The following is a 72,089-nucleotide window of genomic DNA, read 5'->3' on the forward strand; positions in this document are numbered from 1 at the left end:
CCTAGTACATTGGTGCCCAGCAGCAGTCCCCCCCAGTACATTGGTGCCAAGAGCCAGCCCCCCTAGTACATTGGTGCCCAGCAGCAGTGCCCCCATAAGTCAGTGTGCCCCGTGGCCCCCCCTAATACATTGGTGCCCAGCAGCATTTTACTCTTCGGCGGCTTCAGCAGCATCTTCCCCTCACGCGCGCCGCCTCTGCACTTCTGCCTACACGCGACTGCACACAGGCCCTTTTATAACGTTGCGCCCCGTGCGTACTGACGTGCGCAACCAATGACAGGGCCCGGATTTTTTTTTTAAAGTAAAAATTGCGGCCCTGCCTACGGCACACCAGGCAACGGTTGAAAAACGCTGCTCTAAACAGTGCAGGCCTTGAATGGTTTTCTAGAAGCTGCTCACATTCAGAGCACTGCTTCATCCAAAAGGCATTTGCTTTATAAAGCCATGTAAGCATTCTGTCAATGATCAAGATCATTGGTAGTGTAGAGAACTGTTTATTATTGGAGTCTGTCATAATCTATTCCACTCATTTGGATAAACAAACCCCGGCAGGTAATGGGGCCTATTGCGTTTATTCCTGCTTACAGTAGTTTTGTGCTTTCTGACTGAACCACAGTGCTCAGCAATCCTATCTGCTCACTGATTGCATTATTGCAGGATTCTAAAGGTCCCCATACACGGGCCGACTATAGCTGCCGATTCGGCAGCTAATCGGCCCGTGTATGGGGAGAGCAGAGCTGCCTGGCCGACCGATATCTGGCCTGAAATTGGCCAGATCTCGATCGGCCAGGTTAGAAAATCCGGTCGGATCGGGGACCGCATCGGCTCGTTGATGTGGTCCCCGATCCGACTGCCCCATTGCCGCCCACATAATCCGATCGCTTGGCCCCAGGGCCAAACGATCGGATTTTTTTTTTTTTACCTAAATGCTCCCCGATATCGCCCACCCGTAGGTGGGGATATCGGGGGAAGATCCGCTCGCTTGGCGACATCGCCAAGCGAGCGGATCTGCTCGTGTATGGCCACCTTTAGTCCTTACCAGCATTATACTGTACAACAGAGCAACCTGGATAAGAAAGCTCATCAAGACAAGGGTAACAACCCAGCAGAAGTTTAAATTATATGATTTTATTAAAACCAGATATATATTTTAAGCATTATTTTATGGAGTAATGATAACTCTGTAATTGTTTTCATATGTAGATCATTTGTTTGAAGAAGCCACTTGTCTTTCCTATATGTGACAATTTGGTGACATCTGCTGGAAACCGTGAGAACAGTTTTAGTTCTTACTTTCGGGTAATAACGTTGAATGGATAAAATTTTGTAGAAAGAATTGAGATGTGAAGTTCTCTTTAAAAGCTAAATCACCCTAATGTGTGAGAACTGTAGAACAAAAAACTAAATAACTGAAAACCCCCCTAAAAAAAAAAAAAATTAAAAATTACCTATTGCAAATTGTCTCAGTGTATTAATATCTACATCCTACTTAAAGTTAAGGTAAATGTGAACACTAGTGCTTTCAGGAATAGCTAGTGCTTTCAGGAAAACCAGGTTTATATTGGTACGCAAAGCATTCTGCCTAAATCCAGTTTATGTGGTTTTCTATATTCTTTCCAGTGAAACTACTGGTGCACACGCTCTTTAGCCACACACATTTTCAGCCAAATCTGTGGAAATGATCATACAGTTTGGTCAGTAACTGATAGAAGTGTATGAAAAATGATAGTTTGGCCAATGAATAGAGCACCACCTGCTGTTTAAAAGTAGCACTGGCACATATGTGTGCTTCTTGCTATCTGAACGTGGGGGCCCAAACAGCCCCCCACCAGCTCAATAAATAGAGACTGTCTATGGCAGGGATCCCCAACCTATTTTACTTGTGAGCCACAATTAGGGTTGCCACCTTTTCTGAGAAAAAATCCTTCCTATATTTTTATCTTTTTTTCCTATTAATAACATTGGGATCATGCATTATTTTTACCGTCCAGGCTGGTAAAATACCAGCGAGGTGGCAACCCTAGCCACACTCAAATGTAAAAAGTGTTGGTGAGCCACACAAGCATGAAAAAGTTCCTTGGGGATGCCAAATAAGGACAGAAATTGGCTATTTGGTAGCCCCATGTGGTCTGCTGGCCTGCAGGAGGCTCTGCTTGCAGTAAAACTGACATTTTCTCTGGGCTTCCAAAACCTGCCTTTAAATCACAAATTAAAAAATGCAGCTGGTTGGGAAGCACTCATCACTATGGCATCTTACAGGACCCCCTGTGGTATTTGCCAGAACCCAGAACCCACTGGATCTGATATTATTTCTTTTATACAGACCAGAGTTTCCCAAACTGCATAGTTTCTTCCCCTTGGTTGGAGTGAAAAACATAGAAGGGTTGGCCCACTGTGCAGACCAGTTACAAAGAAATTGGGTTGGGTGCCCATTTTCTGTTTTAGGATAGGAGAGTTCATTTAATAGGGTAAAATTTGGGCTGAACAGTTACTTTTGTTTTAAATATTCTTGTTACCTTTAGGTTTATGTGCTCCAACCCGGTCCAAGGAAAGTCTCCCATAGGGCTCAATGGCACTCTGCAGCTCCAACCCGGCCCAAGGAAAGTCTCCCATAGGGCTCAATGGCACTCTGCAGCTCCAACCCGGCCCAAGGAAAGTCTCCCATAGGGCTCAATGGCACTCTGCAGCTCCAACCCGGCCCAAGGAAAGTCTCCCATAGGGCTCAATGGCACTCTGCAGCTCCAACCCAGCCCAAGGAAAGTCTCCCATAGGGCTCAATGGCACTCTGCAGCTCCAACCTGGCCCAAGGAAAGTCTCCCATAGGGCTCAATGGCACTCTGCAGCTCCAACCCGGCCCAAGGAAAGTCTCCCATAGGGCTCAATGGCACTCTGCAGCTCCAACCCAGCCCAAGGAAAGTCTCCCATAGGGCTCAATGGCACTCTGCAGCTCCAACCCGGCCCAAGGAAAGTCTCCCATAGGGCTCAATGGCACTCTGCAGCTCCAACCTGGCCCAAGGAATGTCTCCCATAGGGCTCAATGGCACTCTGCAGCTCCAACCCGGCCCAAGGAAAGTCTCCCATAGGGCTCAATGGCACTCTGCAGCTCCAACCCGGCCCAAGGAAAGTCTCCCATAGGGCTCAATGGCACTCTGCAGCTCCAACCCGGCCCAAGGAAAGTCTCCCATAGGGCTCAATGGCACTCTGCAGCTCCAACCCGGCCCAAGGAAAGTCTCCAATAGGGCTCAATGGCACTCTGCAGCTCCAACCCGGCCCAAGGAAAGTCTCCCATAGGGCTCAATGGCACTCTGCAGCTCCAACCCGGCCCAAGGAAAGTCTCCCATAGGGCTCAATGGCACTCTGCAGCTCCAACCCGGCCCAAGGAAAGTCTCCCATAGGGCTCAATGGCACTCTGCAGCTCCAACCCGGCCCAAGGAAAGTCTCCCATAGGGCTCAATGGCACTCTGCAGCTCCAACCTGGCCCAAGGAAAGTCTCCCATAGGGCTCAATGGCACTCTGCAGCTCCAACCTGGCCCAAGGAAAGCCTCCCATAGGACTGAATGGCACTCTGCAGCTCCAACCTGGCCAAAAGATAGTCACTATACCAAAGCTTGAATGAATTCCAAAATGGTCGTAGTCTTTACAAAAAATACGACTTTTTGTGGAAGTTAACGAAAACCACAATAAAGTAGTGGAATTTTAACTCAATTATCGTGGACATTACGAAAAGTTCTAGAAGTTAGAAAAAAATACGATTTTTTTTTCAAAAAAACCTGGTTTAATTACTTGGTTTTGTGGTTTAATAAATGGGCCCCTAACTTTGGGCACCTTCCCATTAGCGACTCACATTACTGCTGGCGGGAAAGCATAGCAGAGATCATGGGCAACTAGGCTTCCTATTGGATATAAGCCTTAGAACAACTTATATATGTTATATCATTATATATATTATAGTATTATATATATTAATATATTATATTAGTATATATTATATATATTGTTATAGAAATATAAATCTGGTCTATGCACTTTTCATTTGGGATTACCACCTGGCTAGTAAAAATTATAGTCTATACAAAACTTTATCATACCTACGTTTTAAAACATAGATATAAAAAAGTATGATGAAATTATAATTAATGCAGCAGAAGTCCAGCCCTTTGCGTTTATGATGAAGGGAAGGCTATACTGCCCCTCATTTGGTACTTTTCTTTGAAACACAACTGGCACTATTTCTTTTCACGTCGAAGAAACTAAACTCGCATAAAGTCATAACTGCAACATGTAATTATGGCTGAGTAGCAGATAATAAACACAGTAGGAGCCGGCACCTAAGGGCCAGAAGCCACAGCAACGTCACATGACCTACGGCACCGGAAGCGAGCTGGGCGCTGTGAGAGATCATGTGATCTGCGCTATACCGGAAGCGGAGTGCGGCAGCTGACAGGTTGTAGGCTTCCCATGCCAGAGTCTTGCAATGGCCTCGATATTAGAGCAGTATGAGAATGACTTGTCCCAGGCTAGCCTCTCCAACCAGGGCCGGAGCCCGGATATCCCGCTGTCTGGTAAGGAACAGTATATACAGGCATGGGTTATGGGAGAAAGCGGGGGCACGGCTGGAGGCGGGGGTGAAGGGGGACCTGCCCATACATTTCCCTGAGCCCGCTGGCAGAGCTAGTGAGAGGGGCGCTGGGCCGGTATTAGGGCAGTGAGAGGGGCGCTGGGCCGGTATTAGGGCAGTGAGAGGGGCGCTGGGCCGGTATTAGGGCAGTGAGAGGGGCGCTGGGCCGGTATTAGGGCAGTGAGAGGGGCGCTGGGCCGGTAATAGGGCAGTGAGAGGGGCGCTGGGCCGGTATTAGGGCAGTGAGAGGGGCTCTGGGCCGGTATTAGGGCAGTGAGAGGGGCGCTGGGCCGGTATTAGGGCAGTGAGAGGGGCGCTGGGCCGGTATTAGGGCAGTGAGAGGGGCGCTGGGCCGGTATTAGGGCAGTGAGAGGGGCGCTGGGCCGGTATTAGGGCAGTGAGAGGGGCGCTGGGCCGGTATTCGGGCAGTGAGAGGGGCGCTGGGCCGGTATTCGGGCAGTGAGAGGGGCGCTGGGCCGGTATTCGGGCAGTGAGAGGGGCGCTGGGCCGGTATTCGGGCAGTGAGAGGGGCGCTGGGCCGGTATTCGGGCAGTGAGAGGGGCGCTGGGCCGGTATTAGGGCAGTGAGAGGGGCGCTGGGCCGGTATTCGGGCAGTGAGAGGGGCGCTGGGCCGGTATTCGGGCAGTGAGAGGGGCGCTGGGCCGGTATTCGGGCAGTGAGAGGGGCGCTGGGCCGGTATTCGGGCAGTGAGAGGGGCGCTGGGCCGGTATTTGGGCAGTGAGGGTGTTTTGGCAGGGCATGAAGCTAAATCAAAGGGACTCCAAGTATAAACCGTAAATAAAGATGTGCGTAACAAGATATTATGTTCCTGTATATCTATGGTATGTTCGGATGGCGATGCCCTGCAGCTTTCAGCCCCCCCCCCTTAGAAGTAGCTCTGTGTGTCTTCATCCTTAGGGTATTGACACACGGGGAGATTAGTCTCCAGTCATAAATCTTCGCTATTGCAGACGACTGACATTTCTTAATAAAATGTCTATACAGTATTACACATTGTTTTTAGGTAAAGCTATGGGCTCTTTTATCTAGATCTTTGATATTCAGAAAACTCCCATAGAATCCATTTTAAGCAAATCATTTATATTAAAATTAAATTATTTGCCTTACCTCATCTGGTAAGGCATTATAATATTTTTTGGGGGGGGCTGTGGATGCATATCCGGTTTTAGACTGTATTTTTGATCTTTTCGTACAAAGCTTTCCTGATAGACTATCATTAAATACTTTTCCCACTTTTTCTCATTTCCAGGTTATGTAAATGCTCGTCTAGAGAAAGAAATGCCCATATTTAACAAGCAAAGGATTGATTTCACCCCTCCGGAGAATATCAACAGCCTGTTTGTGTGTAGTAACCAGCTGTGTATGAGCTTGGGAAAAGACTCCATTCTGAGGTAAAGCTATGATTAGTTGTTCTTCCCCATACATGCAAGGCCACTGGTACACTGGACATTTAAAGAGAATAGGGAACTTACAGCATTTAGACCACAATTCTCTTTGAGGAGTCGGGCATGATCAAAAATAAACCTCTCCTTCTACCCTAAATCAGAAGCTCGGAATTTGTTCCCATGTCTTTAAATCTAAAATTTCAGGAGTCAAGACTAACAAGAATATTTAGTTCACCCTTTTGTGTGTTGAGGGCCTAAAAGTAACTGCAGAAACAAAAGAATTACAGAATAGATAATAGTGGGCATTTGTGAATATTGAGAACTGTACAGGGCCATCATGAGTAATTGTGAGAAGCCAAACTAGTAAGTTAGCAGGACATTCTTTTGAGGGGGGATGCGGGGACCCAGTCTTCGGAGCCCCCTGGACGGTGGACTTCACCAAGTAATATAATGGGACGCCAGTGAAAAAAATTCCCTGCTCACCTGTTTCATTCTGCCATATTATACCAAAACTCCAACCCATTCTCTGCTTAAACTCCACCCCAATCCATTTGACACAGAAATCTTATCTTTGCATCTCTTGGGCTCCCCTCTCTCACATCCCCCACTGGCAGCCCTAGAATTGTGCAGAGCAGATACATGTGCTGTGCAATTCAGACAAATTACAGTGATGTGCTGAGCTAAGTACTGGTAACTTTTTTTTGTTGTGTTACAGTGCATTAAATGTATATAGAATGATTTCAGAGTAGAAAATAATAACTGGTTACTTTTTATTGTTCCTGTAGAATAGATTTGATGAAAGCAGACCAGCCCAATCAAGTGGACCTAGGGCGTAAAGATGATTTCAGAGTCCATAAGATTTTCTTGGATCCCACAGGTAGGTAAATATGCAGTGGGCTTTATCTCAAGCATTTTACTTTTGTGTCTTCTTTTCACTGATTTCACTGTTGGAAAGGGGGATTAGATAGATGTGCAGAAAAAAATGGCATATAAAGCATTATTATTATTATTAACATTTATTTATAAAGCGCTAACATATTCCGCAGCGCTGTACAATAAGTGGGTTTCATACATTGGACATATAGAGTAACATATAAAGCAATCAATAACCGATACAAGAGGTGAAGAGAGCCCTGCCCAAAAGAGCTTACAATCTACAAAGCATTAGAAATAAATAGCCAACTACTTATGTGGCAGATTGCTGAAGGTCTGCTTTTTCAACAGAGTGCCAATATAATTGATTTGTATGTGTAGGGCCAGCTTAAAGAAACAGTAACACCAAAAAATGAAAGTGTATAAAAGTAATTATAATACAATGTACTGTTGCCCTGCACTGGTACAACTAGTATGTTTGCTACAGATTCACCAGTTTATATAAATTAGCTGCTGTGTAGCCAAGGGGGCAGCCATTAAAGCTGGAAAAATAGGAAAAGGCACAGGTTACTTAGCAGATAACAGATAAAACCCCTATTATACTCCACAGAGCTTATCTATTATCGGCTATGTAACCTGTGTCTTTTCTCCTTTTTTCCAGCTTGAATGGTTGCCCATGTGGCTAAACAGCAGCTAATTTATATAAACTATAGTAGTATTTCTGAGGCAAACACACCAGTTGTACCAGTGCAGTAGTACATTATATAGTAATTACTTTAAAACACTTTCATATTTTGGTGTTACTGTTCCTTTAAATCTGCTTGACTATGTATGTTCTTATGTCTGTATTGAGTCAAATACATGATCTTAGTTGTATGTTGTAGATAAAATGTAAATTGGTATATTCAATGTGATAAAAATAAATTATTTATATGTGAAAAATTTATATCTTTTTAGGTTCTCACCTCCTGATCTCTGTGAGTTCCAGTGAATGTCTCTATCTTAATCGAAATGCCCAGAAAGTGAGAACTCTTTCTCGTTGGAGGGGTCACTTGGTTGAAAGCATTGGATGGAACAAGCTTTTGGGCAATGAAACAAGCACTGGGCCAATCCTTGTTGGAACTGCTCAGGGTCTGATATTTGAGGCAGAAATTTCTGCCAGTGAAGGTGGCCTTTTTAGCACCAACCCTGACCAGTACTTCCGAAACATTCACACGCTGGAGGAAGAGACAGGTCCTGTCCCCGTTTGCTGTCTGGAAATAAATCGCGGTTATGAAAATAGGTTTTCTGTTATTGCAACAACTCCCAAAAGGCTATTCCAGTTTGCTGCTAAAATACCTGAGGGAACTGAACAACAGGGTTTCACTCCCCTTTTTAACCAGCCTGTAGATGACCTTCCTAGTATCCAGGAGTTTCCGGGAAGTCTTGGTTATAGCGAGATTGCATTTTATACTCAGAAGCTTCGTTCCATTCCAAGTTCTTTTGCTTGGATGATGGGAAATGGAGTCCTTTATGGTAACTTGGATTTCTCTCGCCCAGACTCCATACTGACAGATGTGCAGGTCTGGGAGTATCCATCCAGTGTTGAGAAGCCCATGTCTATTGTGCTCACTCAGTTCCATTTTCTGCTTCTGCTTCCTGACAGAATAAAGGCAATTTGCATTCTTAACGGGCAAGTGGTTTTTGAAGATGTTTTTACAGAAAAGTTTGGGCCATTAAAAAAGATGTTAAAAGATCCCAGTATAGGTCAGATCTGGATTCATACAGAGAGAGCAGTGTTCCGATACCATGTGGAGCGAGAGCCGAGAGATGTTTGGAAGATGTATATGAGCATGGGCAAATTTGACTTGGCCAAGGAATTCTGTAGGGATCGGCCTGAATGCATGGATACTGTGCTGGCTAGTGAGGCTGAGCACTGCTTCCAGAGCAAGAAATACATAGAAAGTGCCAAGTGTTATGCCCTCACCCAAAAATACTTTGAAGAAGTAGCTCTGAAATTCATTGAAGCCAAACAAGAAGAAGCCCTCATGGAGTATCTGCAGAAGAAACTGTCCAACCTGAAATCCTCTGAGAAAATTCAAGTCACTTTGCTAACAACATGGTTGACAGAGCTCTATTTAAATCACCTGGGCATTCTAGAAAGCGACACCTCAAAGAGAAGCTTTTATTTAAAGGCCCGGGATGAGTTCAGGGCATTCCTAAGCAGCCCACGAAACAAAGAATGCCTCTTCAACAACCGGACTTCAATACATGATCTCTTGGCCAGTCATGGAGATACTGAGCACATGGTGTATTTTGCAGTATTAATGCAAGATTATGAAAGAGTAGTTGCCCATCATTGTCAGCATGATGATTACAACGAAGCCCTCAATGTCTTATCAAAGCACAAAGATGAGAAACTGTTTTATAAATTCTCCCCTGTGCTGATGCAGCACATTCCCACCAAGGTGGTAGATGCCTGGATTGCAATGGGCAAGAAGCTAGACCCCAAGAACCTCATTCCTGCTCTTGTTAATTACAGTCAGAGCGCAGGCACTCAGATCAACGAGGCCATAAGATACATGGAATATTGCGTTTATATGATGAAAGAAACTGAACAAGCCATCCACAACTACCTGCTTTCTCTTTATGCCCAGTTCCGACCCGATTCACTGCTTTCTTACCTGGAAAAAGCTGGAACGAATGCTAATCGGATTCACTATGATCTGAAATATGCACTGCGTCTGTGTGCAGAACACGGACATAACCGAGCCTGTGTCCATGTGTACAAGGTTATGGAGCTGTACGAGGAGGCAGTGGATTTAGCTTTAATGGTAAGTTACGTTTCTTTAACAGCATTTGTCTGTTCCCAACTGATCATAGTGCCCAGCCTAAAATAAACTTTTAAATAAGAATTTCTGTTAAACTTGTTGTAGGATGAAATATTCCATATATATCATTGACAGATTAGCATGGGGGATGACAGACAAAGAGCAAGTATGTAGCCCCAGGTTTACCGCAGTTAACATACATTTATTTGGGGTTTACCTGAGACTGCAGTTTTGAGACTAATCTGCCATCGAAGGAGGCTACTTAGGGTCCAATTACTGAATCCATATTTTAGTGCCTCTATGTACATAGTCCGTACTGTAAATGTGTGACAGACTGCTGGCAAAGTAAAAGACACAGTGACTGTCACATGAGACAAAAATAGGCAAAGAGATCTGAATTGAACCTGTAATGCTAATGGATTTTTGATTAGAACCAATAATAACACATACGTTCTTAGCAGCCTGCACACTCATAACCGCAAATGCTTAAATCCCTGGGGCCTGTCCCTCAGTGACTAGTTTTTATAGGACGAGCAGGACATCCCTGACCAATAGAACAATGTGTCAAACCTCTTCTGAGCAAAATACTCAAAACTTTGATTTGCAGTTGTCTCCTAACACAGAGAGGGGGCTTTGCATATTCTGATATATGTATCATCAGGTTACCACTATACACCAGGGTTTCAGATGAATATCATGTAGCCTATGAAATTGGTGTCTTTTTTTCATGTGCAACTTGGTAGTAGCAATTAAATGGGTGGTTCATGTTTAAATAACTCCTTATTATGTTATGGAATGAGCAATTCTTAGCAACTTTTCAATTGATCTTCATTTTTTATTCTTTATAGTTTTCAAATTATTTGTCTTCTTACAACTCTATCAAGCTTTTAAATGGGAATCACTGACCCCAAAAGCCAAAAAAACTAAAATTTTATTGTTATATTTTATTACTTAACTTTTTATTAACTTAACTATTTAGGGCTTTCCTATTCATATTCCAATGTCTCCTTGCACCACTGCTTTGTTGCTAGGGTAGTTTGGGACTCCTCCAGTTACATGGGAGTAGGACAAACAATAGGTTACCTGAAAGCAGTTCTAATGTGTAGCGCTCACTCCTTCTGAAAGCTCAGACTCAGGCACAATGCACTGAGATGCACACCAATATTACAGCTAGAAATACATTTGTTGGTTTAAAAATAAAATTTTAAATGGTAAAGTAAATTATTTTCAATGTAAACAGTGTAATTTAGAAACAAAAAGTATCCCATAAAATAATGACAAAATCCCTTTAAACATAGGGCATTGAAATGATAAGAATATAGGAGAAGAGGTCACATTTAGAAAAGCCCTTTCCTGAACCGTGCCGTATGACAGTTTGGAGGGTATTGTTAGTGTACTTTGCCAGAGACAAAAAAACTTCCTGTTTCTTCTTCTTTAAAAAAACTCAGGTGGATGTGGACCTGGCCAAGTCTTGTGCAGATTTACCAGTGGATGATGAGGAGCTGCAGAAGAAGCTGTGGTTGAAGATTGCTCGCCATGTGGTTCAGGAGGAGAAGGATGTGAAAAAAGCCATGGTCTGCTTGTCCAGCTGCCACCTCCTGAAAATTGAGGATATCTTACCGTTCTTTCCTGATTTTGTGACCATTGACCACTTCAAGGAGGCCATTTGCAACTCCCTTGAAGACTACAACAAACATATTGAGGAGCTGAAGAGGGAGATGGAAGATGCCACCCTGAGTGCCAAACGGATCCGGGAGGACATGCAAGAAATGAGAAACAAGTATGGATTAGTGGATCCGCAGGACAAGTGCACTTTCTGTGACTTCCCACTCCTTAACCGCCCCTTCTATCTTTTCCTATGTGGCCACATGTTTCACTTTGACTGCCTCATGCAGGTCGTTGTCCCTAACCTGCCGTCTTACAAACAGGTAAAACTGGAGGACCTCCAACAGAAGCTGGCAGCTGCCGTGCAACCTCCAAAGAGCCGCTCTCAGGCCAAGGAGGAGGACGCTATAAATCTTGGCAAAATACAGCAAAACCGCGAGCAAATAAAGGCAGATATTGATGACATTGTGGCCGCCGAATGCGCCTATTGCGGTGAACTCATGATTCGCACAATTGACAAGCCCTTCATAGATCCACAGAAATACAAGGAGGAGATGCTTTCTTGGCTTTAGCTTTACATTTTAGGCCGAATGTGAATATTACTAATGCACTTTTGGAATTCCATACCATTAATAATTTTACAGTGCTAACGAAGGAAGACTTGGGTAATTTGCACTGCTTTTGTGTAGTCTTTGTCATGGAACGGTTTCTTTCACTGAATCACTAGCGCTTTTTCTTTTTGTGAAACAATGCCTGTTCAGAGTGGGGACCGGTTGGCTTTATAAGCTGCAGGTAGTACTCCGAATCTCAGTACCGATACCTTGTACTTTCTCTTAAATTTAATTTTTAGTCTCTGTTTTCCAGAGAGTTTCAGTATACCCATTGGTCTGAATCGTCCCCTTTTCTTTCTCATACACTAGGTCTTTTATTTCTGAATGGTGAGGTTGTCTGAAATAAATGGCCTCCAAACGCCCATTGTATTTGTCTAAAGGCAAAATGAAGTGCACTTTGTTACTGACTGCTTGTATATTCTGCCCTACACTAAAATGCCACTGTTGTCTTTTCTTTCCATAACCTGAGGAACTAGCATGGTGTGTGTGGTCTGATGGCCAGACTGAGGTGTAAGGAAAAGATGTGGACGTAATGTAATAAAAGTTACTTCGGTGAGTAACATTCAATGTGTGTGCTGGTTGCTATGGGTTTTTTGGAACTGGGTCAAATGTTCAGTATCTGGTATGGATATATGTTCATCAAGGAAGTTTTAGGTGAGCTTCATGGTGATAAATTAAAGTTGTCTTAAAAGTGCCATAGAATGCGGCTCTATAGTCTGTTAGTTTCAAAAGGTATTTGTTTCAAGCATCTAGCATCATTCGGAATGTGGGCAACCCGTGGGGCAGAAATGACCTAGACATCCAATTTCTTGCAGAGAGACAAAAGTCCACTACAGAATGGGCATGGCTTTGCTTTCTCGCTCTCTTGGTTGTGTTTCTGACATGTATCCAGTCCATGCATGGGCAGTACTAGTTATTACATCTGTATAGTTACTGTACTAAAAGTTTTAGTCAATAAAATGTCCTCATCCCGGACTGTAATTCCAGCGCAGAAGCAACACTTTAAAAAGATCTTCTTACCCAGTGGGTTAGTGAACTGTGTATATTCTTTGTATTTTCTGTACTGCACCCATCACCCTTGAGCCTCATTTACTAATTTACTGGGAGAACTAAACGGTTTCACCCAAATTTTACTGGTTGCACAAATAATGTTAATTTTGGTAAAGGTGCAGTGTATAGCAGTGCAAGGAAAGCCCACCTCTACATCTACAGTGGAGCAGAGCTCCCACAATTAAGGGGGGGGGGGAATAGAAGCCTCTGTCCCCATATATCTCCCACAAAATTTTGAACCAGTTTTCAGTGGATAAAATGATACTGGGTAAAACAGAAAAAACATCACACTTTTTTGAGTGCAACAAGAAGTTTCAGCCTGATGTTTAATACTCTCATTCATGAACCTTTCATTACTTCTAATCTAAACCGGGTTGGTTCTTCCGTTGCTTCTATAAAATATATTTTGAGTAACTGTTAAAAAGAAAAAAAAAAAACATTCTTACCATCACTTGCTCTTTGCTGCACTGAATCTGCATTGGGGTAAGGGCAAATGGGCTAAAGCTGGTGATAATCTCCTGAACCACTGGCGCAATTCCCATAGGAATGAAGGGAGGCCAATTCCCAGCATTTTATTACCTGCCAAGCTGGAAAATGTCCATCTGCCAACATGCTTGTACCAGTTTGTCCCTTGAAATAACATTTGTGTCACTTGTAGCAAAAGGCACAGAAAAGATGTGACCACTGTAGGCTAAGATCATGTGATAAATCCCCAGACATGGTTTTATCTAAAAAAAAAAAAAAAAAAAAAAGATATTTTGCTACATTAACCTTAGCTGCTTATGACAGCGCATAGCCTATGGTCTCTTGCAGGATTTGGTAGTTGCCACAGACCCCAGAACCACATAATGGGAGGAATTGTCATCAGTTGGCATCACACCGTGGGAATCACATTTTTAGGTAACATTTGCAGTTGTGCACTTGTGTCCTCTTGTCTACACTTCCACATGTCTGTCCACTGAAAAGTTATAACTGTCAGATGCTTGAAATCTCTTATACTGTGACATTATCCTGGGATTTGGGTTGGTGGAAGGCTCATTTGAAACAGGAAGAAGACAATGGCTGAGTCAAGACAAGTGAAGCCCAACAACTGGTATATCATCATTAACCATTCCTCTTGTATTATATCCATTAGGCCAATATAGAGGCAAGCACTCAGGACTCTCTTTAACCCTTATAATTCTGCCTGTTAGGTGGTGTATGGGGCGTTCTCTATGGTAGGTAAAGCATTAAAGCTTTGCTACTTAGAAAGGGAAGCATGGAAACAATGCATTGAGTGCCACAAGCAGATTAAAGCAAAGCCTCCTGCGGTAATTCTGATTTTCCGGCCAGGAATACAGATCCTGAGCAAGGGCTGCATTTGGAATGAGAATGATCCAGGCAATGGGTGCCTGCAAAGCCCTGGCATTTGGAACTGCACAGAAGGACAGGGAATTGGGGTCCCACTGAGTTAAATAAATCATTTTCCCAGGCAGCATAATGCAGCGGGCTTTGGGCCATGGTTGGCCTAGCAAACATTTCACAGCTTGTGGATATTCCCTGAGTTTTTGTCATTTGCACACAAACTCCAACTTAATTAGAGGCCCTTGCTTTGCTTAGTGGAATTGGCTGGAACAAGTGTGGCAAATGTCACTCTATGGTCAAATGCGCAATGCAGGGGCTGGGCAGGTATCTTCTCTATAGTTGGGCAGGTGGCCTTATGAAATGCCCTTCATACGTTTTGATATGAACAGCCATTTCGGGGAACGTTGGGCTATTCGAAAATTGTACTCCATTGGGAAATGAAGGGGGAAATGCTTGGAACAGTATTTCAGTCTTCACTTTCTATTTACTAACACCAAGGCCACAGTTTGGACACCCTATGTATTACTGTAGTTCATCCTTTCTCAAAAACCTCTTAATATAAAGCACTCAGAGGGTCACTGTAAGTAAGTTTACACTAAATTTTTTCGGGTTTAAATTGCCTTTAAGACACTGGCAGGGATTAGGGATATGGATATTAGGGGGATGACAAGGAGTGCCATTTAGCCTCTAGTTACGCTCTGTGGCAGGTCTAACACGGTGTTCAGTGGTGGGTACTAAGGGCTGTAGTGACTTGTGGCCTCTCACGCTTAGCCTGCTGATTAGGCTGCAGCACAGGGCAGTGTCTCCATCTATAATGGGGTTGGAGGGTTGTAAATTTTCAGGCCTGTGGCCCCTGGCAGCAGTGCTTTCACTCTAGTGTGTAACACAAACATGATTGCACTCTGTGATGTTTTGTTGTGGTGCCAACTCGACTCTCACAAGTATCAGTGTTCCCTTGGAAACACTAGGTGGCGCTAAGGTATAAGCTGTGCAAAGCCATCCTTCTGTGTGACTACCGACTGGTCAGCTTTCTACTGAAAATCAATAGTCACAAAACTGCACACAGAAACACAAGCAGAAATGCCCCAACACAGCAAGTGTAAAATGTTTATTTCGGTTTTCCTGCTGGATCCAGAGGATCCGTGGATCGATTGTTTGGGCCTAGGGCCAATGTTTCCATAATAAGGGCCAACGCAGGCCATCAATAGAAGAGTTTTATCCATGCTCCATGGGATTTATATCCGTATATATTTATATACACTGAGCAGACCATCATTAAGGCCCACACCCATGCCAAATAAGTGGCTGTATCTTTCTAGAGTAAATGCTTTAGCAGGTGTTTTGCTCCATGTGAGGCTTTATTTAATATTTCTATGGGTTCTTCTATGATAGGGAGAGCTGTACTGCATGCTTAATATTTCCCTCATGTATTGGTCAATATTTGTATATTTGCTGTATCCACTCTTCTTGTACAGTGCTGTGGGATATGTTCTGGCTAGTTAGCTTTTTATTTAGATGCATGCTGCATGGCTGCACATAAATCAGTTCAGTCTGCAGCATGCATCTAAATGATTAGCAATGCAGGATGTGGATTCAATATGTGGCTGCTATTAAAGGGGCAAAGAGGCAATCCTAGGCGCTACTAATGTGTCAAAGAGAGGCAGAATATTCTTTTCCTTGTAGATTCTATTCATTAGAACATTTTAGCACAGGAAGCTTCTCTGAAATTGCAACAGAGAACTCTCTAACTGCCTGTTGCACTGGTGTTGGCAATGTTTGGCAATAACGACTGTTTGAGGGCAGTCTGGGCATCTAGAATTCCTCTTTCACTCAGCAAACAATAGCAATCATCTTTTAATGATGGGTCCCTGTACCAAAAATGGGTCTTAGTGCTGTTAGGGTGGGTCAGCGATATTCCCTCGAATATAATGAAATGTTCCCCTATAAGCAAAGTGGATTCTCTGGCTTCATTTGGGTGCACCGAGAAAAAGATTAAGAAACACAGGGATAGTGTGTCCCTAGGGAGTGCACAGGTAAATAAAGCCACTCTGATGCTGTTATATATAAGGCACAAAGCAGCAATATGAACTGTCCAACAAAGAAATGCTTCCCCCTCAAATATAGTGCTCGTAATTGCTCCCCAAGAAAACCAGTGCTTTTAGATCCCTGCACTAAGTCCCTGGCACTGCTCTGGATTGATTTTACATGCTCTCTACACTCACACTATTTAATTATCTTGTAAGGTACAAGCTATATTATTTAAAGTATGACTTTTATGACAGCCCAGGGCAATACATGCTATTAATACGGCACTGGTCCTCCCATTTTTTTTTTTCTGTTTTGTTTTTAAAGGCATTTCAAATTGAATGCATATGTAGCCACTAGGTGGCGCAATTGTATAACTGACTATACATGACTGAGCTTGTGTAGCGTGTAAATATGTTGATACAGAAACAAACTGATGTATTGCTGCTTTCTTGGGCTGCTCATGAGCATGCAGTAGAGAAACACAGAGCACCACCAATATTATTACTTCAGCTGTGATATAAAGGCCAAGCATAATCTACAACACACAACCTTTCAACTTCATTCATGTATTTGATGTGTCATTTGATAAAGGCTTTCTGGTAGGAGGGGCAAACAGATGGGACCCATAGAAAATGGAGTTGGAAAAGGACTCTACCCTAAGTAGTATGGGGGAAGGAGCCTTGGCTGGACTAGAAAGAACAGAGTAAAAGGCAAGAGGGAGAAGACAGGCAAAAGTCTGTTTTGGTGGGGTTGGGGGGCCCATTTGTCTACTAAAAGCACCAGAGGGCAGCACTGAGGCTGTTGGGCATGCAGCTAGGTTTTGTAAGTTGGAACTCAAATGGTGGAAGCAATGGTTTGGGCCCATGGGGTACTTTAGGCAACTGCAGCCAGCTTTGCTAATATAGTGGCAGTGCATGCTGGGGCAGGGGTGGGAAATAATCAGGGAATGCAGGGGCATTTGGTGAGGCTTGATTATGGGGGGTGCCCACCTCACCCAATATCTCTTATATGAGACAAGGGTCCCAGGAGGGAGAGGTTATTGTTGACTAATGTCATTGGCCCATCCAGCAGTGGATAAATGAAATGCTGCCGGCATGGCAGATAGCCCCCTTTTGTTATACCTGGGGATGGTATAGGAAGGGGCAGCCGACCTGCATATGGCTGAACTGTCGGGAGAAGTGGAACAAAGGGAAGACACATGAGAAGAGACATTGCCAGCACTGTTCTCAGACTTACTAGCTATTTGTATGTTAGGGGTTAAATGGATGCACGTGAGCACCATGTCATGTACTGAGTATTTCAAACTGAGGAAACCAGGATAGAAAAGGGAAGAGGACACTGGAACGTATAGCTGTGTATGTTGGTGGCATGCCAAGAAGCTAAGTGGTTAACCCATCGAATGCTCGGCAATGTGTCGGCGGATCATGTGACACTGGAAAATTTAATAGCTGTAAGGACGTTAAGTGCAATAGTGGCGTTGCCAGGAAACTGGAAAGCGGCAGCAGATATATAAGGTTGCAGGCACCTATCTCCCGAAATAAAATCTTCATCACGGTGAGGTTGATAAGACATGTTTCTAAGGGAAGGGGAGGATGTGAGCTGGCCCAAAGAACCGTTCAGCCAAGCATGCGCTTCCTCTGCTAATTACCTCTCATGTAAACTTTGCTAGTGACCCCAAACATGCTTGCGCTGAGAGGAAACTGCACTCTAACCAATTCACTTTTTATTTGTACCAAAAAAGCAATGAAAAAGGTAAAGTTGGGTGAGTTGCATTTTTTCATGCGGCCCATTTTTTTGTGCTTGTAAAAACCTATTTCCTGCGAGTCACAACGTTTCCTTCCTGTCACCTCCAAAACCAACATGTGACACGGCGCTTTACAGAGATCGGTCTTTAGTAAAACCAGTCCCTGCCTCTGCGGAGCTTACAATTTATGGTCCCTCTCTCATTTACACACTAGGGTTAAGGTTGTCTAACCTGCTGATTTGACCCTTCAGACCAATTTGGCATCTTATCTGCCCGCAAATGTGGCCCTCCAACAGGCTAACCCGACTAACATCTGCCTGAAAATTGGGCAGATGTCAATTGAGCAGGTTTGATTTTCCCATCGGCTCATTGATGCAGCCCTCTCTCCATATTCTCTTCGTTGTAATCCAATCAGATTATTCTGATATCACCAAATGAGCGGATCTTATACTGTATGGCCAGCTTTTAGCCAATTAATGATCCAATATATTCTATACAAAGAGCCAAGAATATCCTTATAACTGGTGCTTAGTGATGTCATTGGTTATAATCGGTGCATAGTGATGTAATTTGTGTCACAAAATTTATGTAACCCCATTTTATAAAATTTGAGGAAATTAGTCATCCCGTTATGTGTCTTTTATATTCTTATGACCTCAGTGACTTCTAATATACTTATATTTTGCAATAGCTGCTGCATTATTCCCTATATATAGGTATGGGATCTGTTATCTGAAAACCTGTTATCTAGAAAGCTCCAAATTACGGAAAGGTCATCTCCCATAGACTCCTTTTGAATTAAACAATTCAAAATTTTAAAAAATATTTTCTTTTTCTCTGTAATAATAAAACAGTACCTTGTACTTGATCCCAACTAAGATATAATTAATCCCTATTGGAGGCAAAACAGTCCCACTTGGTTTAATTAATGTTTAAATTAATTTTTAGTATGGAGATCTAAATTGCAGAAAGACCCCTTATCCGGAAAACACCAGGTCCTCCGCATTCTGGATAACAGGGCCCGTACCTGTACACCACAAGTGACACTATGAACATGAATGTGTCCTTATAAATGGTGCTTAGTGATGGTTTCAGTTATAATTTGTGCTAATTGATGGACATTTCTGTCACATGATTCAAAACTCATGTCTTATAATAAATAACGTTCCTAATGTAAAAGATGAGGATATTAGAAGTCACCATGGAGTTCCATGACCTGTATAAAAGCACTCAAGTCATCAACCTCATGCATTTATATGGTCATGGAACTACTCAGTGACTTTTAATATACTAAATTGTTTCCTAGATGTATATTGTGTATGTAACACACATGTTTAAAATGAATATCTATAACATCGCAATGCATTGCAGCACTCCCAAGCTCCTGTACCCCAAGTATATGCACACCTAATCCAGGAAACATAGCCCCTTGCCACTTGTATAAAACAAAATATTTCCACAGGATGCCAATGTAATGCAATGTCATTGGGATCTGGCCTATTCCATAGCAAGCAATTTTTTTATTGGACACTGATCTTATCTGCTGTGATGCCATAGCACTGAACACTGGCCAAATGGCTGGACACTTTATTCCTTGCAATAATATGTTATTTGCCACTGACCTAATTCATTGCCAGTCATTTACAACAGACACTGCCCTGCAAAGCTACCTGGCTGGATATTGATCCAAGTAAATGGGATACTGGTTTATTTCACTACAAGGGTATTCCTTTGTACAGTGGCCTTATTGATTGCAAAGCAGTGATGTGTCACGTGTTCTTTGCGATCCAATCGCATTGTATGCAGGCCACGTACATGCAAGATTGTCTCTTTGGAAATAAGTCACATTAAAAACATTACATTTAGCTTCACAAGACCTTCATCTCATTTATAGAGTTTGCCCTCTGGCAGCAGCAGCAGGTTTCCATCGAGATCATGATTAAAATGATGGGAAATGGGCAATGAAGGAAATCTAATGAACTAAAAGTCTGTCGAGCCACACAGGGTCATTTCACAGAGGTAATGTAGAAATGTCAGCAGTGTAAGGGAAAGTAAATGCACTCAAAACTGCTGAAAATGGAAAGAGAAAAGCATAGTAATTTAGTATAGTTTAGCTTAATACATAGGCTTGATATTGCTTACACTATAGATTCATGCAATATAAGTCAGCTTGCCTTGAAAATAAACAAATATTAAGGTTCTGAAGTGGCCTGAGGCTTAAAGTAGATAAGGATATAGCATCCTTGGGTAGTCATGCCATGTTTAGCCTGTATCTGATTTCATTGGGAGGTTAAGGTGTAGCCATGGCCATTGCTAAGTGTTTAGCCAAGCTTTCTGGCAGTGGTGCATCTAGCTGGGCCCTACCATTATCCTGTTACATACCCTGGCCCCCGCAGCTGGGAAGCAGTACGCACGCCCGTTGCTTCCATAGCTCATCGTTCATTGGGATGAGCGGCCCATCAAGTTCAAAGCTCTAATGTTACACGTTAAGGATACCTGAACTTCCCAGCTAGGAAATGTCGGCATGCTCTGATGGAGATGGCAGGGTAACTGCTGGCTCAGGCCCTTTTAACCCTATTACAGCCTGAGAGCAATAATAATGGTGACTTGTGCTCTGGAGCTGGAGATTTTACGTTCTCTGTTAATAAAAGTGTTCTAATTGCTTAGCCATTTAAGCAGCGCTGATAGGAGCAGGGTGTATGTAGGCTCTATGGATCAAAATAATTGCTTGAAATGTACCAATAAGGGCTTAAAATGGCTAACTAGAATAAGAACGATTTATGTGGAAGAGTTCATATAAAGTTATCAGAAGAGATAAAAATGAATAGGCATGTGTGGCACAGGGTGATGCAACAAACTATAATTTGGGACAGAAAAAGGGTTTGAGGAGGAGCGAAATATAGAGTTTTAGAAGATACAGAATGTGACCTTGTAGTTGACAAGTAATGGGAGGGCAATGGGCCCAAAGATCTGCAGTTCTGATTGGCCACCAGCTGCTCCAGCTCCCATGCAACCTTTACATTGCGTGTATGTAATGGAATGTTGCAGTGGGCATTTGGCTTTTAATGGATTGGGAAGTGTTAATTCAGGAAACATTACATTACCTATGTGCAGCCCAGTTACACTCAGACATGACCATGATCCACTGGAAACTCAATTTCTCAATACCCTGAAAACAATTGAAACCATTGGGAGGTGCTTGTGTTGCAACTGAATGCTGCCTCTTTTTTTGAATTATTGATTTGTTTTATACCCTTAGAGCCTCCTTATTTCTACAATCAGGAGTCTTTGTTTTAAAAGGAGATAATGAGCTCCATATAAACAAGCCTCTCCCACCCGCTGGCTGCCTCCTGTGTCTCAGATTTCCAGATAAACAGGAATTCATTATGCAGTGTTTGTGTCAGTGGACTAAGAATTTGATTAACTACTTTCTCCCCCCAATCCCTCCTTATGGAACTCATATATACTCTTTATGCTTTTTCTTTGGTTATGATAAAATTATTTTTTTATTATGAATTTTAAAGATTTTCTGAGGACCTGACTGGTGCGGCATGCAAACCTCAGCCGGCGACAATCACCAAATGTAAGTAACATGATTCACGGCGCAATCCATTATGGAAAGAGCATAAAGTCAAAGCACTTTCTCTTTGTGTAAATCAACTTGGAGTATTTAATACAAGCTCTCCACTTAAAAGGTTCCCCCGCATTCCATATGCTGCTTCCCCTTGTCTCCTCTCTTGTGCACACTTAGCATCTCGTTGGCACATTCTCGCCAAGAATATAATCCGTATCAACTTCTGGAGGGGCGTTAATGTTTAATATGGGAAGGCCGCGAGTGAATGCCGAGCAGCAGGAGGCAAAAGAGCCTGCAGCCGAACCTGATACACAAACACATCCCATGAATGTTTTATTGGACAGAAGTATAGTTGTGTTGGTTTCCACAACTGCTCCGGCACGGAATATTGCTTTACAGCATGAAAATGAGGGGCAGTGTAAAGCTGATGGATAAATAAGCGGAGGATGTGCAACATTAGCACAGAATGGCTCCCTCAATGCAAACCACTTTCCCAAATTGAAGGAAGGATCTGGGCTAAAGGAATGAGAGCTCGCTGTGTTCTGCACCTGCATTATCATGGAAATCTATTGTCGCATTATTTAAAAGCTCAATAGCAGCATTAGTCTTTATTAAAAATAAAGTTTGTATCTGTGCCTGAAAACACTGGCAAAGTAGAGTAGTGTTTGGAGAAAGTTATATTTTTAAAGTTCTGTATGTCAGGGACTGGACAGAGGACTTAAGGCGAAGACACACTGGGCGTATCCTATCGTATTTGTATGCAATAAGTTTTTGCATTAGGTATGTTCAGTCTGTAATCCTCCATCAGTTGTTGATCTACAGCTCTCAGCACCTATTTTTCTAAGTATCTAGAAAAGAAACTAGACATACTCCCCTTATCTTTGGTTATCAGACTGGGATCTCATCACCAGTGCTTTAAGCCTTCCTGGAAGGTAGACCAAAAACTGGTGACACCCTCTATAGTGTGAATTAGCCATTCATTGTATTCATTGCTAGGGGTACAATCAGTTTTTGTGTGTGAGGCATATTACTGTGAGGTTGGTAAGCCTTAAGAGGTAAGTTAGGGTAATAAGAAATTGGTGGTTATGGACCCAAAAATTAGATGTAAAGCTGAACCTTTATCTTGTAATTACTGAGAGACCCAGTTATACCAGTCACACTTGAACACACTTATTATTAGTGTCCCTAATAAAAGACAGGCAGCTAGCCGGGCTCTTTATCATAGCTCACCTGTATTTTGAATGCTTTACTTTTACACTTTTGTGCTACCGTTTTGTCCTAGTAAGGGATTAGGGCCCCTAATAATAAGTGTAGTGGTATTGTATGTTGGAGGCTTATAAAGTGCTCCAGATAAGTCCTGGAAGGCCAATAGCCCATTTCAAGGTTTCCCTTATTGGACATTTGTTTGTAGTTGTGTAAGTTTGGAGAAACAGCCAACCCTCTATAATCCATACAGCAGTTGTTTAGCTATCTCCTTGCTGCTTGGGCCTCCTGGGTGGCTGACCTGTCTCTGGGTTATGCACTTGTTCCAGCTCTGCCACCCGCACCTGATGGCCACCTGTTGTGAGCTTCAGGCAGCTGCTGTCATGGCATCTGCACACTGACTAATTGCTCCGCTTTCACCTTTCTACCGCCCTTTTGCCTCTTCACCTTTCCACTTCACACTCACTCCTGTGACTTTTCGTTGCTTGGGATGTACTTAGTTTGCAGAATACATCTACTTGCCAACTGTCCCAAATTTGCCAGTCCCCAGCTGATGAGGGACTTTGCGTGGATGAAGGTGTGCCCTGAAGTGTTCGTTTGTATTGTGCCCTGTGTTATTGTTCTGTGCATCAAGCCACAAAGAAATGTTCTCTCCAGAGTGTCTTAATGTCCTATATATATTGCTTATATAATGAGTGTAGGACTGGCCAGACCTGGGATGACTTTGACGCAGTTGGCCATCTTGAATATATTGCAATATATGGACAAACAATCAATGTTTTGCTTAAAGGGGAGGGCATTGTTTGGTAGCTTCATGCACAGAATGTCTTTTTTTTTATTTTTATTTTTTTTATTATTTTTAGATAATTACAAGAAACATTGAAAAACAATCGAAATCCCAACAAGGAATAATAAAGTCATAATATGAACAATACAGTTCAGTGAACATTTCAAACTATTTTTTTTTTACAACTGACAAGGAATGAAGAGAATGAAGGAATAACGTAGATCACTATTAAACATGCATCTAAGAATAAAGTTAAATATAATAATACTTATTACAACTGGACAGGCTAGTAAGAGATTTTAAGCATTCATGGAACTATGGTACGTAGAATAATGAGTCCAAATAAGATCTATCCTTGGGAGAAAGAGTGTTTATATGAAGCTTCCATTTAGACAAGTATCTTGTACGGTTTTTTGTGTTACTAAATTTGAAGGCAATGGCTTCATTTATACATAAAACTTGTAGCTCAGTAAAGACTTCTGATAAAAATGGTGGATTTGAATCTATACATTTCTTGAAGATAGTCCTTTTTGCTGCTGCTAGTATAAGGTTCAAGTAGTTTATGGAGGAGGAAATCTTTCCGAATTTAGGTTGAAGTAATTGAGACACCACAGAATGTCTTAATGTCCTATATATATTAATAATGGGCGAGTACAGAGAACCTGCACAGCATTGCACCCCTGCCTAATGGTTTTAAATGTTGTGGTGAGCACAACTTTCCCTTTTTTGTGCTGCTCCTTGGCAATACACCCTCGGTGTGAGAGCAGGGGCTTGAACTAAGAGACAGGAAAGAGACAGCATGAAGGTGGAGAGGTGGAAATGATATATGTAAGACAATTGGGGCAATTGAGGAGGGGGTGGAAGTTGAGTCTGTTGGACTGGCTTTTAGCTTTAAAATAATTGTAAAAGCAATATGAGTGCAGGATAGAAAGACTAAGCCAGCAGCTCTGTTCATGGTCATTGGGGTCTCTACACATGTGTTTATAGAGAAGGATGTCAATAACTTCTTTGCTTTATTGGTAATTAAAAGCAGGTCCAGATTGGGACCAGACATTTCAAGTACACAGAGGCCCAACGGCCCCCCACCAGCCCAATAAATAGTGAGTGCCTATGGCACCTTACAGCAGCCCCTCTGGCATTTGCCAGAATCCACAGATTGTCACTTCAGACCTGGTTTAAAGCTACATACACAGCTATCAATGATACAAAAGTAATATAGGTTGTAGCTCTAAAACAGTGATCCCCAACCAGTGGCTCAGGAACAACATGTTGCTCCCCAACCCCTTGGATGTTGCTCCCTGTGGCCTCAGTGCAGGTGCTTATTTTTGAATTCCTGTCTTAAAGGCAAGTTTTAGTTGCATCAAAACCACAAGTACTGCCAAACAGAGTCTCCTGTAGCCTGCCAGTCCACAAAGGGGCTACGAATAGCAAATTACAGTCCATATTTGCCCCGCCCTGCTGGACCTTTTTCATGCTTGTGTTGCTCCCCAACTTTTTTTACATTTGAATGTGGCTCATGAGTAAAAAAAGGTTTTGGATCCCTGCTCTGGAATATCCACCTCAACAGACACTTAAACCCCCTTAGAAAACTCCCGATTGGACACATTGCTTAGGACTCCCGTTACAATGTACTTATTGCCTATGATAGTATGCTCATTGTCTGGTCCCAGCAGCCTAGCATTGTGGGCCAGGGCAGACACCCCTATAGATAAGGTGCATTCTCTATTATTGCATTATCAACAAAGGCTTGGTAGGAAGATTGAATCCATTCCAATGTAATGGTTAAAGAGATCTGCTGAAGTAATATGTGTATAGCTAGAATGGCTGGTAGGGCTCCCTGGCAAATGGGAGCATTTAATGGCATGCAGTTGATACCTTAATTGAATAAAAACATGCACGGCTATTTCACTGTGCAGCGCTGAAGACAATAAATGTACAGGGAAATATTTTCCCAGCTTGCTTACAGTACTGGGCAATATATATTTTCATTATTATACTGTATTACAGCCTGTGCCAAGCAATGCAGCTGAGCATGGAAGCCATTTCTATGTAGTTCTCCAGTGCAGATGATGGCTTTGGCTGGCCCCATGCTGCGTTCCTGTTTGCACATGATTCCCAGTTGGTTTTCTTTTTTGCCTCTTATGTCAAACAAATCCCTGTACCTCCTAATTAAGCTGCTTTAAGTGGGGGCACCTTGTCCTCACACGTCCATTCCAGCCTGTATTTCCTATAAAATCAACAAGCTGAGCAGTCTTCATCATTGTAGCTCCTGCCAAACCTACCCCAGCCTTCATCATCATCTTCCTCTAGCCATGGTAGCCAAAATATTGTTTGGCTAGGCCTGCTTAGAATTTTTCTGTATGACCCTCAGCATGATGGCATGTTAATTGCCTAATTAACTCAGGAAGCATCTGTTTTGAATATCTTTGCATACTTCATTAATTTATTGCTTCCTACTGTTGGCTATTTGCAAGACTTTACAGCATTTAGTCGATATGAAAGCGAGTTATATTTTATGGCACCTAAGCAGCGTCACCCTTGTACCCCTTTGGGTGTTGGGATATATAGTTCCCATCCCCTGAGTGATCTGCAAGCAGTTGAGGATGATGGGGTATTCTTTGTTCAGAAGGAGTATAAATTTAACAACCATAGAGTTTTAAGGCCTAGGAAAGTGGGTGCAATTAGAGGAAGGTGCCATTCATCAAAGAATGCCTTTAATCGAGTATAAATCGAATGTGGATTTGTTGCAGTTTTATTCCGCTCAAGGTGCCTTTCAGATCAGCATGAAATTACATTTACATATCTCCTGCTGTAAAGCCTCTCTGCTTTGCCATTAATCTTATTCACAGCCTGAAAGTCTGCCCGTGTTGTAAAGTACCCTGGGACACTCGCGGGGAAGCCTGACAGTCACGGCCCCTCTGTGCCATTTACACTGCCCTCCTCGTGCCTGTGGGAATCCTTTGCTTGTCATATAATGTTCTTGTAAATAATCAGTCACAAGACACCCTGTGTGCCCCATTACTCGACAGAAAAATCTCCAACTTGCAATAAACACTTCCCCTTGCCTAATCATATGTAGTTAGCCGGCAGTGAGTAATGCCAGATTGGAGAATTCGTTGCACAGCCACCCTGGGAAATTCTTTTTTTTTTTTTTCCAGTTTATTTACGGCTCTTTGTCTTTTTTATTTATTTATTCATTTTCCCCTCTCTTCTTGGTTCCAACGTTTTTGAATTAAGAGCATCAGGTTAGAGAGAAATGCCATTATTTTCCCTTTCAAGAAGTGCTTCCTTCTTACAAATTAACTGAGTCTGCCTTTAATACAGGAATCACAGACTTTCAAACAAAGAGCTTGCTGAAAATGTTGAGAGTTATAGTTTAATGACCAGGGCCAAAATGCAGGAGGAGGTTACAAGGCTAACATCAATCAGTTTTGCAAAGCTTTAGCTTCACAAAAGCTGGAGGGCTGCAAGCAATTCTTAATGTCTAAACAGAATACAGCTAATTATATGTATTTTGTGCTTTTATCCATCATTCCCCCAAGGGGCCTCTCTGATGCGGGGGCTCTGGGCATATGCTCTCTGCCCTACCCTAAAACCAACCCTCACATAACTATAAAACTGTACTATAAATTAGTGAATGAGGAAGCTGCCTGTTAAACCTAAAATATGGACTAGTAAAACTGGATGCATTAGCAGGAACAACCCCCAAGCTACACAGACAGAAGTGTAGAAAGATGCTTTTCTGACTTCTTGGCTCCAAGTTGTCTTTTAAGTGCAACATTTGTGTATGACTCTCTCTTAGCTCATAACAAAGCAAGTAATACATACAGTATTGGTATAAATCCCCTTACTATGATCTTCTAAGAGAATCCCAAAATGTTTCACTAATGTATATTGCTTATCAGTCACAGCCCTTATGGGAGGTCCCCACAAGATGGGTAGCCCCTGCCATATTACTGTGCTGCCAAAGTACCAAATAATATATTAAGAGCCAGGCCTGGACTGGGATTCAAAATAGGCCCTGACATTCCAAGTACACAGAAGCCCACACAGCCCCCACCAGCCCAATAAATAGTGAGTGTCTATGGCATCTTACAGCAGCCCCTCTGGCATTTGCCAGAACCCACAGTTTGCCAGTTTGTGCATGCTAAGAACTGAGAAATGTTAGGGAATAGTTACCCTTAACATGAGGACAAGCTTATTGTGGAAACAAAACCTTCTTGTAAAGACCTTACCAAGAGCAACATCAACTAGAAGCCTAAAGATCTGCAGTGGAATGTTACACCCCAATCTTAGTTAAAGGAAAACTAAACCCTTCCCCCCTTACCAGCCTCCCCTCCACTGCCCCCTCCAAGAGTTTGATACTGCCATGATTTTTATGGTGACTTTTTGTTTAAATTACACTGTTTATATAGCAACTAATTCACTCTACCATTTAACATTTCATTCTTGAACCAACAAATGTACTTTTCTCTGTACTTTCGGTGTGTAGGTGCCATCTCAGTGCATTGTGCCTGAGGCTGAGCTTTCAGAAGGAGCCAGCACTACACATTAGAACTGCTTTCAGCTAACCTATTGTTTCTCCTACTCTCATGTAACTGGAGGAGTCCCAAGCCGGACTTGGATTTCTTACTATTGAGTGCTATTCTGATACCTACTGGGAGCTGCTATCTTGCTCCCTTCCCATTGTTCTGCTGATCGGCTGCTGGGAGGGGGGGGTTGATATCACTCCAACTTGCAGCTCAGCAGTAAAGTGTGACTGAAGTTTATCAGAGCACAGGTCACATGACTGTGGCACCTGGGAAATGAAGAATATGGCTAGCCCCATGTGAAATTTCAAAATTAAATATAAAAAATCAATGTTTTTGAAAAACACATTACAATGCAGGATTCTGCTGGAGAAGCTCTATTAACTGATGCGGTATTTTCCCATGACAGTATTCTTTTACAGATGGGCAAAGTATGACCTAAACCAGTTAGCAAAACAACAAGTTTGCAGTTATCTTTTACGGATCTATGGCAGTTACAATCATGAAAGCCAGGGTAGATGTATATGTATGTATGTATAACTTTATTTATAAAGCGCCACAAGGGTACGCAGTGCTGTACAATCCTACAGATATATTTATCAAAAGGAGAATACAGAGCTTACCATAGTTCAACAGAGGGAGTTTTAGACACATTATTATCAAGGGAAAAATTATTTCACCCATTGATAAGTCTGCCATAGAAATCCTAGAGAGCTGTACGTACAGTATTTCCTTTTGGTGAGTTGCGGCTCAAAGTATTTTCACCCAAAGTGTGTGTCAATACCAAGTTTTGTCTAAGGTGTATCTGCGATTGCTTTATAACTATTACCTTATAGGCCGCTAAGGCTAAAGAAACACAGAGCTACTAGTAGCAACTACTTGTCACAGCTACTAGTATAGACAATGCTGATCATTTACTGATAATTGTCTCTACGTGTGTTTTAGCAGAGGCAATTCTCAGTAATGTCTATGGCAGAAGATTTTCTGGAGTTTAGTAGCCATGAAAAAGTAGCTGCTACTAAGTAGCTCCATGTGTCTTCACCCTAAGTCTTATATAGCTCTTTAATACAGATCACAGTCTTTCAGGAACAGGTCCATTGTAACAAGGCCCTTAAAGGAGAAGTAAAGTCAAAATCTATTAAGCACACTATTAAATAGTACTACTATTGCTGTGTAAAAACTCTATATTCCTGGCTTGCCTAATGAAAGATTTACAGAGATACACCTGCTATATTCTACATACTTGTTTCAGTGAACGGCGCCGCCATCTTTAATAAGGCATGCGCACTCCCTTTCCCTCACTGTCTCTACTGCGCATGCGCCCCCCAACATCCTCCCTGCGCCCCCCCCGCGTCCTTCTGGGGGTGTCTCCCACCCCCAGCAGTTGCGTCCTTATATGTATTGAGATATCTGTATCCATAACATACATACTCGTCTGCACAACCCCCCTCCGTCGCCCCCCCTCTTGTCACACACCACCCGCTCAGTCCGCTCACTTCCTTTTGTCAGTAACCCACCCCCCTCTCGCTCGTTCACTCCCCCCGGTCCGCTCCCCCCCACCAGCCTCCCCCTGCCGCTCGGAACTCTCTCCCCTTGCCTCTCCCCCCACCAGCAGCCGCCGCCGCTGCTCCCCTGCCACTCGGAACTCTCCCCCCACCAGCAAACCCCCCCCCCCGCCGCCGCTCGGAACTCTCCCCCCTTGCCTCTCCCCCCACCAGCAGCCACCGCTGCCGCTCCCCTGCCACTCGGAACTCTCCCCCCACCAGCAGCCACCGCCACTCCCCTGCCGCTCGGAACTCTCTCCCCTTGCCTCTGCCCCCACCAGCAACCCCCCCGCCGCCGCTCGGAACTCTTCCCCCTTGCCTCTCCCCCACCGGCTCAGAGGGTGCTGAATGGAGACTCACTGATTAGGACCCACTGATTATCCACATTGCACATGCGCCGCCTCTGTTCACAAGTCCTCAAGTCCGGGAAGGAGAGAGGCACCATGGGAAGTTTATTCACGCAGCTCTGCTTTTTTTTTGTCCAGTTTGGCTTCAGAACCTGTAAACCATCACTATATGGGGAGACTTAAGGGCACCTTTGAGACAATAGATGGTAAACCTGCAGCTTGAGATTAACTCTTTTGTAGCCTTTCCTTCTCCTTTAATCCAGCCCTGGATTGTTAGATGTTACATGGCTATTGGCTTATAAGAGTTAAATGCTGGACCCCATGTTTTTCTAACAGTGTCAGACAGTTTGTATACAGATGATTCATTTTACCCACCTCTGTGTTTCCAGCATGGAGTATGCAATGGCAGCCTGTAGCATTCCTGCAATACACATTTCCCTATCACTATCTCCCCATGCCTAATTGCTCCTTCCCTGCCAGAAGCTGATAGCGATAGATTGGGTGCAATGACCCATACTGGAAATCTGAGAATATGGCAGAGAAATGGAAGATTTTAATGAATGGCTCTTGTCATTAGTGATGCTAAAAAGTTAAGGGAGGAGGGGACTGTTTGCAAAGATCCCATTCAGCGAGTGCATTTATTTCTAGTTAAAAGGTGTATGTGTGTGTGGGAGGCATGAAGTGAAGTCTGAGATGCTGGAGATGCTGATATACAAAAGTGAATCCTCCCACTGACTGCATCCAGGTCCAGACTGGCATTCAAAATAGGCCCTGGCATTTCCAGTACACAGAGGCCCAAACAGCCCCCACCAGCCCAATAAATAGTGAGCGTCTATGGCATCTTACAGCATCTGCCAGAACCCACACATTGTCAAAGCAGCCAAAAGGTGAATAAAATAGGCAAAGCTGTAGATGGATGCTCATCTGCTTATGGCCTGTACCAAAAGATACAATAAAACTATAGCGCTTAGGTATCCCCCTGTACCCAGCACAGCGTGTTTAAATGGTTAATCAAAAGCCATAACAACCGGAACTCAAACTAATTCAGTACCAAAATGCATCCCATTAAGGGAAATATCCTGAAGCTCAAATTCTTCCATATTTATAAATTGTTTTTTTCCACCACCACAAACCGTGCATCACATCAGCTGATAATCTAGGAATTCAGCATTTATATATGAGGGAGAAAATGTACTAAAAACAGATGTTTTGTGTGTTCTTAAGGTTCAGTCTGCTCCGCTCTGGCTCTGCTCCTCCAAGGGAAATAAAACAATGCAGCTTGTACCTTGTATATGAGATAAACCTGGGGCTTTCTTTGCCAAACCTGCATTTCTTTTAGATTTCAGAAATACTGTATCACTGTGCCTATTTGTATGTGTTTCATATTGACTTGCCATTCTCAGCACTTACATACACTAATACCTGGCACCTGCACCAATAAAGGGCTGTGGGAACAGGGTCTAGGTCGGCACCGGCCTAAATACAGCCCTGCATGCAAATAATCAGCTCTCTGTTACCAGTGGGCACCGTCTGTACCCACTGACAGATCTGTCCAAGATGCTGCCCACTAAAACACTGGTTCTGGCTACGTTCTGAGCCATTTCCCATCCATACATTGGTGTTTCGGCATTTCATGTGGCGGACATTTGGGCTGCCACATGCTGTGGCTTCATATTGTGCCTAATAGCTGTTTCTACTGGTAAAATTTTATTCTTTAACCAACAAATGTATTTTTTAGCTGTACTATTGGTGTGTAGGCGCATTGTCTAACTATGACTAACACACTACAGCACCCTACTACACACAGAATCCCCCTTGATGTGTGCACAGCGACCCTTAATGAAACTAAAGAAGCCAGGGTTGGACTCTTCCACTGACACAGCACTAGACTAGTCCAGCCTTAAGGTCCCCATATACGGGCCGATAGTTGCTACCGATATTGGCCCCTTGAACCGATTTGGCAGCTAATTGGTCCGTGCATGGGCATTCCCAACGGGCCTGCCCAATCGATATCTGGCCTGAAATCGACCAGATCTCGATCGGGCAGGTTAGAAAATCGAGTCGGATCGGGGACCGCATCGGCTCATTGATGCGGTCCCCGGACCGACTTTTCCTATACCCGCCGTTATCGTTTGGCCCTGGGATTACCCTGGATTCTCCCGATATTGCCCAAAGGAGCAGATCTTATTGTGTATGGGGACCTTTATAAGGGGGTACAGATCTTAAAGGGGAGAGGTGAAAATGTAAGCACTTACCTGGATCCACAACAGTCTGATGGTAAATACCTAAAGAAGGAATAAAAAAGGAAAAAATAGTTAGTAAACCATACACAATTGTAACACCTTAAATGAGAAAGGGCAAATTTTCATGTTTTCTATGTTATATGTTAACAGGTTTTTTTTTTTTTTTCTTTATTTCGATGGTCATAACTATGCTGAACAAACTAAAGTCATAACTCTGTATATTTGTATTAGAACAAATGCTAAGCAGAAAGACATAAACTATGGAAAAAATAATTACAGAAAATAGAAGCAAAATGGCAAATGTAATTATACATGGCTATTGGAATGTAATTGCATGCACTTGATACCACTAAATAAAAGTTGAACAAATAAAAAAAAAAGGGGGGGTACAGATCTAAACTGGGATTCAAAATAGGCCCTGGAATTTCAAGTACACAGAGGCCCAAACAGCCCACACCAGCCCAATAAATAGTGAGTGCCTATGGCATCTTACTGCAGCCTCTCTGGCATTTGCCAGAACCCACAGATTGCCAGTCCGGGCCTAAGGGGTTACAGACACTGGTGGGCCCTGTAATCACTGTTCCACCCCTAAAGTAACACATGGAGAGCAAAAAGGAAATATGAAAAGAGCCAATGGGGGAGAGTGAGGGGAAAACAGAAAAGAATGGGGAAAGGAGAAATTAAGGAAAGAAGAGGAAGAGGAAAAGTTATGGGAGGGCAAAGTTTGGGGTAAAATGGTAGGGCTCCTTTATCAAACACAACTCTTTATTTAAGAATAATGCAATAGTCCAGCACAACACATGGATACTAACTATACAGGAATCGTGGCTTAGCCTGTCACTCATACAGATATATTTCCCTGCTTCCTACTCCCAGACTGAATAGCCACAGAGCCTCCTATAGCAGATATACAGTATGCTTCCTGCAATAAACTTTATAGGCAGCACACAAACATATCTGAGCAATAAAACAAAGGAATAGCATAACCCAATGCCAGTTAAGCATCAGGCACAACATCCCATCTCCACTAAAACATATATAATTATTCCCTTAGCTAAGAATGGCAGGCACTCTGGCCTGCAAACCCAAGAAGCTGCAGCCCCAAAACACGTTCAGGATATGGGGTCCAGATAACAGTGCTAAAACAATGAAATGGGCTAGAATCAATATCAGCCTTGGCTATCTCTTGCCTACCCAAACTGCGGTGGCCATATTTCTTCAATATTTACAAAAAAAACTGGAGAGTATAACGACCACAAACCAAACAATCATTACAAAAGAAGTTTCAAGAATTGTAAAAACTACACCACAGTGTGTGTTCCCGTACATGTAGTCACATTGTGGTTAAACCATGCTGAGAAGATGAGAGACAGAGTGGAGCGCCAAGCAGGACACACTGGTTGCTAGAAAGTCTGGTGACTGGGAAACTGAAACAAAAGTAAATAATGAAGGCAAGGAAAGAGATAAGATTGAAAGTGACACTGAACGTAAATGAGACAGGGACTGAAATGGAAAGTAGAAATACTCAAGAAAATTTAGGTTAAGGATTTGTTAACAGAAAGCCAAGGGCAGGGCAGCCTCTTGCAGCCACTAATGGGTATGGCAGATTATGATCAGCTCAGGTTGGCGTAGCTGAATGGAGCTTGGAACAGGGACTAGTAGAAACTATTCAGATTTAGGCTTTATAGCTGACAGCACAGAAGCTCTTGGATTTGCAAGGTAACAGTCCCCTGATATCTTTTACATAGAGTGTATTTATAGACTATGGAAAAAACTAGTTTGTGTGGGTACCTCCAAAAGTAAGTCAAACAGTAATAATACAAACAACTGGGGCTTACCTCTTTAAATTGGCTTTTTTTTTAGATCATCTGAAAAATTTTCATATACAGCACTTCTATGAGAGCACTTCAACACGGAATCCCTTTTTTCTTGTATTTATAAACTATCCTTAAATTTCAGTCCTTATTTTTCAGTTTTCTGTCCTGAAAATATCCCAGTGTGGCCAGATACACAGATACATTGTTCCCATGACCACAAAGCAAATCCAAGTGTCTGCTCTAATAGTTATATTATTACCAATGGATATTGTTTTATTGATTATCTATCATGTACATGGCACTGATACATTTTTCACTGATTTACAGACATTATACATCACCCATAACAGTCCCAGCCCCAGTGGAATCTTCAGTTTAAAGTCCCTATCACATTCACACAATACAATCAGGCCAGTTTTATGAGTGTGGAATGGTGTATCCAGAGGAAAGCAACCACAAAGTACACAGGGCACACCTGGGTCTCTTGAATGGATAAGCCTGGTGCCTGATCCTCTGGGAAGTTGACTACCTGATGAAGGGACACTCCCCCAAAAGGTCATTTGATCTTTTGTGACACATTGAGCAAGCATAGGGAAAACATACATTGTATAAACACTGTATAAAATCAGCTCCTTAGCTGGAATGAAGCCAAGGACCCAGTGCTACAAGGCTGCAATGCATTTGGTACAGCACAGTATAAGGGCTTTTGATATATATCTATTGGATTAGTCAGTGTGCAAGGCTGATCTTTGGCTCCTAGCAGCCCACTCATGCATCCTTATATTCTAGACTCTAGAGAATATGGCCAAAGACAGGGGGGTGCATTTCACCATAGAGTATCTATTACAGTGTAAAAAGTGGGTTTAACCTCCTCTTAAGAAAAAAGCTAGGACACCCAGAACATCTCAGCACCAGGATGGACCATGTTGCTTGGCCAGAACTAGCTGTTCTCCTATCCATAAGATGCCCAGCAGAAGGACTCACCTCCATGTTTGGTACAGAACAGACTCTGCTTATTTATAATTTACATTGATCAGATATCTCCTTTCCTTTTCACTTAAAACATGCTGAAACCTGCAAGGTTATTTTTTAGGTTGTGTTTTTCTTTTGTTCTGATTTCCGCATCAGTGCCTTTTGCCTCTTGTTTGGCTTTGCTTTAAACTGAACAGAAGTAGAAAGGTGTGTAAGTGTGAAGCGTAGGTGGAATATGAGTATCACAGCCCTAATGACTTTTTATTCACCCGCTGTGCTTATACCTGAACTAAATATGTGCCAGCCAATAGGCAATATAGGAGTTCTGATAAATTTACCCTTACGGGCATCTTTAAATTTCCCACACGTTCCCAGTGACTATTGTTTGCTAATACAAGATCTACAAAGCAGGTTTTGTAATACTCCAACTCATCGACGTGTGTCAGGTTAATCCAGTAAACTTCTGGGGAATACGAATTCTTCTTGGCTTGCTCATATACACCTGCACTATGGGACAGGCTTCCTCAAATAAAGAGTAAACAAAGAGAACTTATAATAATTGATATTGTGCTTGCTGTTACAGAATAATGCAGTGGCTTATCACTCATTACATGTTTATTGGATTTCATTCTTGATTGATGCCATTGACAGTGCCCAAAGCATGAGAGAAAAAGTAGGGCCACCAGTAGTTTAAAACAAAGAGGTTACATTCCCAGCAGCCCCTGTCCCAGTGGAGCTTACAATCTAAGGTCCCTATCTCATTTACACACTCCCATACTGTATGTGCCTGGTGTGTGGGAGGAAACCAGAGTACCCTGAGTTCTCTCCTCCCTCCCCCCTCCCATAAGAATGCATAAGAACTCATTCTCCCCTCCCTTGGGAATGTGTGATCTGAGCTTCCAATGGCTATAACTGCAGCAGGAAGCTACCAAGACCAAGCTAAAATGGCAGCTGCTATCAGAGGGAGCTTCTAGGCCTGAAGCTTTCTGCTGAATAAATATAGTGTTCTAGGTGGCTCTGATGTGATGAATCTATTGGCAGTAAAATGTCAAAATGACTTTCCTTCACATTTAAGCTGCAAGTCTCAGTTACCCCAAGAGACCTGTTTAGCTTATTATTTACAATTGTATATAAGTGCAGGCATAGCTTGTTAACTTTTCTGGGCTCTCTGCCAAAAGCTACTTTTTTAATTAAGTTTGAGAAACATTGTATCTTTTTTAGCATTCAGTGCAGGAGATCAAAGGGAAATGAGGGACTTTTCAGTAAGAATCTGGGACCAAGGGCTGAGATGTTAAAATCGGGACTGTCCCGCAAAAATTGGGATAGTTGGGAGGTGTTGATTATATTATTATTTACATTATTTTTTTTTATTAGAGACATAATCAATTTCTTGTGTTCCATATAATTGGCTTGTGTTCCATATAAGTTTTACACATTTTGAAGAATTAAATCTGTTCTGCCACATATAAAATGTAAGCACCCTGTGGGAAACTAAATATTATCTTATTTACTTGTCTATAGATTATTGGCTCAAGGAATAAAAGAAATGCAGGTAAAGTTATCTCTTACCCCCTTGCATACTTTATACATACAGAGTATCCAGCTTCCCAGCTTTTCCCCTTATTCCCCCAGTTTTCTCTTATTTAGAATTGTAAGTTACTGTCCCAGTTACTCATAAAGTCATTTGATTGATTTTGGCTTATTATTCACTATCTGTTGTTTTTTGTGTAATTGACAGGGCCATATAAAGAAAGTCTTGGGTAAGTTTTTTTGTATCTAATGATAATGTGATAGTATCTCTCTCTCACTATCATCTATCTATCTATCTATCTATCTATCTATCTATCTATCTATCTATCTATCTATCTATCTATCTACTTAAAGTACCTGTGCTCAGCAACCATAAGTCCTGTCCTGTAAAATCATAAATACAGTTCCATAAAGCAGAAGAAGAGGTAGAATAGAAACCCTGCAACATGTCTGTTGGCTGCTATTATTTTTGGGGATGTTAGAAGTGTTGTTTAGCTAAAGTTGGAAGGCTGCTTATTGAATTTCTGTGATCCACATGAATACATCTATGCAAACTAACATAGAAGTGTTAGGGCTCAATTATGAGACCAGAGGGTAATTCTTTCAATGCTAAGGCCCCTATGTAGGTTCAGGGAGCAACTAAGCTAATAAAGTGTATAGAGCAGGGGTCCCCAACCTTTCTTACTCGTGAGCCACAGTCAAATGTAAAAAGACTTGGAGAGCAACACAAGCACCATAAAAGTTCATGGAGGAGCCAAATAAGGGCTGAGATTGGCTATTAGGCAGCCTCTATGCACCCTATCAGCTTACAGGGGGCTTTATTTGGTAGGAAATCTTGTTTTTATTCAACCAAAACTTGCCCCCAAGTCAGGAATTCAAAAATAACTCCCTGGTTTGGGGGCACTGAGAGCAACATCCAAGGGGTTGGGGAGCAACATGTTGCCCCTGAGTCACTGGTTGGGCATCACTGCTATAGGGGAACTAAGATCATATTGTATATATAGGGGAACTACAATAAACTGTCTGGTGATGCCTCAGGCACAGTTAGATCTGTCTGGATGGCACAGAGCATCTCTTGAGACTAGTATAAGGTTGATTGGGGGTCTGAATGCAAGTTTAGAGCCAGAAAAGATCTTTTCCCTTCTGAGGCAAATTGGAGAGCATCAGGATAGTGGCCTACAATATCCTTATATCCATTCAGGAATCTTGGGATGGAGCATGCTAAATAGTGTGCTTACCCATCTTATACTGCCCAGTATGCAGAGATAAACCTCCCAGGAAGCTGGTAAATACAAACAGCGCCAAACCTCTAGCAGAATGGTCTTCTTCAGTTAGAATAAAGGGGTCACTAGATTTTAGCTGCAATGACATTTAGATGAAACCTGTGAATTGTAGATACCTTTTATCTGCACAAAATCTGTTTGAGTTAAATATATATATTTTCAAAAGATACATTGCTTTCCCTTCAAAGTCAGCTTTGGTAGAAGTTGATGTACGCATGTATAGACAGGATGCCTAATGCTTTCAAAGCAGTTTAAGGCTTTTGGCAATGCTTTTTGGCATGATTGATCCTCTGGCTGCATCATGCCTGACAGCATATCTATAAATCTGTATTTCTCATGAAATCATGTTTGTTTAAAGCCATTGCTTGCTTGTGCCCACCAGGGACTCGCTCTAAATAATTACTCTTTTCTATCTCAATAGAATACCTTGATGTTAATAACTGGCTGCTTGGCAAGTCAACTGATGAAGTGTTTGACCTTCTGCTTGTAAATAAGTGCTGGGGCATGCTGATTAACAGAGCGGCTCGTGGAGACGGGAGGGGAGCCCAGATGCCAAGGTCACTGTGAAGAGGGCATTAGGGAGAGCAGTGCCAAGCATATCGCCCCAGATGCTCCCTCTGTCAATGGCAGATGTGACTGAATATTCATAACAAGTAGAAATGATTGTTTGTTTGCTAGGATTTATAGATGATAAACCTGTGTCCAAGTCGAGTTGCTATGGAAGCCAAACAAATGCATATGGGTTTATTTTGCTGTTATTACGGAGGGTTTGACCTCATTGGAGGGTGGAGGGAACAGGTGCACACTAGCACACGTAGTATGGCCAAAGGCATTCATTGCTAAGGATGGACAGTTATTGGCATAGTGCTCCTTTCTGCAGATTCCGTAAACAAAAGAAAAATAAACAGGAGTTTAAGAACTCAAACTGCTAAATATTTGCTATACATGAACCCATAAGCCAGAATGGCATAGACCTGTTACTCGTACCCAAATGGATAAACATACAAACACTTGTGAAAAATGTGTAAAGAAGTAGTTGAATTCTTAATTAATCAGATAAAAGTGAGTGTAGGACTGGCCAGAGCGGGGAAGACTTTGGCATAGTTGGCCAGTTTGAAGTATATTGCAATATATGGACAAACATATGTTTTTAGCAGTTTAATGGTTACGGTGCAGGCTAATATAGCTCACACTCCGGATGGGGGACAAAATTGTTTTTTTTTTTTTTAAAGAATAGTATGCTATGGACAGCCATGTTGTGACATACAAGATACTCATAATGAGTAAGAACCACAACTTATTCATTATGTGACACTTCCTTTGTATAGTGCTCACTGGGATGGGCATGGAGATACATGATACAATTCATCGCTAAGGTGCTTGCATGCAAAAGCATATGCTCAGGGCTGCCATCAAAAACTTGTCTTTTCTTAAGTCCCAGTGTATGTATAACATTTAAGGACCTTTACATCATGCAGTACAAATTGTTGGTTTTTAGGACCCAATTAATGCCCATGCACCTACAGCTGTACCCTCTGCACACTACTGATGGCTTCCCTCTATATGCTTAGCAGTGCTATATCTTTACGGTTCTCATCTATAAGTGTATGGTCCTTTTAAACCTCCCTTTGTATGGCATGTACCCTCATGCCTTCCTCTCATGGTTCCCGTCTGTTGTAATGGGTCACCTATGTATTTCATTTTCTAATGTTTGGCCCTACCAACAATTATTCTGTATGGTGCTCACCTACCAGAGTAAGACACACTTCCTCTGTATATGAAGTCGGAGCCTGGGTTTGCCATATTATTTCCTCTATAGCAATAAGCTGCCATATGGGACACTGCTAATAAATGCACATTGCTGGTCTAAACTGATCGCAAACTAATTGCAGCTTTGGACTGTGTATTTAGAGCCCAGTGAGACTAATGCCACCGCTACCTGCACAAACTCCCTACCCCAACTCACTTCTCCCAACTCCCAACCAGGCCAGAATCATGAAGCTGTGATGTTTAATATAATGAATGTCGCTGCTGGGTTGAGCCGGGGGGAGTTTGGGCCACTGGACTTGTTAGTATCCCAGTGAGCCAGTCCAGCCCTGACTAATTGCATTCAAACTGAAATGTGCAGCTAGATTTTCTAGAGATGACCTTGACATTTTACACAGTAATCTAGAAATTTTAGGGCCTAATACTACAATGAGTTGGAGATAAACCCATGTAAGTAGCCTTATATCTATCCCACTTCCCTTGCCATAATGAGTAGATCAGTACCATTCAGTATGCGAGAAGCCACACTATACAGCATACAACTTTATGACCCTTGAGCCCTTTGGTTTGATTAGTCAAATATTGTCCTGTATGTGGCCATAATAAACCTCTGCGACTCTGGAGCAGATATAATACTTTACTTATTTTTAATTCCATAAAAACAGCCCATTCTTACTGTAAGATCATCCACCATTTGATAAATCATCTCTGGTTCATTAGGGCAGCTATTCCGGTGGTCTAGCAAAGAATGCTTGCTAACCGCTTAATAATAAGCATCACGAACCAGGATCTTTTGTGGATCTTTTGCGCATCACAAACCCAGTTTTATTCCCAAACCTGAACAGATGTTGCACCAATCACGGTCTCACACACGTACATGCACCCACACACACGTACAGAAGCACTTGCACCCAAACACACGTACATGCACCCAAACACACGCACAGAAGCACTTGCACCCAAACACACATACATGCACCCACACACACGCACAGAAGCACTTGCACCCAAACACACATACATGCACCCACACACATGCACAGAAGCACTTGCACCCACACACACGTACATGCACCCACACACACGCACAGAAGCACTTGCACCCACACACACATACATGCACCCACACACACGCACAGAAGCACTTGCACCCAAACACACATACATGCACCCACACACACGCACAGAAGCACTTGCACCCACACACACATACATGCACCCACACACACGCACAGAAGCACTTGCACCCACACACACATACATGCACCCACACACACGCACAGAAGCACTTGCACCCAAACACACATACATGCACCCACACACATGCACAGAAGCACTTGCACTCACACACACGCACAGAAGCACTTGCACCCACACACATGTACATGCACCCACACACACGCACAGAAGCACTTGCACCCACACACATACATGCACCCACACACACGCACAGAAGCACTTGCACCCAAACACACATACATGCACCCACACACATGCACAGAAGCACTTGCACCCACACACACGTACATGCACCCACACACACGCACAGAAGCACTTGCACCCAAACACACATACATGCACCCACACACATGCACAGAAGCACTTGCACCCACACACACGTACATGCACCCACACACACGCACAGAAGCACTTGCACCCAAACACACATACATGCACCCACACACATGCACAGAAGCACTTGCACCCACACACACGTACATGCACCCACACACACGTACAGAAGCACTTGCACCCAAACACACGTACATGCACCCAAACACACGCACAGAAGCACTTGCACCCAAACACACATACATGCACCCACACACACGCACAGAAGCACTTGCACCCACACACACGTACATGCACCCACACACACGCACAGAAGCACTTGCACCCACACACATACATGCACCCACACACACGCACAGAAGCACTTGCACCCACACACACATACATGCACCCACACACATGCACAGAAGCACTTGCACCCACACACACGTACATGCACCCACACACACGTACAGAAGCACTTGCACCCAAACACACGTACATGCACCCAAACACACGCACAGAAGCACTTGCACCCAAACACACATACATGCACCCACACACACGCACAGAAGCACTTGCACCCACACACACGTACATGCACCCACACACACGCACAGAAGCACTTGCACCCACACACATACATGCACCCACACACACGCACAGAAGCACTTGCACCCACACACATACATGCACCCACACACACGCACAGAAGCACTTGCACCCACACACATACATGCACCCACACACACGCACAGAAGCACTTGCACCCACACACATACATGCACCCACACACACGCACAGAAGCACTTGCACCCACACACATACATGCACCCACACACACGCACAGAAGCACTTGCACCCACACACATACACACTCCAGTCAATAATCTGCATAACTGTATAAATAACTGTATAAATAACTGTATAAATAACTGTATAAATGCAGAGAAGAAGCTAAAACACAACCTCTTATATTTACTTATGTATCCTACATACTATCAAATAAATATTAGGGTTCTTATTTAGGATGTAATTCATCCTCCCTGCATTAATACAGAATTTGTTATGGCCACACATTTCAGGTTAAAGTAAATGTTTCCAGTAATTTAGGAGAAGCCTGTAATATATAAATTGATTTGTGAGTCAGCTTTGTGTACGAGGATTACTTAGGAATAAATAAATATTTGAGTTGTTTCAATGACTTTAAATGCCAAATAGTTTCGTTGCTGAACCGGCTGTTTCATGTTCAGACAAACGCAACTGCAACTGTATTAGTGTGAGACTTAAAGATGATGGGAATTTAAGGTCTTTCTTTCTCTGTTTCTCAGTAAAATGCATAGGTGGACTGTACAGTAGTCCATGTTTTGGCCATGTATGTCCCAATGTAGAGAATCAGAACACTATTTAGGTGGAATAGAGGGAATGGATCAAGTTCATTGGTAGCTTTACTGTAATGTTTATGGGCCACGAGTGTTTGCATTGTCCCTCAACACAAAATAGGCTGACGGTGGTGAATGTTTTAATGGGTTCATAACATGTGCCTGAACTGGCCCACTTGTAAGTAGTTGGGTTAATTGGGACTTTTGCTACCTTGCCCTTCTTGGCTTATATGTATGATATTTTGGTTGTTTATAGGTTTGCAGGCAGAGTAATGTTAGTAATTTACATGGTAAGAAAAGCTACAAAATGGTCCCTTACATGTCAATATGAAGGCTAGGACTAGGAATAGGCAAGCAAAGCATCTGCCCTTGGGTGACATTGTGGAAGGTGGTGCAACTGGTGTAGTACAGGTGCAAAGTCCGTTTGTCAGTGAGCAAGAATATGTCCTGGCCAGTAACAGAAGGGTATATGAGTTTTAATTAGTGCCATGCATGGCTTCTCTCAGCCTACAAAAATAGCCATTTTGTTTGACTCCACTTACTCCCCTGTCTGCACTTGGTTGGCCTGGGTGTGGAAAACAAGGAGTGAATTTCAGTGCAGAAGCAGGAGAATATAAGGTGCCATTTACCTTCTTTGCCCTGGGTATGGGAGTACCTTGTATCGACCCTGTATAAATTATACATACCTAACTTGGATAACTTCAAAACAGAAATCTTCCAAGCTTTTTCTTACTGTTTTGGGTACTTTGGTTTCATAAAGCCCATTCTGTGAATGTGAGTTGCCCTACTAGTGCTTTCCTGCGTACACTTATTTTTTATTAAGGTACTTGTCATCAAGATTTTCTTTTATTGTCCCTATTTAAATATTAATACAAATACTTCTACCTTAATCCTTGCATTTTTTTACTCTGAGTGTCATGTATTGCACCAAAGTCATGGAATCTAAAGCTGTAACCAGTTTTGTGCATCAGGAACCCCAGTGACATGATCTTAAATGCCCTCTTGTAAATCATTAATCATGAATTATGATGAAGAATATTTCAATAAAGTTGTCACATATGTCACATGGTTTCAGACAAAGTGAAAGTGAAAGGAATATGGAGTCAGAAGAACCCTGCCTGCCCCCAGCATGTCTTCTTTTTGCCAATGTTCTGACTGTGCTTTTAATTCATGCAGTTTCGAGAGAAACTCCCAGAGAATGTAGCAACTTTATGTTCCAGCAATTTTTGATAAGTTATTACTTATTTACCAACTCTTCCCAGAAACAGAATAGCTGATCATTAATTAGCAACCAAGAGATAATGAAGTGCGAATGTGTCGGCAACCTTGTGGGTGGTTATTGTTTGTAAACACTTACGCACTATATACACAATATATATGGCTCTGCAGCTCCTAGTTATCACTTTGCCAGGGACTGACATAGAAGAAACTGACATAGAAAGAATCCAGAATATATTCCTGGATTTCACAATGCTGTACTGTGCAATTCTGGTAATGGTAAATGAGGCCCTGAATAGAATTATTTAATAGTAAACATTAAAGTAATGCAGAGGCAAGATGAACTGTACCGCATGCCAATCATGCTGTTTTTCTGATGCGTGTCCATGCCTGTTACAGACCCTATAGGTCTTATTTACTAACACTGAATCTTTCTTCTCCAGGGGAATCTGTATAGAAAGTAATGGCTTTTCCTGAGTAGAAACATTTTCAAAGATTATCAATGGAATTGCAGGTGAGTGGGAATCTTATGCATAGAGTAGACTGATTGAAAGTGCAAATATCCAATTTATTACACATTCAGGCAAACTTTTCAATAGAACAAGCACAACCCAATCTTTGCAACACTAGGGCAACCTGGAATGAGGACCTTGCTGGTCCTGGCCCCCTAACTGAGAATTCCGTCAAAGCCAAAAGTGGTTCACCTTTTCAGCACAAACACATCTTATAAGCATTATAAGTAACCTTCACTCAGGCCCTCTTGTCTTTGGCATAGAGACTTCCACCTAGACTTCCACGATTGTTTCCACCATATCCATACTACTATTTAGATCAGGGGTCCCCAACCTTTCTTACTCGTGAACCACAGTCAAATGTAAAAAGACTTGGAAAGCAACACAAACACCATAAAAGTTCATGGAGGAGCCAAATAAGGGCTAAGATTGGCTATTAGGCAGCCTCTATCCACCCTATCAGCTTAATTGGTAGTAAATCTTGTTTTTATTCAACCAAAACTTGCCCCCAAGTCAGGAATTCAAAAATAACTCCCTGGTTTGGGGGCACTGAGAGCAACACCCAAGGGGTTGGTGAGCAACATGTTGCCTCTGAGCCACTGGTTGGGGATCACTGGTTTATATACATTATAGGTACCCAGTATGCAGAGGAGGGAACAGATACTGCTTTCCACCGCAAATGGATTCACGTATACACATATAACTGAAAAATTGTAATTAAAGAATATGCAAATACCCAGTGCAAAATTTTCCAAATGGCAGAAAACTAAATGAATTTTCTTTCCCCAAAGCTGACGCTTTATTAAGGAAAACTTGCATGGCCTGGGGAAAATCTGAGCACCGCCGGCACTTAGCTTACCCTTTCCCAGCATCCCTAGTGCTGATTCCCACTCACATATGTGCAGTAGAATAGAATAGGAACGTTATAGCTTTATCGAGCATGCTCATGCCTAACATATTGCACCCCCAGTGATAGGGGTTTACTTGTTATTTCATGTATATTGAAAATTTGCTTAGAATGACATTTCCTTTTATTGTGCAAAATGTTAAATTTGGGTTTCCATCCCATTTCTATACCCCATGAGCTCAAAATCTAAACTCTCTGCAGGCTAAACAGCAGCTTGGCACAAAGCTTACAATTCTCCTGCTGTTTAGAACTGATGCTTCTCTCCCTTATTCATTAATGACACTGGCTTTATTTATATATCAAAGAAACATCATTATTTTTATTGCAAAGCATTATCCCCCATGTGAATGGAACTGTGTATAAATATATTCTTGCTGTTGAAAGTAAAAAAAAAAAATTCTGGATGTTTTTCCTGTTTCACAACATCATTAAAAATGCCCTAAAGGGGAATTCTACCGATTGTTAAAACAGATAATAGTATTTATGAATTACATTCGAAAAACTGAGTAATGCAGCCGTTTGACTTCCGGAATGATTCCTTGGGCAAGAGTCACGCTAATTTATTAAGGATCTGTTCACTTTAAATACAAACTGGGTCATTTCATAACAGTTACATGGTATGATTGACTCACATGTTTGAAAGCAAATATCTGATTGGTTGCTATGGGATACTAGACTTTTGTGACTTCACACATTACCCCATATTGGCACAGTCTCTCTTTCCTGCTCTGTGCATCTTATGGATCCTGTATCTGACACATTGGAGAAGGCCACATTTACCTTTTATGCTGGTAAAGTCACATTTGCTTTAATGCCCTCCAAAACATGGCCGGGTCCTCTTCTTTCCCCTTACTCCATACCCCCCCCTCGCAAATTATTTTCTCCAGATTGCCCTGCTGTTCTCGTACCTACACTACACTTTGAACAGGGGGTCAAGTTGGGGGAGAAGCAGATGGGGGCAGTGAGTGGGTTGGGGAGGAGTGGTGATGAGCCACAGAAGGGCCAGAATTCAGGGTAGTTGGCTACCATTGGTTACGGCCCTGCTCCAAACCGTTTAAGCCTCCTGCAGTAAAAAGCATATTGGGAAGTTAATATATTGTCTGGCACCACAAAGACCACACTGTAAGCTCGGCCCTGGAGGCTTTCCAACAAATGTGGGACTGTAAATGGTCGCTAGGATTTTCTATGTATTTCCGTATGTCTATTAAAGCTAGCATTCCCACTAAGGGATACTGGAGATATGCTTATAATGTTTACAATCAAGTCAGAAGCAATAGAAACACACTAACTGGGGTCAAGTAAAACATGCAGAAGTAACGTTAGTAAGTGCTACTTTGCTGTAGGAGAGATAAATAATAAGAAATATCTCCCATAGTTTTGATTTGAATAAATACTTTTGTATGTACACAAAGGGCCCATATGAGAATGAATTAAACATCTGGGATTCTGTAAAAGCGCAACCTAATGATTTCATTGGTTGAGCCCATCTGCCTTTATTATTGTTGTTATGTTTTATTTATAGTGCACATATTTTGCAGCCCTGTACATTCAGAAAAGTAAATGGAATGGTTACAGCCATATGATAAGGGCTCATATCAGAGGCCAAATAGCAGAATGTGCTCAAACTGCTCAAATGCTGGACCTCAAGGGGTGCTACAACAGAACAAGTTATAGAGCAGTAGTAGTCAAAACATTTTTTCAGTTAAAGTCATTGGTCAGGGCAATCGTAGCTGGTTAAAAAGGCTACATATCCGTAAAAATATCAACCATTCAACCACAGAACAAGCAAGGACATCAAATATGTTTTCCCCCACATCTCACCCTAAATGAAAAGAAATTGGGTTCAGATTCAGGTGAATCTAGAAGAAAAAAAGGGATTGTCCCCAAATCTCATCTTAACTAGTCCTCAGGCTGAATACCCCCTCACTGCTCCATGTTCCCCCTAGGGAGGCCGGCCCCATGGTTTGGTAACCGCTAGACTAGTCTGCACTAAGGTCTTGAGGTAGGAACTAAAGGTACTGTATAGGTGTAGGAGTGAAGAATGAATTTATAACACATGACATTAAGTGAAGTATGGCTTGCTCTAATGAAACCTCGGAACATAGAAGCATTTATAGAGGCTATCAGAATCTCTAGGCTCTATGGCCAAATAAAGGGAAATCTTATTACAGATTGCAAAAACTTCAAATTCTTTCACTTTTTTCGTGCCAGGGAACAAATTATTACATTTTAGTTTTCCCACAAGATGAAAATTATTAGCCATTCACTTTTACCACACAACTCTCCAAAACATTTTTCCATTATGAGAATTTATCAAGCAAGCTGAGATTTTGTTCACACTATTTTACCTGGGCCAACTGATCCAGTTTCTTTCAGTCTTGCAACAATTTTGCCCACAGATTCTAACAATTTTTACCATCCCAGAGCTGGGTAAATATATCTTGTGAAGAACGACTGACGCTAACAATTTCTCTGTAAAGAGACACATACACCTCCTCCAGAGTCTGTGTGAGGCCCACACCCAGTGTAAGGGATCCAATAAAACTCTTGCTTTACCCTAGGAATAACAAATAAATGCAAATACCTCAAACTGTGAACTTTACAAAAGAAATGCCTGGGACAGCTCCCAATGGCTTCTATATAACCTCCCAAGCTATTAGACGGTGTATTTTTACATTTAGGTTTTATGTGGTTTTGACACATAACAAATGGAGAATAATTAACATTTTTAAAAATCAGAAAAAAAGGATTTTTAGCACAAAAAGAGAGAAGTCACGGAAATAAAGACCATTGAAAAATTGGCCCCTTAGTGTTAGCAATAGTATTGGTTGTCTGTGATTGTTATATAGATAAAGGGTAAGTCAAATTCCCAGCACCCCTTCAAAGCCAGTGCTGAATATATTACTTCTGTCTTCATGAAACAGCTGCAGTGATAATACAGATACCTACTGAGAACGCTGTAACTGTACAATTATGTCAGCAAGAGGAAAATATTGTGCAAATGATTATTTTGTTACCACTAGATGGGTCTAGAGATCTGTCTGGGGTCCCTTTGAGTGAAATTACAAGTATTTTTTCTTGTCTGTTATATTAATGTACAAGTGGTTTCCAAACCTGTAATGGGGGGCCCCAGTGGTACATATTCTCCCCCAGAAGGACAGGTAGATCAGTAGCACAGATGGGTCTCTTACTCTTTCTCTGATTCTATTGCCTGCACGGATATCCTGAAATCATGGAGACAGAGTGGATCATGGAAACTGGGCTGAAAAAATGTAATTCCATGTTTTAATGTTTCTTGGAACCATACGGAACCCATACTGAACAGAATGTAAACAGAGGAAACAGAAGAGAATGACATTCATTTCATAAGAAACAAAGGGACATGTAGCAAGTAGAAGTACTGTATGTGCATGTCCAGAGAGAATGGGAAAAAGCCCTATTTTGGGTCATCGGTTTCACAGAAGCAAAGGAGACTCACCCTGAGGGGCAGATTTAGCAACATTGCAATTCGACTTTCTATCATGATTTGAGTTTCTGCTGCAAAAACACAGAATTCGAGTTCAAGTTTCTAATACTCATATTTTCAAGATTTATTAAGCACCAAAGACTTAAAAGAAATCAATGGGAATTGTATAAGCAAAGTTCAAGCTATTTTTCAATTTGAGTTTTTCGAGAATAATCTGAAATTTGGCAGACTCGTTGAAAATAAAGGGTAGAATGTTTCAAAGTTTACAGAATTATATTTTTTGTTAGTAAATAAGGGCACATTCGAGTTTGTCAAGATTCCAAAGAGAAAAGAATTATTGACAAATCAGCCCGTCTTTAATGCAGATCTATTGAAAGAGAAATAATTATAGTTTCTAACTTACAAGGCTAGAATAATATGAATATCTCCCCAAATCTAGGTGACATCATTTTCTGTATTGGCCTATAAATACACACATATTGTTATGGCTTCATTGAGTTTTACTCTAGATTGGCCAAATTAAAAATAGATATACTATCCACAGAGTTTTTGAAAACTTTAAGATGTCTTAGTGGGTAGGAGGGGAAAAAGATAAGGGCACAATGGCAAAGAGACAGGAGGGCTGGAGGAAAGAAGAAAAGAAGGTAGCAAAACAATAAATTATATATAAATCTTTAATTGGTATAATGTGTATCCTTTGTCTAATAAAAGTATATAAAGGTATGGGATCCATTATCCAGAAATTCATTATCCAGAATTGTGGATACGCCGTCTCCCATAGACTCCATTCTAAGAAAATAAATAATTTTTAAAACTGATTTCCTTTCTCTCTGTAATAATAAAACAGTACCTTGTACTTGATCCCAACTAAGATATAATTACCCCTTATTGGGGGCAGAACAGCCCTATTGGGTTTATTTAATGGTTAAATGATTCCCTTTTCTCTGTAATAATAAAACAGTACCTGTACTTGATCCCAACTAAGATATAATTACCCCTTATTGGGGGCAGAACAGCCCTATTGGGTTTATTTAATGGTTAAATGATTCCCTTTTCTCTGTAATAATAAAACAGTACCTGTACTTGATCCCAACTAAGATGTAATTACCCCTTATTGGGGGCAGAACAGCCCTATTGGGTTTATTTAATGGTTAAATGATTCCCTTTTCTCTGTAATAATAAAACAGTACCTGTACTTGATCCCAACCTAGTTAACTAATTAATCCTAATTGGGGGCAGAACAGTCCTATTGGGTTTATGTAATGTTTAAATTATTTTTTAGCAGACATAAAGTATGGTGATCCAAATTACAGAGAGATCCCTTATCTGTAAAATCCCAGATCCTAAGTAATCTGAATTACAGGTCACATCCCTGTATTTCTATTAAATTCCCTTTAAAATAAATGAATGATCTGACAGGGATTTCCAGTCAACACAGTTAAATATGTTGATAAGTCCCTGAAACTCACCAGAAACAACTTTTTTGGGTGCTGTAAAATGTCTTGTGAATTGAAGATGGTTTCTCAACCCCTCCCTGAAATTTCGCCCTGAGGAAGATCTGAAAGCATAGGTGTAGGGGGGAGGGTTGGAATAGCCTTCCAAAGAATTTCGGTATAAGGGCACATGTACAGTCAGCCAAATACAATTTTGAGCGCAATAAGAGCCATGTTTTTTTTTTATCACAGAGGAGCAATGTGCCTACTGCAATTGTGCCCCATTTACCAAAATGAAGGCAAATTATTTTTGAAATCTGTCATTGCCGGCATTCCATGTGCAAGTAACATATGTGCCCTATTCTCTCAGTAATTGACGCTGGGTAATGAGGGAAACTTGGACCTACTGCCTGTCTGGTGGTGGCGGTAGTTTCAGGGTTCCCCTGCATAAATAGGTGCAGCAGCGCACAATTCGCAATAGGCGGCAGAAAGGACTGAGCAGTGCCAAAGTGCAACTATACAAAAGTGCAAAGAGCGCATTTTGTCACTGGGGACCGAAACTGCACTTGAGGACGTACATGAGCCCTATAATATTTATTAGTTAGCACTGAAATGTGACCTGACTAACGGGGTTGTTATGGAAGCCTTTGGGTTGGAATTGGTCCTCCAGTTAATTTTTATGGATCCCCATCCTGCCCAAAAGCTCCACAGATTTTCCTGTGACATCAACATTATATCACAATTTGGCCCTTGGCTGCCTAGCCCATGTTATAGGGCCCTCTTTGTGTATAAAGAGTTGGATAGTGCTGCTTTAGGGCAAACAGGGAAATCTGACTAATAACAGAGCCGTACATTTCACATAAATACTATCAAAATAATGGCGTTGTGCAAAAGGTTATTAGTTTGTACTGCACGAGCCATCTGTTGTTGATAGGGTTAAGGCCACACTGTTCCTGTTTGATTATCAGAGAGAGAGGGCTGCTGTTGTAACAATAATACTTTTTCCGACTGCCAAATCAGAGCCCAGTAGGTATAAATTTACTGCCATGAAATATTTCCAGTTATTTTTTCTTTTCTCTGGGTAATTTGCACATGCATCGCAACCCGGTCACCGCTTGCCTTTCCAGCCCATTTATTCTCAGCACAACAGTTTGCACAGACTAATATCTCCCAGGCGCAGTGCTGGCACGGCCATGGCTTTATCATATTCCGCAAGCACCTGGTTCTACTTTAATCTGCAAAAAGACAGGACTGCAGAATCCTTCTCCTGCTGGGATAAAGCCATCTGCTGATGGATGTGACATAGAGAGATGGCTGCCTTCTCCAAATGGAGCCAATTCTGCTAAACTGAATTAGGAAATAAACATGTAAAACATGTCTCCTACAATGCTGGCTGGGCTACTATTCTCCTCGCAGATGATGCGGATTTAAATACTCATCTGAGCACATCGCAACTACTTCTGCCATTTGGCTGGCATGAATCTTTTCATTTGTGCGCTGAACATTCACATTTTATGCTATTTAATGAAACTGGGTCTGTAGGATGCAATTTGCTCTTTCTTTTCTCTGTTTCCTTATTATTAATGGGATTATTTGGAGATTCTATTACTCAAAGATGATTGATTTTATGTTAGACTAATAAAAAGAAAGAAGCAGTCTGACTGTGATGAAGACCCATGGCATTGTATGAGTGAATCTCCTGCAACCACATATGCCTGGATGCTCCCCAGGGCAGCCATGTTGTATTGCATCTATTTGCCTAATGATAAATATGGGAACACAGAAAAAAGAAGATAGAAATACCAATAATCCCATCGGGTATGCCTAGTTATGCATTGCTTTTCCACCCTTCAGGCTGATATTAGTACTATTTGTGCCACAATATTAATACCATTAATCAGCCCTGAAACTCCAGCAGTTTCTCTAATTATGAATTGCATCCTGTTTCTCTGGGGAATACAATTTAACCCCCACTCCCAACCAAGGTATCCCTACTGTCCACTTGCCAAGCAGCTTGGTGTAGGAGAAATGGTTGGTTGGTTGGTGTATTGGGATAGGTGCACCAAAGGACTCATTTGCCAGATTGCCACATGTAAAGCTATCAGTTGTGCCACTAAGGGGTTTAGGGAAACTGTGGGCCACTAAAGGGAATAAGAAGGGCAGGTAAGTGGGAATGAATAGGGAATAGGGAGGTTTAGACAATATGAGTTGTATCTTGGTAGGGTGAAGCTACAAAATTATTTGAAAAGTTTCTTAGTGCAAATGATTTAGTTCATCATCCTAGAGAGAAGGATGGCCAGAGTTCAGATATAATACTCTAGTACTTACTATATCTGGATGCTGAGAAGACCACAAGAGCTTGGTTTGGAGGGCTTATTTACTATTAAGGGTGCTAAATTGTAGCTGAAACCAATCAGGTCTTTGCTTTTATTTCCAACTTGTGGTAGCCTATTTCAACCAATTGCTGATTGGTAGCTATTTGCAACTGCATGCGTGCAATTTAGCACCTATGTTTTATGTAGTAAAAACTTAATTTGCTTATTTAGATTTGAGCAAAGCCTAAAAAACTGTCATCCAAAAAAAAAAATATCGCTTTCAACTTTCCAGTGCTTTAAGGTATGGAACACAGAATGACTGTTGTACAAATGTTCTCTGGGGGGTTTTGCTCCCTTTAGTGCTTTTGCAATTGCATCCAGGGTGATTGGAAATGACAAGAGTTTTTGTCCAAGAAGCTTCCCTTACTTGACTGCCCAGGGTACTTGCAGGTGATTTTTATTCAAACTGGAGGGGGTGATTTTAAGTTACTTGTTCCATGCCCACAGAACTACAAAATCTGGCAACAAAACAAAATTACCCTGTGTGCCATTGGCTTTAAAGTCACATGACAAAGGTTTTGATGAGGTTTAGTTGAACACTAAGTGGAAAAATGCCCTATGTTGTAGAAACCCCTGCTGTGAATGAGACACAGACACAAACCTGCTTGTAATTACATTGGGTTCCACTGCCTCCTATTGCCACTACTGCCAACTGAAGGAAGCCCCACAATATGTATATATATATATTTAGATCATATTTCCCAATCTTGCAGTGAGTATGGGTTTCAACACAGTGCAGTCTAAAGTTTCATACACGTGGAATGAGCTCATTGGAATGCGTTTTATTGTACATCAGTAATACCTGGAGCAAAGTTCAGTCGTGTAAATGTTTTTACTGGAACAGCTGATTATGGGTGATCAACAGCTGATTTTCAGCACAAAATGAAACTAAGCAAAGGGCATGGACAATGATTTATCTAAATGGAGATGGAACTGATACTTGTTATCAGTATATTTTATGATTCATGTCAGGGTTTGACTGTACTTTCTATTTCCTGGAAAGATACTTAAAACACCTGGAGGAATTTTCTGGAGAAACACAGTGCACCCGTATGACGAAGGTGCCCCTTCACAGAGTTTGCTGCTGTTTGATTTGCTGTTGGTTTCTGTTATGATGCCCTGACTGTGTGCAGATTGGTCTAAATTTGAAAGTTAAAATTCTAACATTGGTTCTAGCCTTGTCCACTTGTAAACTGAGCAAATTGCCATTAGAATAGGTGCTCACCTTCCAGTACAAACAATTAAAAATAAAAAACCCATCCAATCTGACTCACCGCACAGTGAGGAATGGCCACATGGGTGTAGTAGCTCACTGCTATTTCTTGGGTGGTGATTCTTGTTTTTTTTCCACCTAAAAACTGCCCCTGGCACCTCCCATTGCTGCCAGTGGAAATTGCATGAAAGCGTCAGTACTAACTACACTGATGCCACCTCTATAGGCAAGGGAAAAAAGTGGAAGGGCCAAAAGGCTCCCAAATTGCCCTACATTGCCCTAAAGACATTACGCTGGTTTTTAGTCTGCTTTTATTTGCCCTAAACCAGGGGTGGCCAGACCTTTTCCCTCCGCAAATACGTACGCATTCATGCCGCACTTCCGCATCCTGGCTTCATTGCGGTCCACCAGAAATCAACGGGGGATCTACTGGTGGACTACGATCAACGTATTGGCTACCCCTGCCCTAAACAAATAGAAATGTAATTTTATAACAGGGAGATCCAGGTGAATGAAGAAGCAATGCTTAAGGAAACAAATAGAAGGTATAAAATATTGTTTTTGCTGAAGTCTAAAAAATTCAGTCCTGACCAAAGGCATGCTCTGGCACGCAGCGCCGTCTGGCCTCGTCTCACTTTGCTTCTGTTTTACATGCTGTTTGTTTGTCTTTCCCACCAGATGTATTGTTCCGGGGATGTGGATAAACCTTGCTGCTTTGTGAATAAGCTGCAGTATTAAATAATAGCTAACGCTTTTTAGAGTTTTTTATTAAGAAAAACAAAATCAGCATCATTGTATTAGCCCTGAAAATGTGTTGCTGGATTCATGCAATGAGCTGTGCCTGGCTGAGGATTTAAAGGAGAAGAAGCACACAATATCACCTGAGGGGTCTGGCAATTGTTATAGAGCCCTGTGTGCCACTGATAAAAGCTCAGGAAGAAGCACAGAGATTAAAATCCCCTTGTCCAGTGAATGCCACCTCCCACTCATCGGAATGGGAAAAGTATGGTCTGTGGCTTATTCTTCTGCTGGATTGCACAGGGAACATATCACTTGGAAATCAATAATAAAGTAATAAAGCAATGTTGGATATTCCTGCCAGACACACAAGGAACAGTTGCACCACTATATAATAAGACTTGGTTCCCCTTTCTTCTAAACTTTTTGGATTAACTTGGGTGTTTTGGGGTGATCCTATTGGAGAAGGACCATCTGCAGAGCCTGTGGCTATTTTGCAGCTCTGCGACTATACAAGACTTGCCTTTATATAAGAGCAGTGAGTTACAGATACAGAACACTGTATTGTAACCCAGGACTCAATCTATTGCACTCTTGTTAAACAGGAACATACCTCCCCCATCCCTAGTCCATGACCCAAGTCCAACAAGGCCATGACCACAGGGCTCATATTTTGCCACTTACTGTCATTAAATGACATCAAATAAATGATTTTATGGCCGCCATTATTTGATGTAGATTAACTGGCACAAGCTTTTACATCCAACACAAACAAAGGGTTTATCAGTTCTGGACTGAAGTCTCTGTAATTAAATGTATAATCTACATTAATCCGTTTCGGCTAATGTGTGTAGGAGTTGTATATGGGATTCCAGCTCTCGGCTGATGATTGTCTATGGTAAGAATCTAAAGCACGGGGCCCATCTTATTTAGACATTTATTAATGATGTCAGAAAATATCTGGCTCTTGTAAATGTGCTCATTATTCCAGCAAACTCGGCTGCAGTACTGCACATAGTGCCTTTCTATTGCTATTTTTGGTGCATGTTTGCTAAGCTTGTGGGGTAGGAACATACTACTGTGGAAGGAAGGTGCTGAACAAACACAGTACAATCATTTTGCTCATATACTCGGTGATGTAGTGCATCTAAATTTTCAGTGACGGCTCATTTTGTTCCTAGCAGCCCCTCATTTCCATCCCTTTCTCTCTCCTGCTAATCTCTGCCAACCAGATCCCAGCAATAACACAATAGTAGCAATAAATATTATGATGTGGGAACACAGCTACTGTACAGGGTAACTTTCCTATGGAGACAGCTTTTTGCAGAAGTGCATATAACATGTTTATCTGGAGATCTTTCCCAAGGTGGGTAAATTACATCATTGGTACAAATGAAGGGAAATAGGAAGGTAATGTGGAAGTGGACTTGCAAACACAAAGAGAATTCCCACCATAAACCCAACAATATCTGCTCGTGAGTCACACCGACTTCATCTCAATGCCGGCGGCCACAGCGGCATTGTCACAAGGCCCAGCCCCAGCTTTGTCACAATAGGAAATATGAATTCATTCACTGATATTCTATGATGTGTGTTATTGCCCAGTTCTTCATGGTATGTGTCAGACCCATGTGATTAGGGGCTGGAAATGAATACAAATTATATAATTCAATAAAAGTTGTGCCATTCATAGGCAGCCCAAGCTGGTATACACACCTTTATTCAGAGTGCTGTGATTTGTTGCTGGAGATCCTTTGGCCCTATTATCTGCCTGATTTTATATATGCAATACAGTGTACTCCATTAGCCCTTCTCCCTAAGGAAACACTCCAGAGATGTGTCTTAATTGCATCTGTATTTATTCACAGATATATATATATATATATTATGTTGGAATTATAGAATAGTTTTAATAACATATATAAGCCTGCGGCACGTTCTAAAGCCTGAATTCCATAAGATGCCACTTCTAAATGAGAGCACCATATCACTTAGTACTTGTCCTGTACCACATGAATAGTACCATGCTCGCTAGAAATGCCTTGACTTACATATAGGTCAGACCATTCATATATACAGTAGTTGTACTAATCACGTGTGGCACCACAAAGCATTGTGCCAAATTGCAACATTACAGCTAGCCTTAGAAACCAATCAATTCTTTGCTTTGATTTTCTAATGTGTATCTCCTTTGGCTTTTGGCGAAGTGGTGTATCTGTTCTATCAGCTGAGGAAATTCCACCAGCCAGAAATTAGTAACAGAGTAACTTGATCCTCTGCCCTAAAGGCCCTGCAACTATGAAGCCTGAGGTTTTGGGCCCCAGGCCTTGCAACCTTTGGGTGCTGGGTGCATTTGTTTTGGGCCATTTTGTGGGGCTGAGTACTTCTCTATCCTTGTAGGATCAGAGGGTGGGGATAAAGGGACCCCTAACTAGGGGCCCACCCTAGTCATAAGAGACGGTGGGGCCTAAGATTCCTTTTCTTTGCAGGCTTTCTGGCCAGGTGACCATGGCTTTCTGACCTGAGTGCACCTTTGCAGTTCCTGTGTTTTGCACCTTTTTGCACTTAGACGCTTTTAGAAGAACTTGTGCAAGCTTCAATTAAAGTAGCACCTAACTCCTGTGTGGTTGCTATTGTCAGTTGTGCTGGTGCAGTTTATTGCATTACAGATTGGCCCTATGTGACTCCCTACTGTTACTGTCCCTTCTGTAGTGAAACACTTCCTGCAGTCTCTTGCAAGTTCTTAAAGGGAAACTCCACCCAAACACAACTTAAGCTTTTTGAAAAGTAAACATAATTGCAATATATATTAATTAATAATATGCAGCCTTTTCATGTTTTGTAAGGTAATAATATGGTTTGGAACAGTTACCTAAGCCCTGCCCCAGTTCCCCTGCTGGTCTGGGTGACTACTTTGAGACTCAAGTAAGGGTGAAGACACACAGAGCTACTAGTAGCAATTACTTATCACAGCTACTAAAATAGACTGATGCTGATCATTGTCTCTACGTGTGTTTTAGCAGAGGCAATTCTCAGTATTGTCTATGGAAGGGGCTTTTCTGGGGTTTAGTAGCTGCTACTAAGTAGCTCTGTGTCTTCGCCCTAAAATATAACAGTAGTCAACTGCCTTCAGCCAGTATCTTCCAGATTCCACAATTCTATGCACACGTGATGTCAGTAAGTAACAACACAGCGCAATGCATTGTCAGTTATGTAGTTCCTGCATGCTGTTTGTAAGTTGTGGAGAAGTTGTTACAATGTGTAACATCAATGGTTTAGTCCCTCCTCCCCTGCCAGGATTTCAAACGATGCAGAAAGAGAAGAACTGTTTTGCAGCTGGATTTCAGCATATAAAATGCTATTTATTCATACTTTTTGAAGGAACAGGTTACATTGATAGGTATATTAGGGGTTTCTGTGTTGTGTGGGGCTCTTTAACAGATTTTGCTTCAGAAGCCGGAGTCCTCTTTAACATGGCAAACGCTTTCCTCTGCCCTCTGCTGTCTCATAATCAGCTAAAATTCACCGTAGAAGGCTCATAATTTAATTGTATATTTTGATTAAAAGAATTCCCTAAAATGATATGACCTGCTTAATATTCAGCCGCGCTGCCTGCCTCCCTTCCAGCCAAGAGTCATCTGACTGTGCCTCTAATTCTGATTTCTTGCTGATTGCCCCTGTCATGGCGGCTTTCTAAGCTATGATCCCAGAAATGGTACATGACAGCAAGAGGAATATGGAACAGGGCAGCTAGCAGGATGGCTTCGGCTGACAGATTTCAGTTGTGATATTTTTGGGCATAGTTTTACATTTAGCTTGAGATTCTTACAATTCCCCGGGAAACAAATTAACTTTCATATTGCATAAATCCATGAGAATTGAGGTGTAACTGTCACAACATTCAGAACTAAACTGGGACAAGTGAAAGAATGGATAATATTAAAATGGCTAAATTTAGCAATGTGCAAGAACGCGTTCCGCTTGTGAGGCGCAGCCATACGGACTCACACTCATCATGTTATACAATGGCGAGGCCTCTGTGGGGCAGGAACGTGGTCTGCTTGTGTCATGGGAGGGTATTTTTTACCTCAGGGTTACAGAGGAATCAGGTGGGACTGTGTGTGGCAGTTTGCACAGCCTCTATGCGCTTTTGTAACATGACCCCAGCTGAATGGGCTAATGGGCCAAAACCATGACTGATTAATATCCATTTGGCCTTTAAGTGTTTACTTAGCCTATGTGGTGTTATTAAATGGCTTTATAACCATCCCATAAAGATTTAAACCGATTACTGTATATTTTGATACAAAGTCCAACACAGGTAGTTAAAGATAGATATACCCTGTTTATATGTATGTAACATCATTAAACAATAAACTATGAGCTCATAACTAATTGGGTGGGAAATTCCTTATATGTTGAGTATTTGTGCATATAGCTGAGACTTATCCTCTATAGACAATAACATGTGTCTTGTGATGTTGTCAGCAAATAATACAGCACTCCTGCATAAAGCAACTCACACAATAACCGTATATAATTTTGAAAATAAATCATAACAAAGTAGCAAAGGCTCATAATTCTTTTAGCGTACTAAGGCAGCTGTTGCTATTACAGTAAAGGGAGAATGGCTTTAGCTAGGAACACCACATCTGTCATGTATGTGCCATGGGCTAGCTGTAAATCATTCTTGTATTATCAATTATAGCCTTAATATTAATGGTCTTAAAATATGCTTTTATACCATTATTATATGTTCGCAGGCTTTTTAACATGTTGTACTAGTTATTTGATTTTTTGCCCTGCAAATTAAATGATGTGGGCTAGATATTTAGTGGTTGTTGTGCCCTCGTCTGGTGGTAACTACAGTGCTATGTACTGCCCGCTGCAAGATGGTGACTGTATAATGCCATAACTTGGAGAATATAAAATGAGTTTGTAATGAAGGTATATGATACATGGCTATGGTTTACAGGCCCAGTAAGCAAATACCAGGAACACTTATTAGAACTGGATAGGTGTTGGGTGGCAAAGTGGGGGCTGAGCTGCTGAAAAGAGCAGGCAAGTTCGACTGGAATACAAAATAGGCCCTGTACACAGTACACAGAGGCCCAAACAGCCCTCACCAGCCCAATAAATAGTAACTGTCTATGGCACCTTTGGCATTGTCAGAATCCACAGATTGCCAGTCTGGGCCAATATATGACAGAAGGGGTAACTGTGCCATACTGGGCAACACAGGTGATGGCATAAAGATTTGGTAACAACAAATTCTGTAACACTATGTACAAGGATATGCAGTCTGCGGCCCATCAACTCCCAGAATCCCGTGCAAGCTCAAATGGAGGACCACAAGTTTGCTAGTTAGCTTGCTAAAGCTAAAAATGTTGTGTGTTTACTACTATAGCTATATATATATAACTATATTCTTGTTCCATACATTCCCTCCACTATAAATTCTCCTTCTCTGTCAGTTCACATCAGATATCCATTCAAAGTATTTTTATGCAGTGCCTTCAGCTCCAACAAAGTTTACTTGTCAGAAATGGAAACCCAATACCCTTTACTCCCCTGTGTACATTACACATAACTCATAGGCAGAGACGGTGAAAACATTAGAGAATGTGCACTTTGACTAATATCCCTGTAGGCATGTTGTGTCAATATTGTGCACAGATAGTGGGGCATTTCAGGGTAAGATGAATAGAAACATGTTGAGAAGACGCCAAGAGAAATCCGAACAAGGACTAAAGCGCATTCCTGACCCCTCACACAGTCATACAGAAACCAGAAGTGGAAATCCAATTTCATAAAGATGCATCTTGATATCATGATAACAAATGACTTACTAAAAACTCTCTTGTTGCAACACCGCATTCTTTTTCTTTTTATTCCTTCTGAACTTCCTTCTGAAAAGCAATATTTCCTTCCAGGGTTTGGTTTCTCTTCCATTATCTACTCAGTAAACTAAAAGTATAGGCAGGTTAGATAACATGCATCATTTACAGTCAGTCCTTCTGATTTCACTTTGCAAGTTTTGAGCATGAAAAGGACTGCTACTCATGACTTGTGAAATGTAAGTGAAATCTGGTTATGGTTACACACACTTACATTTTAGACTGCATTTTAGACAGGATTAGAAATATTTAGCATTACATAATGATGCTGGATAGCTCCAAAAGGCTGCTTTAATTGTGATAGGTCATGTTGACTATCCTATTATAAGTCTGGAATATGTAGGTCCTGGGTGCATTTTTGTTGTTGTTATTTTGGTTTGGCCTCTGGTAGCTCCTTAGCAACAGACTACTCAAGATAACTGGATCTAAACCATCAGGCACCTACCAATAAGATACTGATATCATATACTATAATATACTAACATAGTAAGTTAGGTTGAAAAAAGACACACGTCCATCAAGTTCAGCCTTTTATGCCTAAATATAATTTGCCCGACTCATAGCTGATCCAGAGGAAGGCAAAAACCCCATCTGAAGCCTCTCTAATTTGCCGCAGAGGGGAAAAACATTCCTTCCTGACTCCAAGATGGCAATCGGACCAGTCCCTGGATCAACTAGTACTAAGAGCTATCTCCCATAACCCTGTATTCCCTCACTTGTACTGAGAGCTATCTCCCATACCCCTGTATTCCCTCACTTGTACCGAGAGCTATCTCCCCTACCCCTGTATTCCCTCACTTGTACTGAGAGCTATCTCCCCTACCCCTGTATTCCCTCACTTGTACTGAGAGCTATCCCCCCTACCCCTGTATTCCCTCACTTGTACTGAGAGCTATCTCCCCTACCCCTGTATTCCCTCACTTGTACTGAGAGCTATCTCCCCTACCCCTGTATTCCCTCACTTGTACTGAGAGCTATCTCCCATAACCCTGTATTCCCTCACTTGTACTGAGAGCTATCCCCCCTACCCCTGTATTCCCTCACTTGTACTGAGAGCTATCCCCCCTACCCCTGTATTCCCTCACTTGTACTGAGAGCTATCTCCCATACCCCTGTATTCCCTCACTTGTACTGAGAGCTATCTCCCCTACCCCTGTATTCCCTCACTTGTACTGAGAGCTATCCCCCCTACCCCTGTATTCCCTCACTTGTACTGAGAGCTATCTCCCATACCCCTGTATTCCCTCACTTGTACTGAGAGCTATCTCCCCTACCCCTGTATTCCCTCACTTGTACTGAGAGCTATCTCCCCTACCCCTGTATTCCCTCACTTGTACTGAGAGCTATCCCCCCTACCCCTGTATTCCCTCACTTGTACTGAGAGCTATCTCCCATACCCCTGTATTCCCTCACTTGTACTGAGAGCTATCCCCCCTACCCCTGTATTCCCTCACTTGTACTGAGAGCTATCCCCCCTACCCCTGTATTCCCTCACTTGTACTGAGAGCTATCCCCCTACCCCTGTATTCCCTCACTTGTACTGAGAGCTATCTCCCATACCCCTGTATTCCCTCACTTGTACTGAGAGCTATCCCCCCTACCCCTGTATTCCCTCACTTGTACTGAGAGCTATCTCCCATACCCCTGTATTCCCTCACTTGTACTGAGAGCTATCTCCCATACCCCTGTATTCCCTCACTTGTACTGAGAGCTATCCCCCCTACCCCTGTATTCCCTCACTTGTACTGAGAGCTATCTCCCCTACCCCTGTATTCCCTCACTTGTACTGAGAGCTATCTCCCATACCCCTGTATTCCCTCACTTGTACTGAGAGCTATCTCCCATACCCCTGTATTCCCTCACTTGTACTGAGAGCTATCTCCCATACCCCTGTATTCCCTCACTTGTACTGAGAGCTATCCCCCCTACCCCTGTATTCCCTCACTTGTACTGAGAGCTATCCCCCATACCCCTGTATTCCCTCACTTGTACTGAGAGCTATCTCCCCTACCCCTGTATTCCCTCACTTGTACTGAGAGCTATCTCCCATAACCCTGTATTCCCTCACTTGTACTGAGAGCTATCCCCCCTACCCCTGTATTCCCTCACTTGTACTGAGAGCTATCTCCCCTACCCCTGTATTCCCTCACTTGTACTGAGAGCTATCTCCCCTACCCCTGTATTCCCTCACTTGTACTAAGAGCTATCTCCCATACCCCTGTATTCCCTCACTTGTACTGAGAGCTATCTCCCCTACCCCTGTATTCCCTCACTTGTACTGAGAGCTATCTCCCCTACCCCTGTATTCCCTCACTTGTACTGAGAGCTATCTCCCATAACCCTGTATTCCCTCACTTGTACTGAGAGCTATCTCCCATAACCCTGTATTCCCTCACTTGTACTGAGAGCTATCTCCCATAACCCTGTATTCCCTCACTTGTACCGAGAGCTATCTCCCCTACCCCTGTATTCCCTCACTTGTACTGAGAGCTATCCCCCCTACCCCTGTATTCCCTCACTTGTACTGAGAGCTATCTCCCATACCCCTGTATTCCCTCACTTGCTATGATCCCATTATATATTTATACATAGTTATTATATCTCTTCTCCAGTGTAAACAGACCCAACTTGGCCAGTCTCTCTTCATAACTGAGACTTTCCATACCCTTTACCAGCTTAGTTGCCCTTCTCTGGACCCTCTCTAACTCAATAATGTCCCGTTTGAGCACTGGAGACCAGAACTGAACAGCATATTCTAGATGGGGCCTTACCAGCGCTCTGTAAAGGGGAAGAATAACCCCCTCCTCCCGTGAATCTATACCCCTTTTAATACAGCTCAAAACCTTGTTTGCCCTTGCAGCTGCTGCCTGGCATTGCTTGCTACAGCCAAGTTTATTATCTACAAGGACTCCAAGGTCCTTCTCCATTAGGGATTTGCCTAGTGCAGTCCCATTAAGGGTATAAGTATTTTTACATCCCAGGTGCGTAACCTTACATTTTCGACATTGAATCTCATCTGCCCCTTAGCCACCCAGATACGAGATAACCAGTATATGGTTGCCCTTATGCAGCTATTTTTCCCATTGGCTGGAGTGTAGCCAGCTTTGGATTAAAGAGGCTCAGGCCTGAATATAGACAAATGATTTTTACTTGAACTAAGCCATCTCCTATTGGTGTCCATGAAAGAATTTAAAACTGAGAGACTAATGAGATCAGGGTGAATGACCTTATCGGCCATATTAACCTCCCGCAATTCTGTTTTGGTTTATTTGTGGGACTTTCTAGTCACACCTTCACAGACTGCTTTGCAATTCATTCAAAACATTCCCCTTGTCGAATGAAACAACTTCCCTGTATCACTTTCTGTAGAACTGATTGTTATTAGGTTGTGAAATGGAAATGATCTGAATCCAGAGAACACAGACCTTCTATCTCTTGCGCTGCCCTCCTTCTTATGCAAAGCGATTTATCATCCACTTGCCGTAAATGTCACAAATACGTAAAGTTCTCCAATGATGCAGACTGTACTGGAACACTTCAACTCTCCAAACACAAAGATGCTATTAATTAGACAATAATCAACGTTTTTTGCAATTTCCAGTAAAAATGCCTTCACTGAAAACAGATGTTTGTCTTAGTTTGGGATTTAAAAATAGCAACAGTTTGTAGATTAATAGAAGAGAAAAGCTCAGTTTGCACTTTAATCCGACAGCACATCGTACACATGTTGTTCTCATTAGGTGAATGGAGGCACAATAGTTTGGTCCCTCTCTAATGTTATTGTCCTAGTCTGGTTGAATTGCTCAGTGCTGCTGAAAGGAAATTTTTTAATGACATTACTGCTCTGCAATGTTCCTTCAAAGCTGTGCGTTCAAGCGTGCGTACATCATTTTTTAGGCCAGGAAGCACCACAAATTTTGATTTGCACATTGAGTAAAAACATTTACTTGAGGTAGTTAACCCTAAAGTTCCATTCTTAGCAACTTGTCAGTTGGCCCAAGGCCTGAATTAGGGGTTCTGGTTCCGGTGCAGAGACACCTGCATAGAATGCAAGTGGAATGGGGGCAATACTAAGAGAGAGAAGTATGTTACTTCCCTGGGGGAAAGTGGGTTAGTGAGTGAGTCTGCTGCTGCTTCTTTCTATCTCTTATTTTTTGTCCAAAAAACTTGGGAGATAGGGAGGATCCATTAAATAAAAGCAGAAACAAGGATTCCTGATAAAGAATACATTCTGTGTAGGCAGATTGTTGTGAAACAATTCAGGTTATCCTTCTTCCAATGGAGTTAAAGCTCTAAAGTGGGTCTTATCATCTATGTACTGTGTTAAGGTGGCCACACATGTGGCGATTTGCGATCTTTCATGCGACCATCGGTCGCACGAAAGATCATCAAATCCGCCACTAACGTTCAGGGCTGAAATGGCAGAGAAGGAGGTAGAAACAATAGGATTTCTACCTCCTTCTGCCGATTCAGCCCCGCACCAGATTTTGCTCAGGCGCCTTCTATGGCGCCTGATCAAAATCTTTTAACCTGGCCTATCGGCGAGTCGACTGATATCAGCAGTCTCCTGCGATATCGGTCGACTTGCCGACTTGCCATACACGCACCGAATATCGTACGAAACAAGGTTTCATACGATATTATGAGTGCGTGTATGGCCAGCTTTATTGTTTAGAGCCCAGCTGCAGGCCCCACCGCCTGACTTTAGATGCTGTTCTCAAGCTTGCCTTGGTTCGGCCTTGGACTGTGGCTTAACAGGTAACACACATACTCATACATAATTATATTGTATGCTACCATGTCACAAAGTCTATAAAAACCCAGTGCTGTCTTTGTTCTGTCTTTGATCTGTTGCTCAGAACCCATGTACGTGTCTAATAAACCTTTTTACCTCAAATGACCTTTGGTATCAGAAAAGCCACAAGGAGGGTTATTGCTGCATTTATACAATACCCAATCAACCACAGTTTACTAATAAACAATTGAGGCTCTCGTTATAAATCTAAGATAATGAAGAGAACGCCTTCAAAAAAAGAGGTGCACAATGGGCACAAGGGATGTGGCTTCACGTGAACCTTAAGGGCTCTGGCACACAAGGAGATTTGTCGCCTGCGTTTTTTCCCCCTGGCGCTTTGGCGACAAGTCTCCACGACAATACACACAAAGAGATTTCATGCGAGTTGAGCTCCAGGCGATCTGCTACCCATGGTACACTCAACAGTTACCCCCCCTCATGTTTACTCAAGTCGCTCAGAAAAGGGTCTGTGTGCGATTTGAAACAGCAGGCGATTTGAAGTAGCCTCGTATGTTTTGACGCTGGCGATTTCCATTGATTTTGCATTGGCGTCTTGTCGCCAAATCGCTCTTTTAAAAATCGCCGGCGACAAATCGCCTCGTGTGCCAGAGCCCTAAAGCGTTATTATGTTAACCAGTATTACTTGATAGCAAAGGTGTACAGAGTCTTTTCAATTATTCTATTTTTTATTTGATTTAACATGTTTAAGACAGACAATAAGTGTTAACAGTGACTTTGTAAATATATGTTGTCTGTGAAAAAGTTGCCCATTTTCATCTGGATAATAGGGCAGAGAAAAGTAGAACATAACAGCAGTGTAAAGCTAATCAGTAAATACAGACTGATGATTTCTGTGAGGTCCCTTTACTGTAGGGAAGAAGGTAATCTAATGGCTAGCAGCTGTGGGAAAGCGCAACCATCATATCGGTTTTGATAATTCCATAGGGTGCGGCAACATTTATGCCGGGGACGAGTATAGAGCGAAAGTGTGGAGAGGGTCTCTGCATTTGGGAAAGAATAGGTATACCAAGGGTCCCAGATTTTCAGAAACAATTTTGTATGCATGTGAAGGTTGCCTAAAATCATCTTGAACTCACAGGTACATACAGTAAGTATAGGCAGTGTATAATAATAATAATAATAATAATAATAAATACTGTCAGGAAATACTTCAGGTGCCTTAAAAGTCACTTTAGAAGAAAAAAGGGAGGTAGAACATTTTATATAGCTTAGTATTACTCAGGGTTATTCTTGGACTGGCTATTCCCTGGTGAGAACTTAAACCTTTATGGGCTGTGTGTGCTGATACAGAACAGCTATATCCTTATGGCAGTTGTACATAGCAGGGCAATTATGTAAAACAACGGGACATTTAATTTCATTCATTTAATTCTTTTGCCTCTGCAGGGAGCTGCCAGGTCAGTCATTCTAAGTGCTGTCAAGCCGCCAAGAAGGTTTTGTTTTGTGTGTCACGATCACGTTATTGGGGGTCACATGACAGCATCAAATCATATTGCTCCGCCCAGTGGAGGCATGAGATGATATTTGACATCGATCAACTTTTTATACTATAGCTGGAATAGTAGCATCCAAAAGAGCCATTCATGTTACAGTCCCATAACAAATAAGAAAGTTTTAATTTCATAGATATGATATTGCCCATCATCATTGTAAAGAGCATTTGAAGACTTTGGACAAGAAGTGATGTTGAAATACTGGACTACCCCTCCAACATTACTTGTTTAATGAGAGCTTTAGTTGAGCAACAGCTGGCGGCCCTCTGTTTATTGGATACAACAGTTTAAATGTCACAATGACTCACCCTCATAGGCTGGAAAGAGCGCTGGTAACTAAAGCCGCATTCTTTTGGTTTTTTAATTACAAAAATTACAAAATAAATAAATAGAATAAAAAAGACAGAAAATTGTTACAATGTGAGAGGGAGTTCGTTTTCCCAGGTTAATCCTATTCATGTAACAGGGAGCAAATGGCGCCATGCCTACGCTATGCTGGAAATGTTTAATGCTATATAATATGTACTGTACATACATTATAAAATAGAACATGAGGGGTAATACAACATCTCGGTTAAGAAAAGGAAAATGAGAACCTGCCTTTGATGTGTGCAGGTTGCAGGACATAGCAGATGGAGTCCGCTGAGCCAACAGGGTTGGTGTGAGGATAAGGTGGAATCTATGATAAGAGAGGTGTGCTGGGTTCTAAGCAGATGGGCAATGAGGGGAAGATAGTGGGCATTTGGGAAACAGATGGCAAGGGGAAAAAAGTCTTATCAGAAATGATACACAGAAAACACAAGGGTGGGGGGCATAGGGGTAAAAACTACTTAACATTATTAACTCCTTAACAAGAGGCTTTCTAGTTGGTTGTTGTTGAAGCCTATGCTTGCTACAGTAAGTCTCCCCTGGGTTTCACTATGTTCTCCCTCTTCATTCAGACTTCACATGTAATATTACTGGGGGGTGGCCCAAACTTTTTAAAGGACCTATCAAAACTGATGTAGGCTTTAATGGCTGCCTTTTAATCAAACAGAACCTGTTATAGATAAGGGCAGAGAAGGCATCTGTCCTGGGCTCCAACCTCAGAGGGGCTCCCTTGTACCTTCATCTGTGAAGATACAAATGACATTGTCTTAATTGTGTAAAATAATTGATTCCATCCTCTGCTAACAGGTCAACAAACACCCATATTACGACATGATTGTTGGCACCCACCAACGGTTGTATTACAGCTCAGCAATAATTGTATTAGCTTGTGATGTAAAAAAAATGTATGCAGAAGCAGCACGTTCAGAAAGAGCAACCAATACATAGTATGTCTTTTAACAAAACTTTTTAAAAAGGAGTTAAGTTTCAAACAAAAATGCAGCACTTGTTTCTAAACTGATGTACTATTTTCTATATAAAGCAATTGTTTTCTTAGTCATGGTGGATTCCTTTTTTGCACTATAGGTTCCTTGTTCTTATTGACTGGGACAGAGTAGGGCCTTGCCCTGACATAGGTGTGTACAAAACTGCAGATTTACCCATATTTCCCCCCGACACACACATATTTGAAGTCAGGTGATCTCCTGTATGACTACTAAATTTCCCAGCGTAACATACCGAAAGCACAGATAAAGTACCATGTATGTCAAAAACCCCCTCGGTGCACACTATCTATTTCTTTATTTATCTCATTCCAGGGATGAAGGAAGATATCCACTTATATTTCCAATCCTGTGTGGGGATTTTGAGATAATTACACAGGGTGACAATGCCAGGACACACCTGAAGGGAAAATGAGGCACTCAGTATCTTCTGAACACATGTTTTATCACATTGTCAATAAGCAACTGATTGCAAATACTTGTCTGGGATTTGTGCCATGTAAAAAGTTGTCTCACAAACAAGGGGCATTAATATTGTGGCACAGAGTTACTTTTCCTTAGCAAAGACTCTTTTCAGCTGCATTCTCCTAGCATACTCATGGGCTAAGCTCTATTACTGGCTGCAATATTCCCAATACTACACTCAGAAAAGCAAACCCATCCATCAGAACCGCAGACTGAATTTTGCTCCAGTATATAAAAGATGGCACTAAGCTGTCCTTACAGTCCTTGCCCTTTTTGGTAAAATGTTGGCTTTCTTTTTGTTGGTGGAACTTTGTATGCTTTGCCTTATTCCGACACTGAGATACACAAACACAAAAGCTCATTGAGAGATCATCTATGTCTCCCTGGAGTGACCCCTTAGGTGCTCAAATAACAAACTCTTGTACCCCAGGGAATGCTGCACTCTGCTCCAGACTAAAATTCTAGCATTAGGAGCAGAGAATGTACCTACTGACACCCTATGGCAGGCAGTAAGTAAAGGGCCACTCCTTTACTTGTGCATCTAAATAATCAGCAAGTTAGGTGGCTAGTAGGGGGCAAGAGAGAACTGCCTAAGTGGGCATCCCGGAGCAGCCCATCCTGTCAGTACAGACGTCTGGGGTTAAACCTGGTCACCTCTGGAGGCAGGACAAAAGTATTCTATCTGTATCTCTGCCTTGTCCAAGTATCCACAGGACCATTCCTCCTTCTGGCAGTTTCCTCAGTTTTTTACAGTGGGGACTGGACTGCTTAGCTGCCCTAAAGACATCAGCCTTGTCAACACTTTTCCAAGCGGTTCTTCCTATCAATCCACCAATCAAAGACCCTATTCCTCCTTGGGATTGATATTTAGTTCTCAGAGCATTGAAATGTGAGCCATTCGAATCTCTGAAGTCGTGTGACATCAAATATCTTACTTGGAAGGCCACCTTTCTCCTGACAATTGGCTCAGCGAGACAGGTTTCTGAACTACAGGCCTTATCTGTTAAGGAGCCATGGTTGGTTTTTCTCAGAGATAAGGTGGTCCTCAGAACTTCTCCATTTTTGCCCAAGGTGGTAACAGCATTTCATATAAACCAAGAGATTGTAGTGAACCGAACAATGACATGGAATGACGCCTTCACTGCCTCTATGTAGTACGGGCACTACGGACTTGTGCCAAAAGAACTTCATTCCGAAGGTTGGATGCCTTGTTTGTCACTTTCGGCCATTCAAAATGCCTCTAGACGTACAATCTCAAGGTAGCTGGTGAATACAATTTCCTTCGCTTACAAACAGGAAAAACTAGAGCTGTCAGCACATCTTGGGCTCTTTGACATATGGCATCACCAGAACAAATTTGCATGGCGACCATCTAGTCCTCAGTGCTCACATTCATTAAATTCTATAAACATAACACTTTTGCCTCAGCTGAAGCTGCCTTTGGCAGAAAGGTCCTTCAGGCGGTAGTTACTGGTACTGGTGCCCTACCTGTCTGGGAACAAAGCTGCTTTTGAACGTCCCCAGACATCTGGGCCAACAGGAGGGGCTGTCCCAGAGAAAGCAAATTTTCTTACTGCTAAATCCTTTTCTCCTGGGCCCATACTGTAAGTGCAGTAAGTCCCTCCCTCTTTTTTTATTTTTATGGAGATGTTGGTTTTTGCCAAGGGTCCTTTTGGCCTACTTATCAGTAAAAGTTTATAGTTATTGTTTTACATTCATTGTTGCTACTTGTCTGTGCTCCACTACCTTCCTAGTTCAGTCTTTGCTATGTGAAACTGCCAGTAGGAGTAAGTGGTCCTGTGGATACTAGGGCAAGGTGGAGCTACAGATCACAGTATACTTTTGTCCTGCCTCCAGAGGTAACCAGGTTTAACCCCAGACGTCTGCACTGACAGTACAGGTCCAGTAGAAAAGGATTTACTGGTAAGAAACCTCTCTTTTTGCAGTATAATATTCTTTATTAGACAGTTATCATACTGCAAATATTAAATGTCCACATGAAACAGCTAAGTGCTGAAGTATTAATCTTGTAGCTGGAGCAATGTACCTTAAAGGGCTGGGTGTCCTAGTAGCATATGTGACCTTAACATAAATGTGAGTTTATTAATGCTGATGCTAGCTTCAGCTAATGGCTTGAGGTATGCAAAGTTGTTGCACAAACATGGCTGGGTGATTCACATGACTGGGCAGCCAATAATAAAGGTTATGTTGTGTAGGAGGAATGGGCTAAATAGAATATGTCTCACACCATCCATTGGAAAGTGTATGTAAAAGAAAGTCATATTAGTTATAAAAGCTTCACATGTTCCCTTTGTAATGTTTAATAAAGAAAAGTCTTGGAAATCACATGAAATATACAAATATGGATAAAAACAATAAAGCCAGAAAGACCTAAAATGTATTTCCTTCCCTTACGCACAAGGAATCTGATAAGGAGACTCTGAGAGAGAGATTAGTGCATCACTTAGGGGCACATTTACTGACACTCTATCAATTCTCATTTTTTCAAATTTTCAGACTTGACTGAACTCATTTCCTCGAATGTCTAACATATGTCTTCTAAAAAAATCCGATAATAAAAGTCCATGCGAGACAAAGTTGTGGAATTTTTCGAGTTGTATTTCAAACTGTCACACAAAAACCAGTGTCAAAAAAGTTTCGAAACAAATGAAGGATCTTCCAGGAAAGTGAAGGGACATCTGCCACTGACTTCTATATGATCTCGGCAAGTTTTATCTGGAGAATTGTTGGATTTGGATTTTTTTTTAGCCATCAACTTTTAGCCCATTGAAACCCCACAAACAGCTAATTAGAGGGTGACTTCTGACCACCATCATGCACTTTCCCTGTCAAGTAGTAATGTAAATAGAGATGTAGCGAACTGTTCGCCGGCGAACTAATTTGCACGAACATCGAGTGTTCGCGAACGCGCAAGTTCGCGAACTTTCCGCGTATGTTCGCAATTTGGGTTCGCCGCGTTTTTTTTCGCTGCGTTTTTTCTCTGCGTTTTTTCTCAGCCTAAAAAAACGCCGCACAACCACACATGGCGTTTTTCAGCCTAGTACTGGTGTAAGCAAATCCCGTTTCCATGGTGCCAATAGCGCGAAATAGCAAAAAACGCAGCGTATTTCCACTAGGTCTGCCCGTTTTTACAGAACGCTTTTTCAACAAAGTATTTTTTAGATAAATTTTTGCCCTTGATCCCCCTCCTGCATGCCCCTGTCCAGGTCGTGGCACCCTTTAAACAAATTTAAAATCAGTTTTCTGGCCAGAAATGGCTTTTCTAGGTTTTAAAGTTCGCCTTCCCATTGAAGTCTATGGGGTTCGCAAAGTTCGCGAATATTCACGCTTTTTGGCGTAAGTTCGCGAACGCGTTCGCAAACTTTTTTTTTTAGGTTCGCTACATCCCTAAATGTAGATATCAGCCCAGCCCCAGTTTACCCCACTATAAGGGGGCTGATATGTCTGGAAACTAAATGCAATGGCTTGTTCCCAATGGCAAGTCTCAGTATTGTCTATGGCAGGGTATTTTCTGGCTTTTAGTAACTGTGAAAAAGTAGCTGCT

General features: G+C 42.1%; 1 protein-coding gene and 1 long non-coding RNA gene across 2 annotated transcripts; both read left to right on the top strand.

Annotated features, from left to right (window-relative positions):
- Nucleotides 1–4,471: 4,471 nt before the first annotated feature.
- Nucleotides 4,472–12,483, top strand: vps18 (VPS18, CORVET/HOPS core subunit). Its single transcript, NM_001127982.1, is given in 5 exon segments — nucleotides 4,472–4,562; nucleotides 5,889–6,030; nucleotides 6,810–6,901; nucleotides 7,855–9,710; nucleotides 11,156–12,483. Coding segments are annotated over 5 exon segments (2,907 nt in total). The 5' UTR covers nucleotides 4,472–4,474; the 3' UTR covers nucleotides 11,885–12,483.
- Nucleotides 12,484–19,036: 6,553 nt separating this feature from the next.
- Nucleotides 19,037–40,629, top strand: LOC116406600. Its single transcript, XR_004219604.1, has 4 exons — nucleotides 19,037–21,672; nucleotides 36,627–36,657; nucleotides 36,844–36,865; nucleotides 38,340–40,629. It is a non-coding gene; the product is annotated as an uncharacterized LOC116406600 (long non-coding RNA).
- The last annotated feature ends 31,460 nt before the right edge of the window (nucleotides 40,630–72,089 follow it).

This window comes from Xenopus tropicalis, chromosome 8 (genome assembly GCF_000004195.4).
Source record: "Xenopus tropicalis strain Nigerian chromosome 8, UCB_Xtro_10.0, whole genome shotgun sequence".
In the NCBI taxonomy this organism is placed as follows: Eukaryota; Metazoa; Chordata; class Amphibia; order Anura; family Pipidae; genus Xenopus; species Xenopus tropicalis.